This window comes from Hordeum vulgare, chromosome 6H (genome assembly GCF_904849725.1).
Source record: "Hordeum vulgare subsp. vulgare chromosome 6H, MorexV3_pseudomolecules_assembly, whole genome shotgun sequence".
NCBI classification, from domain to species: Eukaryota; Viridiplantae; Streptophyta; class Magnoliopsida; order Poales; family Poaceae; genus Hordeum; species Hordeum vulgare.
Genome location: NC_058523.1, coordinates 558927214 through 558999302, shown reverse-complemented (window position 1 = coordinate 558999302; position 72089 = coordinate 558927214). Strand labels below are relative to the sequence as shown.

General features: G+C 43.7%; 2 protein-coding genes, 1 long non-coding RNA gene and 2 pseudogenes across 4 annotated transcripts; 2 read left to right on the top strand and 3 right to left on the bottom strand.

Moving 5' to 3' along the window:
* Positions 1-29869: 29869 nt before the first annotated feature.
* Positions 29870-37545, bottom strand: LOC123403871 (annotated as a pseudogene).
* A 10936-nt stretch (positions 37546-48481) lies between these two features.
* LOC123403904 (protein LAZY 1) lies at positions 48482-53402 on the bottom strand. The gene is made up of 5 exons (XM_045097815.1): positions 53234-53402; positions 52756-52825; positions 50574-51379; positions 49142-49409; positions 48482-48741 (listed from the first exon to the last, which is right to left on the bottom strand). Exons 1-5 carry the CDS (start codon positions 53237-53239, stop codon positions 48722-48724), a joined length of 1170 nt encoding a protein of 389 aa, XP_044953750.1. The 5' UTR covers positions 53240-53402; the 3' UTR covers positions 48482-48721.
* Positions 53403-57666: 4264 nt separating this feature from the next.
* Positions 57667-62033, bottom strand: LOC123403902. Its single transcript, XM_045097813.1, has 10 exons — positions 60102-62033; positions 59800-59874; positions 59636-59694; positions 59435-59570; positions 59235-59331; positions 59050-59116; positions 58753-58851; positions 58421-58510; positions 58174-58328; positions 57667-58060 (listed from the first exon to the last, which is right to left on the bottom strand). The coding sequence occupies exons 1-10, from the start codon at positions 60355-60357 to the stop codon at positions 57856-57858; spliced, it is 1239 nt and encodes a 412-aa protein (XP_044953748.1). The 5' UTR covers positions 60358-62033; the 3' UTR covers positions 57667-57855.
* Positions 57940-59226, top strand: LOC123403903. The gene is made up of 4 exons (XR_006611587.1): positions 57940-58029; positions 58169-58268; positions 58388-58485; positions 59072-59226. It is a non-coding gene; the product is annotated as an uncharacterized LOC123403903 (long non-coding RNA).
* Positions 62034-64502: 2469 nt separating the features above from the next.
* On the top strand, positions 64503-66991 carry LOC123404179 (annotated as a pseudogene). Its single transcript, XR_006611678.1, has 2 exons — positions 64503-65194; positions 66000-66991. The product of XR_006611678.1 is annotated as an uncharacterized LOC123404179 (transcript).
* The last annotated feature ends 5098 nt before the right edge of the window (positions 66992-72089 follow it).

The following is a 72089-nucleotide window of genomic DNA, read 5'->3' as shown; positions in this document are numbered from 1 at the left end:
ACTTATACATATTTGCAATGGATCTATAAAATTTCGTTCAAAAATATTATTGTTTGCAAGCTGCACAAAAAGATGAAAATCCAGGCCCAAGAACAACAAAAAGGGCCCATTTTCATTTATATATTTGTTTTTTGTATATGCCATGTACGATAGTATATTGTTACATTTTTTTTCTCAACGTGTTATATATGTATTTGTGTATGTATAATTGTTTCTTATTATTTTTGTAATATGGAAATATTTTTTTATTCCGTGGCGGCTGGAACCCTAGCCGCCGCTAGGAGAGGACAATTTTCCAGCGCCGTCCTCCGACGGCTTTTCTCCATCGGCGACATCGGTCGTCGACGGTGAGGGGGGGGGGGGGTCGCCGGATCCACGTGTGTGGATTGTTTTACTCCTCAGAGTCTAGGTTTTTAGGCTGTTCACTGTCTTGGCTTTGGCAGCGATAATGGTGGTGCTGAATAAATATTATTCAGATCTTTCTTTGACGGGCCTATCGGTCCTATGGTTGGGGATGGAATTGGAAACTAGTCTATTCAAGCAAGGATGGCGTGGCAGCGCCGGCATCCTCGCGGTGAACTTGTGTCCCGGGCTCCGACGTTGCGAGACGTTTGCTCCAGCGTCAGAGCGGAGCTTGAGAGATAGTCCAGAAGCGGATGCAGATTGTGGTCTGCATCTGAAAGACGGAACATGTGTTAGGTTCGTCGTTCGTGGATGACAGGTATGGTTTCCTCCTTCGACGTCTAGTCATGGTGGGGTGCTAGATCTGGAGTTTGATGACGTGTCTGGGGTGTTGCCCCGGTGTGATTCGTTCAACGACAAGGGTTTCACTTTTGGTGAGGCACAAAGCTGCATATCAGCGATGGAGCCACTCGAGCTCGGATGAGGAGGTGATTCGACATTCTTTTATTTGGTGGTTGTTGTGGTGGCGCCGGACGTTGGTGTCAAACTCAGAGATGTTCTTCTATCTTTTCATTTTTGTCGTATCGGTATTTATGTGACTTGTACTTCGATCTTTATGATATGAATAAGACACATATTACCAATGTCATTTTTTTTATTAAAGTCCTTCCTCGAGCCCGTGCTCCATTTGCACTTTTCGTTTTTTGTAACACTTAAAATGGTGGTGCAATAAGTGAAATTATTCCAAACAGGTTAATGCAACAAATTCTATAACAAAATGCTAAGTATATTGTGTTTGAGAACGACAATGGAGGGTGCTGGATCAAAGAGTTCATTTATGAACTTGGTATGGTTTTGAAATTGCTCATGCCAATGGGATATTAGAGATAATCGTACCATAGCTTGGTCTATGTAATCAAAGGTACCATAACTTGGTCTATGGTTCTCATCCGAAGAACCTAGTCCTGCCAAAAGTTTACTTGCAACATGATCGACAAATCAAACTTCAATGGAGGTACTACCATTTATTTCAAATATGACTTCTGCATCACCCATTGCTTCTTCAAACAAAAGTTCAATTTGATATGAGTGCACTTTGGCACAGTTGAACACATAATTCTTGTGGGTAATAGCACCTATCCGTCACAAGGCAACAATAGGAGCCTTTTCGATTGACGCACAACCCGTGTGGGAAATTTATGTTAGCATTATACATGGCGCTGGTGATTTGACCTATGAAAAAATATGTACAAACAAGTGATTGACATTAGTATGATTTCGCGTTGATTAACAAAGAAGCATAAGATGGCACAAGAACGAAAAACCAACCTGGAAATATAGTTGTGTAAACTCTTACATTGTGTAGTAGTAGCAAGGCACACGAGAAGTAGTAGAGAAAATAAGAATGGAGCAGTCATGTACTTGTCCATCTAGATAAGATTGAGATTGGCAGGAGAATATGTGTTGTAAGCAAAACTGCAAGATGATTTTTCCGTCCATAGATGCATAATCCTGTATATATAAAAGTTGTCCGGGTGATTTGCATAAACGTTTTCATAGTTTGGAAATATTTAAAGAATAAGGTGGTGAAAAATGATTCCTATTAGGATTGAGTGAATATTCTCCTAAAATGGCCTTATATCATTGATTTTCTGCTAATTTATCTCCATGTTTTGGACAGATTTCCGAAAATAGGGTCCCGTAAAATGACTTCATGTTGTCAAGTTATTATTTGCTAGATTTTAACACCTTCTACTTTTAGACGTTTTTCCATATTTAAGTCTATTTTTTCTAAATGGTGTCAAATTACGATCTGAAGGATTATGTATTTGTACCTGGCTGCATGCATCCACAGACTGCAAGAAATTAACACATGATCGGACATGAACTACATATCGTAGCGGGCAGGTGATAGCCTATGGATTTATCATCTACTCTCTTTGTTCCTAAACATAAGTTTTTTAAAGATTTTAATAGAAAACTACACGCGAATGTATATAGAAATACTTTCAATATAGAATTATTTATTAACTTCGTATGTAGTCATCTAATAAAATTTACAAAAAATATATATTTAGAAACGGAACGAGCAATCAATATCCTATCCGATGCTGCCATTACCTTCCAAGTATTATTATGATGCATCATTTTAGGAATTCCTTATTTCCCGCTCGCTCGCAGCAAGGAACTGGCTGTCCAATTGAGTCGATCACAAGCCTGGAATCCCTTATTTCCCGCTCGCTGCGTCCAACTGCCGGTCCTTCGCCTAGGGAAGCAACGCAGCGGACAGCCCGTTTAAGCCTTCAAACGCCCCAGATTTTAGAGAAGTTTTCAGTGGTTTTTTCTGATTTTGGAAAATTTCTAAAATGTTCCCGGAATCGACTTTTTTCCTTTTTTATTTATTCTTTTCTGTTTCTGTTTCAAAAAATGTTCTCGATTTTAATAGAATGTTTTATATTTTCAAAAAATGTTCTGGATTTTCCAAAAAAATGTTCTCTATTTTCAAAAGTGTTATTCAAATTCGAAAAATGATATTTATTTTTTAAAAGTATTTTGGACTTCAAAAACAGTTCTGGTTTCCCAAGAAGTGTTCTGGATTCTAGAAAAATGATTGGGATTTCCAAAATTGTTTGTCAAATTTGAAACATGTTTTTTGCATTTTAGAAGAATGTTCTGGATTCTTCAAAAGATGTTCTACATTATCATAAAAGGTTCTGGATTTTCAAAAAATGTTCTGGATTTAAAAAAAAGGTTCTTCCAATTAACAAATGATTTGAAAATTGTTATCAATTTAAAAATATGTTCATGATTTAGATATGTTTCAAATATTTTTTTTCATGCTGCAAAATTTGTTCACGATTTTTCAAAATTGTTCTTGGTTTCAAAATTTGTCCTCAAGATTCAAAAAACGTTTATGCTTTACAAACTTATTCGCGTTATCAAATTTGTTCTTCGTTTTCAAAAAGGTTCAAAATTGTTTATGCTTCCATATTAGTTTGGGTCTTTTTTTCAAATTGTTCTCATTTTCAAAATTTGGTTCTCAAGATTAAAAAAATGTTTGTGCTTTAAAAAATTGTTCGCGCATTCAAATTTGTTCAGGATTTTTCCAAATTGTTCTCTGTTTCAAAGTTTGTTGTCAATATTCAAAAATTGTCAGTGCTTTAAAATTGTTCGTTTTTTTTCAATTTTTTTCTCTGTTTAATAATTTTAATCTCAAGATTTAAAAAATGTCCGTCTTTAAAAAATTGTTCGTGCTTTCAAATTTGCTCGGTATTTTTCAAAACTATTATCGGTTTCAAAATTTGTTCTCAAGATTCAAAAAATGTTCCATTTTTAATAATCTGTTCATGCATTCAATTTTGTTTGGGGTTTTAAAAATTGTTCTCTATTTAACTATTTTGTTCTCCAGATTTTAAAAATGTTCGTGCTTTAAAAAATTGTTTGCAGTTCCAAACTTGTTCATGATTATTCAAAATTGTTCTCAGTTTGAAATTTGTTGTCAAGATTCAAAAAATGTTTGTGCTTTGAAAATTTGCTAGCGCTTGCGAATTTGTTCTCCAGTTTTAAAAATGTTTATGTTTTCAAAAAAATATTGGAAAATTCAACATTTGTTGGTTCCATAAAAAATGAAAAAGGCAAAAGAATGTAAATGATTTAAAATAAAATATTCAACATTTTCAAAAAAAGTTCATGATTTCAAGTTTTTGTTCGGTATTTCATGAAATGTTCCATTTTTCACGATTTCATGTTTTTGTTAAAGAATTTCAAAAAAAATGTGTGCATCACCAAGTTATTGTTCGAAAGTTTCAAAAAAGTTATGCATTTTAGAAAAAATGTTCGTGTTATCAATCATTGTTCACGTTTTTGAATTTTGTTTGGGTGTTTTAGAAACTGTCCACATTTACAAAAAATCGTCTTGTTTTGGAATTTGTTCGGGAGTTTAAAAATGTTCCACGTTTTAGCATATGTTCAAAAATGAAATAAATTTACAGGAATTTGAAAAAATGTTCCAAGTTTTTTACTTTACTTTTCTTTCCACTTATTTCAATTTTTATTTTGTTTCTTCCCTTTCGTTTTTCATTTTTTTTATAAATCGTATTTTTCTGCTGTCCTGGATTTTCATTTTTTTTACTTTTCTAAAAATGTGCAGAATTTTGAAAATGTTCAAGTTGAAAATGTAAAAAGTAAAAAAAAAGGATAAAAGAAAGAAGAAGAAGACAGAAAGAAAAGGAACAGAAAAATAAAAAAAGTAAAAATTAAAATATGAAAAGAAAGAAAGAAAAAGAAAAACCGGTAAAAGAAAATAAACTGGTTTAGGAAACCTTCTAGAAAGTTCCCAAAACCGGATGAAGTGATAGCTGAACTGCCTACGCACAAATTGGGCTGGTCCATGGCATCCCTAGGTGCCTTTGCGGGCAGTTTTACTTGTCAAACAGAATGAAAAAAACAAAAAAAGAAACTGGAGCAAGGAAATAGGCCCACCAGGCCCGACAGTGCGACAGGCAAATAGGAGTTCCCCACAAGCCCCGGATGTCTTGATCTATCTTTGGGCCGTAGCTATTTCGACCACTAGCTGTCGCTGTGCGGGCCGGGACTGTTTACTAGGCCGGTCGATGGATTGAACCAATTGAAGTGTAAAACGTGAACATACACTGGAAAGTGGCCCAGACAGACCAGTATGTCTCCCATAGCTGCGTTGTGTTTCTACGCGCGCCTATGTCTCGCTTATAGCAAGGCTTACGAGATTGTGTAAACTCTTACATTGTGTAGTAGTAGCAACGCTTACAAGAAGTAAAGAAACAAGACTGGAGCGGTCAGGCTGGGTGTTCGGGTTACCCGAAAGAATCAAGTCGGGTAATTCGGATTATGAAAAATGAAACCCCAAATATAACCAAATATATAAGAACCTCATAATTTGGGTGCCCAAAATTCAGGTTCGGGTTCGGGTGTTCCTAAATTACCCGAATAAGAGTAGCATTTCACATCAAAGGAGGCCGCTAGGCGGATGGTTTGGTGCGGCGCTGCACTTGTGCACACCCTCAAAGCTCAAAGGAGGTTGTCCGACGTGGCAGGACGCTACACCATAGCAGGAAGGTGGAGGATTGGAGCTGAGCGGCACCCATGCATCTTGGTGGCCGACATACAGCCCAGTGGCGCACGAGCATTAGGAGAAGGCGAGAAGGAAACATGCACGACACCACGACCGAGTGACCTGGCGGCTGGTGACAAGACCTAGGTTTTGCGGGGAAGCGAGTTGTGATGACAATTTTTGGGTTTGGTCTTCTCTATGTGTGCAGCATTTTTACTGGCCTGTCAAACAATTCGGTCTATTCCGGTAATTAGAGTACCGTGTCCTATTACTAGAATTACTCAAGACAAATTCGGGTTTTTCGGGTTAAGGCTTTGGGTTTCCGGTTTTGTGCCCACCGTGATGAAGTAGTCATGTACTTGTCCGTCTAGACAAGATCGAGATTGGTAGGAGAATATGTGTTGTGAGCGAAACTGCAAGATGGTTTGTCCGTCAACAAATGCATAATCATGGATATATAGAAAATATCCGGATGATTTGCATAAACATTTCCATAGTTTGGAAAGATTTAAAAAGCAAGGTGGTGAAAAATGATTGCTATTAGGATTGAGTGAATATTCTCCTAAAATGGCTTTCAATCATAAATTTTGTGTTAAGTTATCTCCATTTTTGTGACAGATTTCAAAAAATAGGGCCGCATAAAATGACATCATGTTGTCAAGTTATTATTAGCTATATTATTTCACCTTCTGATGTTATATGTTTTTCCAAATTGGGTTTGTATTTATCTAAACGGTGTCAAACTGTAAACTGAAGGATTATGTATTTGTACTTGGAGGTCAAGGTTCAAGCTGTATGCATCCATAGACTGCAAGAAATGCACATACGATCGGACATGAACTTAACTAGCAAAAGGGCCCGTGGGTTGCAACGGGGAAAAAGAATACCACACACTTTTATTTTACAAAAAAAGTGGTTTATAATTTGAGTATTTGTAGCTACGATCTAAACAAAGATGATCTTAGCCTACAAATATGCCGTTAAAGATTCCATAGGTCTTCTATTTAAATAGGGCTTGCATGTAGATTTTATACGTCCAAAGGAACGGTAAGTGATCTTCAATTTCGTTTCTAATCCTGATTTTGCTGAGATATTCATCCAAAATCCAAATCAGTACATGTATGAAAGAAAGACAGGTAATGCATTATTGATTAAGATTGCATCCTAGATAATAATTTTAAAACTGTTAACAGGTAAAATAACATCATATTTAGATTTTACATATTTTTCTAATCAAAATTCATATATGACATGTTAAATTTGAAGTTACGGTTTAGAAGATATGAATATTTTTAAAAACATTTAATATGTATTGCGGGTTTAATATAATAAACATCAGAGGGGTTTTCACAAAATAAAAAAAATGTCTGTGCGCTGCAACGGGAGATATAATTGATGAGAAACACCTTGAGTGCACTTAATAAATTATCACATCTTTATGATTTTGCTCAACACACAGAAATGTTTCTTTCGTTGCAACGCACCGGCACGTTTGCTAGTTCTTTTTTTTGTTATGTAAATAATTCAGAACAATATGAAAATCAAAAGTTAAGCCATTATATATTTTTATATTTACATGTTTAATATTTTCAAATTTCATGGTCAAAATTTTTCAAAACATATTTAGTTTTGATGTTTAATTTTTTAAACACATTCTGCATTTTTGGTATACATCAGGAATATTTCTTATATATGTTTGACATTTTTCAAGTACATGATTAGCATTTTTTTACATTAATTTGTAATTTCTAATTTGTACCATATACATTGTATTTTTTGTGTACATTTTTCTTATACATTGGAATCATTTTTATATGCATATTTAATATTTTTTAAATGCATGATTGAAAAATTTAAAAAAGAATTAAAAATTATATAGCTATTTTTCCTTACGCATTGTACATTATTTGTACAAAAATGCTACACCTACGTAATCTATTACTTAAGCTTACGTTTCTTTCCTTCTCAACTAATCATCTTCCCCCCTGATTTTCATAGGATGGGCCTGGGCCTTTTTCCTCTTCCAACCAGATTAAGCCAAATCAGCCCTTACGTAACTTCCTTAAGTAGTTTTACGTAGGTGTAGCAAAGCTCTTATTTGTATATAATGAATTTTTTTATTCAAGTTTGGCATTCCTTGAATGCGTGGTTAACATTTTTTCAAAGTTTGCATATATGTGATTTTCATAATTAAAATATTTAGAGTATGTCCAAACAAATAAAAGAAGAAACAATTAAGAAAAATAAGTGCTCAAGGCCACACTGGGCCGGCCCAGTCGGGCATCTTAAGACAAATAAAAAGAAGGAGAAAAGAGTGATGGTGACGGATCGAACCTGGGTCTCCGGGATCAAACGGGCGGCTTCAACCACTTCGGATGTCATTGTAGTTGTGGAAACTTTGTGGATCTTTTTCTCTTGAAGGACAACAGACTTATTAGAGGCAGTGAAACGAATCGTTTTTCTTTACTTATCGGTGGCATGGTGGGTAATTTATGCCAACTTGAGGGGTACCCGTGCGTTGCATCGGAAGAATTTTTTTACTTCACGTACACGCTCTTGAGATATAAGTAAGTCTCTTGAAATCTTGCACAATGCCACTTGAGAAACAACATGATAACCGGTGTTGCGTAAAAATATAAAAATGTGATAATTTTTGAAGTGCACTCAAGATTTTTCTAGTTTATTTGATAATAAAAATATCTACGAAGTCACATGTATCTTTTTACACATTTGCAGTCGGTCCTCCTCGCTGATGCGCATATTTGCATTAGGATGAAAGTAACAAACTACGTTTTATTTTACTAATGATAGCATATGCATAAGCGTATTATTTTTGTCTTGCTGATATATTTCTTTGCACTTGTAGTTCTAGTAAAGTTTTAATTTGTTTGCAAACAAATTAGACAGCTTCATAGGAAACAATAAATTTGAAAGAACATGCATACCAAATGTTCTATGTTGCAATGCACGGGCATTTTTGCTAATTTAAAAAAAATCATTAAGAAACAATTTAAAACAATATGAAAATCAAAGTTAAGCCATTGGTCTACGAAAAGCTTGCATCAGCAACATTGTACTTTTTTTATACATTAGAAAAGTTTTATATATACACGTTTAATATTTTCCAATTTCATGGTTAACATTTTTTGAAACATATTTAGTTTTGATATCTACTTTTTTTACACATTTTACATTTTTTGTATATATCAGAAACATTTTTTATATACACATTTGACATTCTCCAAATACATAATTAACATTTTAGAAAATTTATATTTGTTATGTCTACTTTGTTCCATACACATTGTATATTTTGGTATACATTTTTTATTATAGATCAAAAACATTTTCTATGCACGTTAAAATAAAAAAATTGCATGATCCACATTTTTCAAAAATAAAATAAAAGTTAGATTATTTTTCATACATACTGTACTTTCTTATGTAATATATTATTTTCTATTCAAGTTTGGGATTTCTTTAATGCTTGATTATTAATTTTTCACAGTTTGCAAATAGAGGATTTTTGTAATTAAAATATTCAAAGTATTTTCTAAAATATTCAGACTATATCTATATAAAGTCAAAAGATTAAAACAAAGCAGAGATAGTCCCTCAAAGAAAGCAGAGATAGAAAAGTAGATAAAAACAATGCTGGGGACCATGCCATCAGGCAGCCACCCGCCGACATAAAAATACAGAAAAGTGGATGGAAAAAAGGCAGAGTGAGGATCGAACCTTGGTCTCAAGGCGCAAACACAAGCTCCCAACCAGTTGGACCAACGCGCACGTGTGATCAATTGAAGGACCGGCGCTTATTGAATCAAACATAACAACCGAGTTCAAAAGATAAAAAAAATGAATCATTTTTTCTACTTACCGGTGGCATAGGTGGGTAATTCCAGCGAACTTTAGGGGCAAATTTAATGACGGACGACCAGAAACCCAATTTGCTTTATTATTAGGGAGAGACTATACAGTACAGGAGCGGACGGGTAATCATCCCGTCAATAGCCAATAGGATCCCTCAAGTAGGAAGAACTCGCCTGAGGACGAGCGCGAGATGGCACGGCCCAGGCGCACGGGAGGCCAGATGCCACATACTTGTTTTTCTATTTTTTCATGTTTCTTGTTTTTATTTCTTCCTTTATTTATGTGTCAACTTCTAAATTTTGTAAATATGTAGAGATTTTTTTATCATGCATACAAAAAGTGTATACAACAATATACAAAGCGAAGACAAATATGCAATGTGTATTAAGACCTATTGATCTAGTATTTGAAAAATGTTAATCAAGAATTTGAATATAAACAATATATACATGTTGATGATATAGGAAATGGTTTCTCATATAAAAAATATATACAAAATAAATATAATGGTTATTAAAAAATGTTGATGATGTATTTAAAATGGTTAAACATGTACAAAATAATATTCCTTGTGTATAAAGAAAGGTACAATGTACATGAAAGTAAAATTGGACATAAAACATATATTATAAAAGGTTAATTCTGTATTTTAAAAATGTTACACATGTATGTAAAAATACGCCTAACATGTACGAAAAAGGTACATGATGTGAAAAATGTATAATGTCATTAAAATTCAATGCAATGAAATATTTCCATGAAAAGAAATTGACTCTTCGTCACTCAGGGTGTGCGCCCAACAGATGCGGCTCGCACATGATGAAGGTAGTATGCAAGGTAATTTACAGCATGCATGAATGAGGTAGGATTACGACAGAAGGACCATGAGGGGAAAGTTAAAAGCATAAGCTTTGAATTACGTGACAATGTGGACCGCGAGCCGCGACGCGACGGCGCGGGCCGACGCACACTAGTGGAAAATGGTTCTTTAGCCCCGGTTCCAGAGGCCCATTAATCGGGACTAAAGGGCCGGGACTAAAGCCCAAAACCTTTAGTCCCGGTTGGCTTACGAACCGGGATCAAAAGGGCTCCACGTGGTGCTGTCTCGGACGAGTGGAGGGACTAAAGGCTCCACCTGTTTATTTTGTTTGACCCGAAAAGGTAGATTTTTATTTTTTTTTTTAAATTTATTTTTGAATATTTTTTGATTTGTTTTTATGTTTTATTTCAAATTTCAAATCTTTGAATTATTTGACAATTTAATCTCTAATCATCCATCCTCACTACTTCACCGTGGAGCACTCATTCTAAATCGTCTAACTTCCCAACCGATCACTAGTACAAAATGGCTCTTTAGCCCCGGTTCCAGCGGCCCATTAACCGGGACTAAATCCCAAAACCTTTAGTCTAGGTTGGCTTACGAACCGGGACCAAAAGGGCTCCATGTGGCGCTGTCTCGGACCAGTGGAGGGACAAAAGGCTCCACTTGTTTATTTTGTTTGACTCGAAAAGGTAGATTTTTTTCTAATTTTTTCAAATTTTAATTTTGAATATTTTTTGATTTGTTTTTATGTTTTATTCCAATTTTCAAATCTTTGAATTATTTGAAAATTTAATCTCTAATCATCCATCTAAATCGTCTAACTTCCCGACCGGTCATCCATCATCTCACTGCTTCAGCCTGAGCACGCTTAACTTTCTGATTCTATCGCCCCTAATTGCCAAGTCTGCATTTGTTGTTTTTCTGACAATAGTAAACTATCAATTCTAAGCTACTTTAGGTCTTGATGTCATGTCACATGATTTAATTTTTTTCTTTTTTTTTTGCCATTTATTCCTTTAATATGGCATAATTAATATCTTTAAATATATAAATAGAAATTCGATAAATAATATACCCATTATTATCAGAAAAATATGAGGAATCCAAATATGACATCATTTATTTATTTTTAAATAAATTTTTTGTTTTTGATTTTTCTGGAAAAAAACTTCTTTTTGAAATAACTTTTTTTACATTTGGAATTTTGAGCATCTCAGGAAACTTCATCGTGCAAGCCGAGGTGAAATCTAGTGTCAATTTTTACCTAGTTTTTTAATATATTTTTTACGTCGTATGCAAAAATTATGGCCGTTTTACATATATTTCCTTTTTTGCAAAAACGATCAAAATTTATATCTGAAATTTTGTATACCAAGTAGACACTAAAACCTAACTAAATCTCAAAGGATTTTAATTCTTGATGATTTTACCATTTTTGTTTATTTTCTATAAAACTAGAAAAGGCGATCCGGGGGGGGGGGGGGGGTAGAGTTTAAAAATTTCAGAACCCCTTTAGCCAAGAGTCCAATCATACCGTAGACTACACCTGTTAGCACCGTCCCCGCCAGAGTCACAACTAAGGTTAACCAAGCCAGAGTTAACATCAAACATTCATTCTTTATCACTTTCCTACTCGAGGACGAGCAGGAGTTAAGCTTGGTGATTCTTGATACGTCTCAAACGTATCTATAATTTTTGATGGTTTCATGCTGTTATCTTGTCATCCTTGGATGTTTTATGTACCTTTTATATCTCTTTTGGGACTAACTTATTAATTCAGTGTGAAGTGCCAGTTTCTGTTTTTTCTGTGTTTTTGGATCTTTTCAGATCTGATTTTGGAACGGAGTCCGAACGGAATAAAATCCCCGAAATAAATTTTTCCCGAACGGAAGAAGATCAGGGGGCTTGAGGGCCAAGCAAGGAGGGCTACAGGGGGCCCACAAGCCCCCCATCCGCCACCGGGGGGGGGGGATGGCAGGCTTGTGGCCTCCCTGGCGCCCCCCTGACCTAGATCCTTCGCCTATATATTCCCTAAAATACAGAAAAAATCAAGGGATCCACGAAAATACTTTTCCGCCGCCGCAAGCTTCCGTTTCCGCGAGATCTCATCTGGAGACCCTTCCGGTGCCCTGCCGGAGGGACTTTGGAGTTGGAGGGCTTCTACATCAACATCATCGCCCCTCCAATGACTCGTGAGTAGTTCACTTCAGACCTATGGGTCCGTAGTTAGTAGCTAGATGACTTCTTCTCTCTCTTGGGTCTTTAATACAAAGTTCTCCATGATCTTCATGGAGATCTACGCAATGTAATCCTCTTCGGCGGTGTGATTGTTGAGATCCGATGAATTGTGGATTTGTGATCAGATTATCTATGATATATATTTGAGTCTTTGCTGATTTTTTATATGCATGATTTGATATCCTTGTAAGTCTCTTCGAGCCTTGGGTTTTGTTTGGCCAACTAGATCTATGATTCTTGCAATGGGAGAAGTGCTTGGTTTTGGGTTCTTACCGTGTGGTGACCTTTCCCAGTGACAGTAGGGGCAGCAAGGAACACATCGTGTAGTTGCCATCAAGGGTAACAAGGTGGGCTTTGTCGTAGATATGAGATTGTTCATCTACATCATGTCATCTTGCTTAAGGCGTTACTATGTTCTTCTGGACTTAATACACTAGATGCATATTGGATAGCGGTCGACGTGTGGAGTAATAGTAGTAGATGCAGAAAGTATCGGTCTACTTGTTTTGGACGTGATGCCTATAGATATAATCATTGCCATAGATGACGTCACGACTTTGCGCGGTTCTATCAATTGCTCGACAGTAATTTGTTCACCCACCGTCTACTTGCTTTCATGAGAGAAGCCACTAATAAACACTACGGCCCCCGGGTCTATTCACACCTATCGTTTCCACTTTCGCTTTTACTTTGCTTTGTTACTTTGTTGCTTTCAGTTCTCACTTGGCGAACAATCTATAAGTGATTGACAACCTCTTCATAGCGTTGGGAGCAAGCTTTTTGTGTTTGTGCACGCACTTGAGATACTCCTTCACTGGATCGATACCTTGGTTCTCAAACTGAGGGAAATACTTACCACCGCTGCGCTACATCACCCTTTCCGCTTCGAGGGAACACCAACGCAAGACTCCAAGGCCACGGGGGAAATCCTTTGCATATTTGCCTAGGAAGTCCCTTAAGGCATAGCCGTAGCAGAAGGATTCCTGGTGTCGTTGCTGGGGAGTATCAAGACAAGAACAGTCTCCCGTCAACACGTCTATTTCTGGCGTCGTTGGAAGGTCTTTTTTTGTAGTAGCACCCGTCTAGGCGACATCCACGTCCTTTCAGATGTCACACTTCCCCTCTTAGGCCCCGGCCCCCCTCGCCCCGAGCCGTCGGCCCCAGTCACTTCCCCTCTTAGGCCCCGGCCCCCTCACCTCGAGTAGCCGCACGCTGCCGGCCATGGTGCTGTCGGCCTGGGTCCTCCCCCATCGCCCCGAGCAGCCGCTCGCCTGCGGCCAGGGTGCCGTCGGACCTCCATCGGCCACGACCCATTCCCCCTCTTCGCCCCTCCCCTCATCGCCCCGAGAAGCCGCCGGCGTCCTCACCACGACGCTCGGCTTCGCACGCCGCCCGCCTCCCACCACCAGCAGGCGCCTGCCTTGGCCTCTGCTGCTCTCCTGCGTCGCCACCTTCCCGTGTCGCGGGCCTCCGCCTCCTCTTCTCTTCTTTGCCGGCGGCGGGGCTTGGTGTCAACGGAGCTGGCATGGTCCAATGGATCGAGCGCTCCGGCGAGGCAGCGGATGGCTCTTGAGCTCCCCAGGCGTCGTTGGCGCGTAGGTGTGCTTCAGATCGAACTATGTAGACTAAAGTGTAATCCTTTCTTGTGTACTTTGCTCATCTTTTTAAACGGAGTAGTTTTGTTTTGGATCAACAAGTGGTGATGAATATTTCTGTATAGTGAAATTATTTCCTTTGTTGTTGATTCTTGGAGTAGTTTTGTTTTGGATCAGCAAGTGGTGATGAATATTTCTGTATAGTGAAATTATTTCTTTTGTTGTTGATTCTTGGAACGACAGTGCGTACGGATATTGTGGTTTACTTCGTTAGTTCGTTTCCCTCTGGACAACTTTGATATTTTTCTATAAAAAATGGGGGTGTTTTGCCGTCTGGAGTTTCCGTTGATGACGGAAAAAATATGGGGTTTTTGCCATCTGGGACTACCGTGGGGCTGACGGGAAAAAGGACTAACGCCGTTTTTCCGGCTAAACATTCCGTCTGGTACCATTTTTTTGCCGTCTACCGTCCCGCTGACGGCAAAATAATTTCACTAACGACATTTTTTTTGCCGTCAGCTCTCCCGTACGCTGACGGCAAAAATACCCTTTACGGGCATGATGAAAGCCGACATTATTTGCCGTCATGAACTGACGGTAAAATTGTTGCCATCTGTAATTCTTTCTTTGCTGTTTGTAGCGTCCTGACGGCAAAATGCGTAATTCATATAGTGATAGGTCAAAAAGCTTCAAGTCAACTCGGAAGGTGCCTTCATTATAAGGCTTGGTTCGGTTTCACCCAAAATGGAAGCCACTAGGAATCAGACTACTGATTCTTTGAATTGTACTCCCTCCTTTCCGGTCTATAGGGATCATCTCAAAAATTTCAGATTTCCATTATATTACGCTCATTTTGAGTCTAAGTGAGTTAAAGTGCTTTGAGTCTGTGACAGCCCGAGACCGACGTTCCAGAAGATTCCCCTTCTATTCCGTTTTCGACGTGTGTTTATTTTTATTTGACGCATCATCATCGCATCATGCGCATCATCTGCATTGCATCGGCACCCCGTTGCCGCCAGTTTTCAAAACTTACATCCGTTGTTAGTTGCCGGTTCTCGTCGTTGTTAGTTGCCGGTTCTCGTCGTTGTCCGTTCTGAGCCCGACCACACATGCACGCGCCCGCGGCATCGTCTAAATCTTGTTTTCAAAAGTGTGTTTTAAACTTTCTCTGATTGGGTTGGAACTTGGCGTGCGGTCGTAATTAGTTGTAGCTAGGACGCCTGTCAAGTTTCGTCACAATCGGAGTCTGTCTGGTACCCGAACGGTTGACCGTAGCGGCACCGTATTCGGTCTATCGTCAAACGTTTACCGGTATTTTAAATCTCGTTGCCGGGCTGCCCGTTTTCCCTCTCATCTCCGCCTAGCCCCTCTGCACAGTGCACCGACCCTACACGCAACCTAGTCCGAAAACCTCCCGGGACCCGAACCGGGCGGACGTGACCGTTGGATCCGGATCAACCCCGTTTTAACCGCAAATCGTCATCCGTTTGTCCTTTGAACTCTCCTAACCTATTTCTCGGCCGTCCGATCAAAATTAGAGGGTCCGAACCAAACCCGTTTTTCCTATTTAAAGTCCACCCCTAACCAAATTTAATCCAACCCTAATTCCTAGGCATCTTGTCCCATCGTTGCCGCCGCCAGCCACCTCACTTTCCCCACAGGACCAACCAGAGCCGAGCTCCCTCCGATCCAGCCGCCGCCGCGCACTACCTGATCTCTCCTTGCTTTCAACGTCGATCAATCCTCATGGAGGAAACCATCCATCCATCTAGCCTCGCAGCTCGCAAACATCCAACTAGCAACACCATCATCTGTGGATGCATCCATCAGTCCTCGTGAGATCGAGCCCGACCGGCGCCGCCCCTCGCCCACGACCCCACACCAGCGTGGCGTACTGCTCGAGCACACCGCCACACACGCAAGGCCCCGACCAGCTCTGTTGGAACCTGGAGCTCCCCTGCGCCGTACCAGGTGCACGCGGCCACTGCGGTGCGCCTGCTACGCCTGGGCGTGTCTAGTACCTGCAGAGTCAGCCGCTCGAACAGCTTCTGCTCCTCTAGCTGGAGTTGGAGCTTTCCCCTTGTCTCCAGCGCTCCGTGCCCTGCTGCCGCATCCCCAGCTCGCCGGTCAACATCAGCAGGTCCCTGCTCCTTCCTCCTGCTATTCTCTTTCTCCTTCCCTCTTACATCTCTTCTCCCTGCTGTGTGTGAGCCATGGACAGGAAGAAGCAGCGCCATGGCCTGCTCCAACCCCGACGAGCCCCACTGCCATCGGGAATGGAGAAGGTGCTCCCGGATCTGCCCATCCTGTCGGCGCCCTGCTGAAGCGAGCAATCAACCCGAGACCACCCAGACCTGCATCCCCGATCTGGCACACACATCATCTCTGTTTGTGTTCTCAGTTTGGTCAGATTCGCGCCATGGTATGGTTCATCTCTCTTTAATCCCATGCTTTGTCATAAGTTGTTTGCTAGTTGGGCTGGCAGTTCCCGTGTGCAGTCCTTAAGAGGTGCAGAGTTTGAATCCCACTTGCCCTTGTTTTATGTTTTCTATTTTGTTATGTGTAGGTTGTTGTTGGCTCTTCGTTTAGTTTCATCTAGTGCAACGCTTTTAGTTTGGACACAAGCACTTCGCTAGCACACTGGCATGTGCATTGCAGTGAGACACAGGGCTCTTGGGATCGAATCCCAGCTTTGCCCCATATTTGTTTCTCCTCTCATTTCTTGTTTTTTTTTGCTGCACTAGGATTTTGTGAATTTTAAAAAAAGGCATTGATTTTCAAACACCCGTAGCTTTGTTTCTCCTCTCATTTCTTGTTTTTTTTGCTGCAGTAGGATTTTGTGAATTTTAAAAAAAGGCATCGATTTTCAAACACCCGTAGCTTTTAGACCGTGCACCGGATCGAGACAAGTTTTATATGAAACTTGACTAGAATTTCGCGTAGATTAATAATTTCCAACTCTCATGCATGTTTAAGGCTGTTAACGTGCTGTTTGTGTCGGTTTGCGTGTCGACGCAATAGAAACGGTTTAGGTCGTAACTATTCATCTGCAGCTCCGTTGGAGATGAGCCATATATGTAAATGGAGAAGAACGACGAGTAGAATCACGATGAACCACTTTGTTTTGCCGTTTAACAAACCTAAAATGTGATTAGGACAAATCTGGACAGAATTAAGATTTAACACGTAGGGTCATTTCGGAGATGCTATATGTCGTTTCCGGTCTCATTTAAAATGTCTAGCCAGATAGATTAATTTGTGCTTCACCCCCTTGCCATGTTAACAACATTTTAATATTGTCGCGTTATTAAACGGGAGTGAACTAATAATTAAACATGGAGTTTCGTCGAAATGCAACTCGTTGCATATCGAGCTTCACTTAATGTGTAGAGTTTGTGTGAGGTGAATTGCCATGCCATCCCTTGCATCATTAAACTGATCATGCATCGTATTAGGTTGTGCATCATGTTGTGCATCGTGTGGTGAATATCTGTGTTGATGTTTGTTTCTGGTTTGCTCCGTTCCGATAGAGTTCCGCAAGCGTGTCGGAATGTGAGGACCCGTTAGACTACGTTGGTTCGTCGACTTCTCGGAGTCATTCTTCTTCCAAGCGGGATCTCAAGCAAGATGACCATTTCCCCAGATACCATTACTATCATTGCCATGCTATTTTTATCGCTTCTATCGATTATGTCTCTTGCCTCACATGTTAAATATCAGCCTCTCAACAATGCCATGACAACCTTCGACCTGTTCGACCTAACAAACCACTGATTGGCTATGTTACCGCTTGCTTAACCCTGTGTTAGCGTTGCTAGTTGCAGGTGCATTGCTTCCATGTGAAAGCATGGGTACCTTGTCATATCACCATATTAATGCTATTTAATTTAATGCACCTATATACTTGGTAAAAGGTGGAAGGCTCGGCCTTTCTAGCCTGGTGTTTTGTTCCCCCTTTGCCCCCTTAGTTTTCGGCTATCGGTGTTATGTTCCATAATTGAGCGCTCCTAACACGATCGGGGTTGTTATGGGGACCCCCTTGATAATTCGTTTTAGATTAAAGCTGGTCCGGCAAGGCCCAACATTGGTACTACATTTGCTCAACATAATAACTTGTTAATACTGAAAGCATAGGGCGTCATGAACCCGAGGAGTAATTTCACATAATACAGGGAGGGCCAGTGCTGATGGTGCTGGTCCAAAACAGAGCAGCTTACTAACGCTACCGGGGCAACTCGGCGTTTGGCGTGGTAACCATCGCTCATCCGTCGTGTCCTGAGAACGAGATACGTGGCTCCTATCGGGATCGTCGACACGCCGGGCGGCCTTGCTGGATTAGTTTTACCTTTGACGAGATATCTTGTGCATTGGGATTCCGGTGATGCTTTGGGTAATCTCAGAGTTGAGGTTTTTCACTAGGGAATTCGACGAGATCGCGAGCTTCGTGATTGAGGATTTCTATGCGGCTTGTGGTAATTTGTGATGGACTAGTTGGAGCACCCCTGCATGGTTAAATCTTTTCGGAAAGCCGTGCCCGCGGTTATGTGGCAACGTGGAAACTTTGTTTAACACTGGTTCTAGATAACTTAAAGTTAACTTAATTAAAATATGCCAACTGTGTGCGTAACCGTGACTGTCTCTTTCGTGAGTTCTTTCTCCGATCGAGGACACGGCGGGGTTATGTCTGACGTAGGTAGGTGTTCAGGATCATTCATTTGATCATCAATAGTTTACGTCTGTTATGCGTAGATCATCCCCCTCTTATTTCTTGTACTCGTAAGTTTAGCCACCTCATATACGCTTAGCCGCTGCTGCAACCTCACCACTTAACCATACCTCACCCATTAAGCTTTGCTAGTCTTGATACCTTTGGAAATGAGATTGTTGAGTCCCCTATGGCTCACAGATTACTACAAACCAAGTTGCAGGTACAAATAAAGATTACTTGACGCGAGCGCGTTGATTGTTCATTTGGAGTTGCTTCTTCTTCTTCTTCATCGATCTAGGATGGGTTCCAGGCCGGCAGCCTGGGATAGCAAGGATGGACGTCGTTCTTATTTTTCTCGTTTGTTTTCGTCCGTAGTCGGACCCTGCTCTTACTCTTGATGATTATCTAATGTACTGATGTGACTCTGATGTAGCTTGTGGCGAGTGTAAGCCAACTCTCTCTATATATCTCTTCTTTTCAGTACATGTACTTGTAACGATATCCATTCTTGCGACACGACGAGATGCGCTTCTATCCCTGACGAGGCCTTCATGCCAGATTGAGGATATGGTCGCATCTTGGGCGTGACAGAGTCCCACGCCATATTTAATACATAGAGTTTAGAGAAAGAAAATGAGTGTCTATGCATGCATCGTTTTCTACAACCACTATGCAAGTCCAATGAGAAGGAGGATGCTATATTTATTGCCTCGGAAATTGAATATGTGAGAAATACTTCATTGGCTAGTTAAAAGTAGTGTCATCCACTCACAATTCACCTTGGTTGATGAGATTTCAGATTTGAGACCTATAAAACGGAAAGGAGGGAGTATCAGACTAGTCATTGACCGTTGGATAAGAAGTATGATGACCATTTGATTCGGCAGTGCAGCCCGGCGCATGGTGCCATGGTGTTGGATTACTTCCTTAAAAAGTGCACCCATTATTTAGTTTGCATGCGATAATTCCACATTAATTGCAATCAATTTGTTTCCTAACAACTACTACAAATCAGGGCATATCAAATTGATTAGGCGCCATGTTACGTGTTTCCATGCATGCGACTTGCTTTCATTCTTTATTTTGAGTATAACTATAACTACCTCAAAGAAATATTATTTTCCTTCTTTGGCCAGCCTCGGAAATTGTTTCCATGACGAACATAGATTTCTTTCATTATGTTATAAACTTATAATTGATTTGTTAATGTCGATTCCTTTCATGTGGTAAAATTGTTTGATTCAGTCAGCAGAAATATTTGCTTCGACGGCAACTCATCTTTGCTTTGATCTTGTTCGACCATATTTGTGTCCAATGCACGCAGAGAAAAACATTTTCAAGTGACAAGAAAATTATTTTGATTGTAGAACAATGGAGCTCTCTTTTCTTTACGACTAGCATAATAGAGCTCTCGACAAAAGTAAAACTGTTTGCAAGAAATACTCTTTAAAAAGACAAAAATGTGTTGCCAAAGTAACTCGAGATTACTTCCATCTAGTAGAAATTTGGGATTCGATCGTTTGCACAAAGTGCTTCCATTGCAACCGACGATCACTTCATCTAGTTAGAATTACTTTATTTCAGTCGCCCGTGAACATTGCTTCCATAGTAACAAGAGATTTAACATGCCATATAAATTTCTTCTATGGCCACAACAACCAGAATGATGACACGTTATGTGTATCTTGGGTTGTAGGCACAATGCACACAACAGTGATGGCTACGCAGGGGACAAGTTGGCAACGCCATGAAAATTGGTATTTGCGTCCATCAAATTAAATTGGGACTTTGCTTCCAAATAATTTGGTGTTTGCATCCAATGAAATGGGAATTTGCTTCCAAAGAACTTGGTACTTGCATCTAAAAAGACGGTTTTGCTTCCTTACAACAAAAATGACGTATATGATCAGGTTTTGCATCCCTTACACAATGCAGACACCATACTTCTAAAGATATACATTTTTCTTCTTAATCACTATGATATTATTTTCATATATCATAGAATTGTTTTAATATGAACATAGATTTTTTTCATCAAAAGGTAAATTACATGGGGATATGTTTCCACAATGGTAAAACATTTGACTCAACTAAACAGAGATTTTGCTTCCACGGTGATCACGAAGCATTGCACCATCTATGGCAATGACACGAACTGCAAGCAAAAGTGCGACGACCGTGATGAAATTTGTGATCCATATTACTACTTGCTTCTGTGCTTCATGCAACCTGAAACATAATCACGCGAGGGAGTTAATACATTTCGATGAAAAAATCCAAGTGCTATGGCGAATAACTCTACAGTGCATGAAGCAAACTGGACTTAGTGATGAAGCTTTAGCAAGATAAATATGCAGCAGACTGTACGGACTGACGATTCAAAAGTAATATGTCTATGAAGCATCGAACGGATGCAATGTCCACATACTTCATGGAGGCTGATTCGTCCAACCTGCTGCCTGTGCTATCGTCATCCGCGAACATAGAAAGCGATGAGGTGAAAATCCTTGAATTGATCCATGACTCTATTAGCTCTCCTCGTAGGAAGAATAAAAATGTACTTTGTCAATTAGACTTGTCTTAACAGGAAGCATAAACGCATCTAAACTAAAAAAAGTGGGACAAACACTAATATTGCTGCCAACCGAGGAGGCATATTTCCATGATGCACCTATCCAGTTCACATAAAAATCGTGGACGGTTTAGTGATCCAATACATACTGGATTGCACAAATTCACACTCACAAACTTGGCATAAACCAAGGTATTGGCATCTAGATATCAAACAAGAATCAGAAAAATAGTTATGTTAGGAATCAACTAGCACTGCATGATTAAAAAGTACCAAGAGGAGAGGATTCAAATAATGTGGTGGGCGCACCTGTGATACGCCATTCGTGCTTTGCTTTGTTTGAACCGATATGCTACTCCGACGAGGTGGAGCGGACTCCAAACGGCAAATGGAGCGAGGCGTGGTCCCGATGGAGAAAAGCGCAATGGTGAGTTAGGTCAGGGAGCTCGTCGGTGAGCAGGGGTCACCGAGCTGCTGTACAAAGAGGAGAGAAGGAGGCAGTTACGTGGGCGATGTGTGCGAGGTTACAGGAAGCGCCCGGAGTCATGCGTGAGATTAGGAATTATTGCAACCGCGGAGGATCAGGGAGAGATGTTTATGGGTGGTTAGTCCCATCAGATATTTTTATTATTTTTTCTTTACATAAGAAGCATTATCTTGAGCGTTAGATTTCAACAGAATCAACGACATTAAAGTGGTCTGATGCTGGTGTCTTTTCAGCTGATAGAGAGAAAGCGTTTCCCAAAATAAAAGGGATTGGCATGCATTAACCATGATTAAATCTCATTTAGTACGAATTTCACCCCATTTCCTTCCAATCCACCTCAATTCACTTGGACACTGAATTAACCGAACAAGGCCTAAGCGAGACATAGCTCTCATGTTTGTTTCAATCGCTACAACCCACACATGGCTCTTGCGTTTGTTTCAATCGCTACAACCGTCCAGTCATAATCAGTTTATCCTTTTTAGGGTCTCTTAAAAGCGACGCCTCCAAGAAGAAAACAGTGCACAAGCACCGTCATCATCCGATCCTAGATCTTAGGTTTTCACCCTGGAGAAGATCCGCGTTTTCAAAACAATGCCTTCAACAAGGTTACTCCCACACACAACCAATTAAAAGGCCAGGCCTTCGGTTTTCACCATAAAAGCTAAGACTCTATACTCTGCCTGTGTTGCCGCCCCCACTTGCCGATGTCGCTGCTACAAGCCAAGAATCACCAAGCAAAGTCCTCATCGCCACAAAGACTCGATCCGCCATTACAAGGCCTCAGACCTCAGCCACCATGACGTTCTCCGCCATTGTCTTCACCATGAAAATCGAAATACCGACGTATCCCATAATGTTAACAGATACCGAAGCTTCGTATCACACCCTCCTGAAGCCATCCGGGCTGAAATAAGGGCACACACGACTAAAGCTCATCCGATCCAGCAATCTACAGGCGTCAAGCACCCAAGAAGGATCTTCGACGGAGCAATCCGGAACTAGTCAGCGGCCAGATCCATGTGGACCGACAACCAGCAGAAAACCATCTTAGAGCAAAAAGAACCTAAGGACCGTGCGTTGCAGCTTCGACGTCCATCTCTGCCGGGCGAATGGTTGGCCGATGAATAAACGCTCATCAACAATGGCGTGTCTCTATCAGCGTCGACCGCCAAATAGCGTCTCTCCCGAAGGTCACGGAACGAAACCGAACTATATCCGGCATCGACAGCCACATCGCGCACCACCGGAGCACCTCCATCGGGGCATTTCCTGCACAATGTTAGATTGATCTCGTTCCTGTGTGGGCCCAATGGCCCACCGGACCCTTGACTCGCGCTCTGATCGGGGGCGCCAAACCAAACTATGGTTGGTGGGCCCTTGTCGCCGCGCTATATAAAGAGGTGGGGTGCCGGACGCACACGGTACGAGGTTCACCGTGCACCGCAACCCCCACCAACAATCCCTACCGATCTAGGGTTAGCGCAGGCCGACGGGAAGCACCACCACCGCCACTGCTCCCGCACACACACACGCTCACCGCCGTCACCCCAACCATGGCGTCAGGCTCGGCATTCTCGAGTCAAGGAGAAGGTATACTCAATCTCCTCCTCTTACTACCGCGAATACCCTACCCATGCAATCCAGAGGATCTATCAATGGTATTAGCCAGTTTTGGTGTAGGATTTTCGGTAGAAAACAGAAAGAAAAGTCCCTCCCCTTCCCCGGAGAACCCTAGAACAGAACAAAAGAAAGAAACAGATGCTCACTGGAGAAGGTCCTTGTGTCCGCCGACAAAGAGCACCGCCGCAAGGCCGCACCAGTTCCTCTCGATGCCCACATGCATCGGCAAGCCGATGTGCAGGGACGAAGAACCACCCCCCACGGGGAAAAGGGCACCACCACCGAGCCATTTGACGGTGGCGTGTTCACCCTAGAGGTGCTCGCGCACGCCGGCAAAGGGGACGTATAGGGCGCCGCCGTATGGCTCGCCGGCCGCTGTAGCGAAGGGGAGCACAGATAGCTCCACTTGTGTCTCTGCTAGAAAACGGTGGGGGACTCACCAGAGAGGTGGGGGGAGGGAGAAAATGAGGACAGAGACAAGGTGTCTAGGCGCGGTCGGCAAGCTCGTGACGAAGACAACAAGATGATGATGTGATGTCCCAAGGATGAGCAGGTCTTCCTCGTGTCGCTGCTGAGCCAGGCGGTCGGCAAGCGGTTTGTGGGAGCCCATGACGGCGCTGGGTCGCCGTGCTTAGGGACAACATGGAGCTCACAGTCGTGAACCTCTTCTCTGGCGTCGAGGTGTTGCTCCCCAAAAAGGACGTGTCAATGACGATATGCCCAGGCAGCCAGAACAACATAATTCCGAAGGTTGTCTTCTCGGAGTCCCCTGCTTCAAGTGGTTGCTTCCTCGCTGCCATCACCTCCCATGGTGTCGCGCTCTATAGGATTGGTTTTCCAAATGGCGAGCGGACAGAAAAACAAGTTAGACACGAGATTGCCGACATCTTATTCTGCAATGGGCAACTATATTGTCTCACCATCTTCGAGGATTTGGCCAAGCTCGAAATAGGTGTGAGTGTGAACAAACATCATGAGCCGGTGGTCATGGTCAAACCCTATCGGTTGTCAATTCCGCCGCGTAGCCAGCCTATCCTCTTACAGTGGAACAACATTGTTGAGCTAGATGGCAAGCTAGTGATGGTGGTGCGGACCTTGCCGCCGTCAGCATTTGAATATTTTCCTGAGCGTGAGCCCTTCTACAGGGTCTTTGAGCTTGCTGATGAATCGACGGGAGAGTACACCTACAACTACAAGTGGGAGGAGGTAACGAGTTTAGGCGACTATGCAATTTTCTTACACCCTATTTCTATGTAGGAAAAACTGGCTTGGAATTGGAAATCTGAAATTTATAGCCCATTTCCACTGTTTGGGATGGTTACAGAATTGACCCATGGAAACAGAGTCCAATTCCATGCCCCCCGCGCGTCCACCTCGTACGATAAGTTTCCGAGCCTGGCGCCTCCGAATCGCACGAAAACGCTCCCCAACCCCGTGTACCCTTTCGCTCCCGTGCGAGACCGAAGCCCCACCGTAGCCGCCGTTGCCATCCGGCCACCTCCACCCCCGCATCCGTCCACCTCCGCCCGCCGCACCCGGCGACCTCCGCTGCCGCCGCATCCAGCCACCTCGCCCTTGCATCCGGCTGCTCCGCCCCGAGCCGCCATAACTGCTCCGTCCCGAGCCCCGAGCGAGATCCGAAGCCCCCCCGCCGCCGCCGCCGCCGCATCCGGCGACCTCTGTCCCCGCACCCGGCTGCTCCGTCAGCGGTTCCATGGTTTGCACATCCAAACATGATTTGGAATTAGGTGCTAGCCTTTGATTCCAACAACAAATACCAAACACATCCAAACAACAGAATTTGAATTAGGGGCCATTTCCTTTCCATCTTGGATTTGGTAGTCCAGTCCAATTAAATTCCAAGCCATTTTTCCTACATCCAAACAGGGGTTAGGGAAACTGTGGTCCAAGGCTCTGTACTTGTCGGCTGCTGAGCACAACAAGTTGTCGAGAAGCTGCATCTATACTACTGATAATTTGGTTTACTCAGCAAAGTTGCATGATCATGGTTATTGTCTATATCCTACGAGTGTCTATGTCAAGCGAGGGATCAAAACATATGTAGTTGCTCATGCTCCAGGTGGCATGTGGGTTCTACCTCCAGATTTCTAGCTGTCACCTTTGGCGATACATTTTCAAGATTACATACGCTAGGTTCCTCCAAGTTTTGGCAACCCCCAACTATGTTAGTTCAAATCCAACACTCTCTTTGTTAACACAAAACATTTTTAGCTTCTGTAAAAACTTTGTCTTTTCAACCTTAAAATATATATTTTTTGAAACAAGGCAAAAGATTTATCATTTTCATTGATTAAAAAGAAGAAAATTGCCCGGTTAATTGGCGTAAAACCGGGCTAAAACCGATACAATACACAACCCATATGACACGGGCACCACCGATCAACCTGGCCACCTACATGGGACCCGAAGCTGCAAAGAAGAAAGACACCCGTCGTGAAGTCGCAAACATCATCATCATCACTGGTTGCCTTGAACGAGCCCGACTTCACCATCGAGCTCCAACATCAAAGCCATCCCGCAAACAGCTACAAAGAAACCACGATGGCACATGCCATCGGATGACCACACGCGCGAGCAGCTGACAGTTCCGACCTTGACGACGAGTATCACAAAGGGAAATATGCACGACTTGCGCCGACCGTGCCCTTCACAAACGACCATCAAGCGCCCGTCATCATCACCGTCTGGACTCGCTCCAGAGTAGCTCCGACTTCAAAGCAACCAAGCAACTCATGGAAGACCATCTTGGACATGCCGGAAAGAACCGACTACCAAAGTACATATGCCACGAACCGAGCCTCTGTCAACGCCATCATCGTTGCCAAACAGAAACTAGTGCCCCACCTCAGCAAACTATGCGGCGAAGACACTGCCACCCACGGCGAAGATGCCACACTCCACAAGTCTCCTAGTCGTGGGCGGCTCCGAGACGATGCCCCCAAGGAGGAGAAAGACGCGAGGACGCCTTCATCACCCGACCCAAAAGATCTGAGGTTTCCCTCCGAACCCAAGACGTGGGCAGGAGGAGTACACCTCCACGACGACTCTTACAAGAAAGATCGTGACACCCGCGGGCGCCGTCATCGCCGGCTTCGATGGAGACCGAAGCTAAGATTTCTTTTGGAGTTGCACCGAGCACCTTCCGCCACCGACCGCCGCCCACCAACCACCAATTGCTGAGGCCGACCTCAAACTGGCCACGGGATCCCACGATCCACCGTGACCAGACACACACCACCCCCTGGCCGTAGCTGCCGTCCACCACCGTAGCACCACCACGACCACCACCACTGCAGCCACCAAAGCCGCAACGTGAAGCACATCACCAAGATCGAAGAGCTGGCGCATACCAGATCCAGATCGGAGCAGCACAGCAGACGGGCAGCTCCTTCACCCTGCAGCGTGCATCGCTCTCCAAGCTGCACAACCGCCGCGTCCTGCAGGTCGCCGCGCACGCCACATCTAGCCGGTCGCCGCGCCCGGCTGTCGATCACACTCCACACATGCATTTGGAATTGAGCGCCAATGCGCGTACGCACGCCGTCCATGCATAGGCCACGTCGGAGCCTCGCCCGGCGGAGCCCTCTAGCGGCGGAGAGGGGAGGGGAGTGAGGAGGGTGGAAGGGGGCCTCAGCCGCCGTCCGTGTCGTCCCGGGGAATTTCAAGACCATCAATAGTAGACAAGCGTGACACCTTTTTCGAATATTGTAGTTATCTCAGTAATCGGTATCTCCATCTTCCAAGACATGTCAGCTCGGTCTCTCAGAGATGCTTGACGTGAGCATCTGCGTCTTTGTACTGTGTTTCGCAAAACAAAACAAAAAACCCGATCTTCTTGTTCTTGTATAGGTATAAGACAATCATTTCGTTCATATTCTCCTGTATAAGGCACAATCAGGTTGTTCACAATCTCCATCCTCTAAAAAAGAAGCAACCGTATGCTTTTTCATCTTCAGTTTTTGCAATTATTCAAGTATACATATTTGTGTTCGTGTGCTTCATCTTAGTTATTAAGTCTTACAGTAACACATTGCTCTTACCTGCCTTCATTCACTCTCAAGAGTTGAAGTCATTTGTTTACAATTCAATCAGTTTATGCCGTGGTCTGCACTTGCTGTTCATGGAATTAAGGGCTCACAGCATGTTTAGGACTCCATCATCAACAACAGTATAAAATAGCAGACCTGCTTGTACAAATTTTGACAAGTCACCGTAATCTGCCTGGAATTACTAGGTCCGATGAAAAACGATATATTTATATATTCATCGTCTGAGGGCTCAAAATGAGTGTCGGTACAAGACAGTTTACAAGATAACTCATTGATGTTTTCATCCTTGTCTTGTGGAGAATTTGATGGAGAGTGCTAAAAGATAATACCCATCCAGACCAACTACCTTCTCTTGTGGCAGGTTTGTCATCGTGGATGGGCCAGGGGTCGATTTATGTCCTGGGCGGCGTACGTGGGGTGCTGTAGGGGCGTCAAGGAGGCTGCCAAGGAAGTTACCGTGCAGGTCAGGCCAGAGCAATTGGTGTCGTCGACCAGGCGCTGCCTCGGAAATCAAGGCAGGAGTTGGTGTCGTCGACCAGTCGATCCGGCCATTCGAAGATGGCCTGATCAATTTAGTCTGCCATTGTCATCCCAATGAATGTCATCGCTATTTGCATGGACAGAGCAACCAACCCTGCCAAGGGTAGAAATTCAAACCAAAAGTATCGTTCAGTTTAGATTCAGGTACAGACACTAGTTTTGCACAGGTTCAGATTACTTTTAACTTTACTCAGTTGCATGCTAAGTTCAGAATAGATACTATATATCTTTACTATGATTTGTCAGTTGTCACGTGTCATGACTAGTAGCTAGTGAATCAACAATTTTGTGAACTGCGAGTATTTTGACATCACAGGTTGCAGCAGAAATAAACAAACAAAATAGAAGCCGTTTGTGCTTCCAAGTTAGCATATCCTGCATAAAATTTTTCTGGGCAAGATTCTAGATGCTAATCTAATTTTTCGCTCGTTGAACTCTGTATACATGTCGGTATTCCTCAACACTAACACAATATTGCTTCATTAAGCCTTTGTTCTTTATGATTTAAGTACAATCAGTCAAGTGCCGTCACAATTGAGTACACACCTGATGTGCTTGACAGAGATGCCCGCGGCTGAGAGGAGGCGCTGGATGAAGCAACGCCAGGCTTCCATATCGTCGAACACTTCACAGTGCAAAACCTGGACAGATGCTTGGAGCAAGCCAGGACAGCCTCCAGGATAGCAGGTCGTCGGAGATGAGATGCTGGCACAGGACAATGCACAAGAGGTGAATGAGCTGTTGGCTCGCGACGACACACAATGGGTGGACACGCCCTGTGGCAGGGCCTGATATGGCTAGGTTGACATAGGCAGAAGATAACATATGTCTCAACCGCGCCGGTGACCTGGACACGCCCTGTGAGAGGGCCAAAGATCACGAAGGTGTCGCTAGCGTTGGTGAAACAAGCGGTTGCCAACTTGTAGGTTCCCATTAGTTCCACTGTAATCTGTAGACAGAGACCTGGTTAGCACTTGGCAATAAAAGAGACATGTTGAACCAGAGTACACGTGATCAAATAAACTAGAGAATGTTTTTGTGATTCTGCAGTACTCCCTCCGTTCCTAAATATGTCTTTTAAGCGATTTCACTAGAGGACTACATACAAAGCAAAATGAGTGAATCTACACTCTAAAGTATGTCTATATACATCCGTATGTAGTCCTCTAGTGGAATCTCTAAAAAGACTTATATTATGGAACGGAGGGAGTACATGCTAAGAACAAAACTGCAGCTACTTATTCCTTGTGTTGCGGTAGTTAGAGATTATTTTGAGGTGCAAGAAGTCATACCCATTGATGTCTCAGAATATGCACCCGCCAAGATGCTCGAGCTGTGAAATATCATGTCATCGTCGCTGAGCTGCCGCCTGCTGGTGCGGGACGCACGGAGGACGTGGGCGAGTCTCTCTGCGTAGGTTGCAGGCATGCATAAACACTCCTCGGCATCGGGAGCGTAGCACACACGGTGGCGAGGGACGGGAGAGCCGGTTAGTTGCCACTCTGCTCTGAAGTTGGGAGGTCAAGCCTTGTTAGCTAGCAATAGGATAATGTTGAACTACAGAATTTGGTAAGCAAACTCTTTCTAACGCAGTAAAAATCACAGAGAATAAAAACTTAATGCATACCAGCATCGATCCTGGAGTCCTGGCTTCAGAATAGAACACCATTTTAAGCATCAGAATTTATATTTGGACAGTTTGTTTTTATGCAGGCACAAGAAAACTGAAAAAAAATAGAATTTGAATCAATGCGATGGTGATTCTATAGAAAGAAGAGAAAAAAAATCAATTGTTTCGGCTCAGTAAAGCACCTAATTTGCTTCATGGTGAACTAGGAAAATTCACGAGCTTTGAAGAATCCTCAAGGGGATAAACCCCACGCAATGAAGACATTGATGAAAATGGTACCGACTACCTATCATCCAGAGCAGTCATGAGCTCATGATACACCTTGAATGATGACTTCTTCCATGTTTAGGTCGACATATTGACAGGGACGACCTGAATGATTAAACAAAGTTCACAAGTCACAAGAAATTGTAATGGAAGTCCCGAAATCCAGCATATGGTACATTGGACTTGCTCATTTGGAGGAAAGAATGGCCGACTCGCTAACCATTTGGAATTTGTGGTCAAATGCAGGAGGAGGCAGCTTCGTCAAAATATCAAGACAGACATTTCTGTTGCTGTTGTTATCTGGATGGAGGAGCGCTGCCCTCATCCCAAAGCTGCCAACTACCACCGTTCATTTCTTGACAATCATACCAGATGATGAAATGGTAATTTACTGGTATTTATCATTTCGGACAACTCACCTCATGTCGCTACGAGGAAACATCAGGTCACGTCGGGCATCTTGTGGAGGGAGTGTGGCGGCTTGGGTGGGTGAGTGTCGCGGGCAACAGGTGACTATCAACTTGTTACCAGAGGCTGCCATTCCACTGTATTATGTAGGTAGAGGACAGGTTAGCCCTTGGCGAGTTGGCAATAGAGAGAGATGCTGAACCAAAGTAAACGTGCAAACACCGATTTGACAAATAAACTTTTGCTTCTGAAGTGCATCTTTGACAAATAAACTATTGCTACATACTACTTGTGTTTCCGATAGTAAGAACAACTGCATAACCATGTTAAACAATTTCACTTTGTGAGTTAACTTCAGAATTGAGTATATTTAAATATATCAAAATCCCTCGGAGCATATGAAATTAATATGTCAAAACTGATACCATGTTTCAAAGTTCATTGTACATGTTTGGATACTTGTTCTTCTGTACAAACTGAAGAAAGAAAAAAGAATCAAGGCAATGTTTTCATTGGAAGAACAGAATGTATTGTTGCCTATAGTAGAGCACCTTTGTTTGCTTAGCTTCATGGTGAACTCACCGACTTCTCCCAGCACAGTTACTCCACCAATCAGCTTGGCGGACAGAGTGAACACACACAGATTGTGCGCCTATCGTCCAGAGCAAAAATTGAGACCAAGGCCTGAATGATAACCAAGTTCACTTGTCAGTCTGAAGCCAGTACCGCAGCATATGGCACATCAGATTGCCCGTCTTGATAGAGAATGACCAACTAACCTTTGGAATTTGTGGTCAAATGAAGGAGACAGCAGGTCTTTGAAAATATCAAGACGGATGATTCCGTTCCTGTTATTATCTGGATGGATTCCGTTCCTGTTTTTATCTGGATGGAGGAGCTCTATCCTGAATGCAAAGCTGCCAAGTGGTAGAATTCACTCTTAGATAGGTACACATAACAGAGGATTAAATGGTGCTTTGCTGGTATTTACCATTTATTTAGTCAATAATACTCTCCAAAAACTGTTGATCTGATAAAATGGTAGCCAGCCAATGAGTGAGTAAAATGAGTTTGGCCAATGGCCCATGGAAGTGAAGTACAAAATCTGCAATGTTCAATAATTTGGAGGTTAGAATATTTTTCCACACCTGAATAAACCATTACGGTTGCCTAATACTCCCTCCGTCCGGAATTACTTGTCGTAAAAATGGATAGAAATAGATGTATCTAGAACTAAAATACATCTAGATACATCCATTCCTCGAACAAGTATTTTCGGACGGAGGGAGTAGTACAGTCCACGACGAAGATAGTATCTCGTAACTTCTTTTCGAACCAAAAAAGGCTTTCAGACCTCTTTATATATAAAGCAACGATCAACAACAATCCAACTAAAGACCGACGAAAAACAAAAGCCATATAGCATGTGTCACGATTTTGGTTGGACGACCATGCACACATCTACATGTTCAGGATGTTCCTGAGAGAAGAAAGATCATAACAAAACATTATTTTGTGGACAAAGCCTATGACATTGGAATGGTCAGGAAAAGGCTACTAACACAATGGTTGTTCCATCGAAGAAGAAGACAGAGGCACAATCTGCAGAATGGCGAGTTGGTTGCCACATAATCTGCAATGTTCCATAATGTGGAGCTTAGGATCATGCCTCTTTTTTAATTGATACTGTTGCAATGTTGGAATGGTCAGAAACCTGCCATCAGAAGTGTTGTTCCTTTCCAAGTGATGCACAGTTTGCAAAATCAAATCATGTTAACAACAGAACGATTAAACCTGTTGTCACATGCTCCATTATTCACGTCTGCCTATAGTTCTGAAAAAGGAAAGATTGCAGAGTTTATTACCTAGCTAGCAAATTCCTACTGGATGGCATGTCACAAAAAAGGGAAATCTTGCAGCTGCTACATGCAATTTGCAATATGCCATTGCGGAAACAAACCTTTCAGCCTCTTGTATCTAGTCAGGCACATGTACTGGTTCCCTTCCTTGCATTCGTACTCATAGAAAGGGCGGCAGACCGGGAAGGCACACTCGTTGCAGGAGACAAAGATGCCGCCGTTGGCTGTATGCCTACAGGCTACAGCGTCTCCAAATATTTCGTAGACCTGCTGCCCGTTCACACCTTTTGCATGCTGTTTACCTGCACCACATCATCAGTGAGATAAAAACAAGGTCAACATACTCGAACAGCAAGAATTGACCATCTGCTTGGCTGCTTAAAGTTGAAAGTAGGAATTAATGTCATGACCTACACGATGTTCAGGTAATGTAGGGCTCATCAACAATTAATGTTAACCAGTGTATACTTTTTTTGTAAATTGGGTCATGTATGTGCAGAATGTGCTAAGTTATTACTTTTTTTAAAGAGGTACTTGCAATAGATATATTTCTTGTCATGACGGTTTTAGTGGCCTGACAATTGCCTTTATAAGATTCAGAATATAATTCAAGTGTCGTGTAGGATGAAATCTGCATCCTGTCTCTGTAGACAACATACGAACTAAGCAGGCCAAACTCGTCAGTTTTTTATTGTTTGGCATTTCCAATCGGTAATCATTTCTGCACGCAACAACCAGGAAGGGACCAATTTAGGAGCCCATCCCAGGACAATTTAGGAGACCAACCAGGAAGGGACCAATTTCGAATGCCGAGCTGCTCCACATCCTAACACGACGCGACGAACTAGATCCACTGACGCGCGCGCACGAATAGCTTGCAACGAATGGCGCCAACAAGAAGCTAAGGCGCAGAGAGAGAGAGAGAGAGAGAGGGAGAGAAGTGTACCAGGGTCGGGGGCGGATCACGACAAGATCACTGCGATTGTGCGACCCCGGATGGCCGCCATAGTTCTGCTCCACCGCCGCCCTCGTGCCCCACAGGAGGCGAATCGAGAGGGAGCACCCTCTCTCTCTCTCTGCTCCTTGCTAGTTTAGTTCCGTCGCCCTGCAATTGAAACGTGTTAGCCCGTCAGGTCTTAGAAGCAAAGGCAGGCATATATTGCATGGGGAGGCATCACCTCAAATCATTAAATTAAGACTGAGGGGTTGGTTACGTACCCACTATATTTACGGAAAACCACGGGTCACTTGCTTTCAGTTTCTCGGCTTGCTCAGTTAGCTCAAGACTACAACCACATATATATAGCGTTTGCAGTGAAGCGGGGAGGCCCTCCTTGTGCGGCAGGCGTTGGATTTTCGTACAAAAGGAGATATATAGTCCCTTGAGAGAAGAAAGGCCACGTAACCCTTGAGGGAGGGACTGCAGATTTCCGCACCAGTGAAAGTTTAGATGTTTGAGGGAGGTGAGGAGCTGCAGCGCTTGTTCTTGCTCTTCCGTGAAGGTTGTTGCACGCTGATCCCAATTGAACCACAATGCGTGGAGGCTTGCGGCAAGGTGGCTGCAGATGGGAGCAGTAAGCACTGCCGAGATGCTGTCCACTTGAAATTCGTCCAGCTCGAACGAACCTGCATGCATTAGTTTGCTCCTTGCAATCTCTGACAGCAGATCCCCTGCTATGGACCTGTTCTCTTCTCCAAAATGCATAGCATTTATGGTAAATTTCTTGAGGTTGACTGTGATAAGAGGATTGAACCCATCCATTTGTAATTTATTCCAACCATTCAGGCATAGACTGGTGAGGGACGTGAGGTTTGAGAGCAGTCCCATTGACTGCAGGCTTGGCTCAAAGGAAATCCCAAGTTCCGTGAGGGAAGTAGGGAAAGGAGCTCCTCCAGCTACTTTGCCCATGGGCCACCGAGAGAACAACTTCCCACAATTGTATCCTGTAAATGATTGGAGCATCTTGAGGTCCAAGAGTCCTCCATCCTCCACAAGGGGAAGTTCAAGGCCCTTACACCCTCTGATGGTAAACTGGGAAACAGCTGGGAAACACTTCAAAACCTCTGAGGACAGTTCTCCAGTAATACGTAATTCCTCTATCTCAAGAGTCTGAACTGAGTGGAGGATGACACTGTCAGCCATTTCTGCAGAAAACATGTCATCGCATTTCTTGAAACATATACTTCTCAATGAATTTAGATTTTGGAGGTCTGAAAATGAAATGTGTGACACATCTGTAATTTTCATAACCTCCACTTTATCCATATTGTGGAAGGCCAAAGCACCGGCATACCCTTCAATGCTCAATTCCTTACCATCATAAAATAGCTCTGACCCACCACTTTTCACGCGAATATCTTTTAGTGTGGAGGTGTGAGGCATGGGTGGGAACTGAGACAACTTGGGGCAGTTATCAATATGAAGACTACACAGGTTGGTAAATTGGTCAGAGCTCTCCAAGAAGGGAAACAAGCAGAGAAGAGAACAACCCACAAACTTGATGCTTTCAAGCCTTGAAAATAGACGACTATTAGGTTCCCCGACCCACTTCTCAAGCTCTGGCATATCCTCACATTCAAGTTTCTTCAGGTGCATGAAGCTTCTTTCTGTAACACCACTAAAGCCAGGCCCGAACACACTCATCCCAGCAATATTTTTTAAAGTGAGACTACTGAGGTGTGGTAGCTGCTCAAAAGCTGGAAGAGGACACCAAGAAAGACCCTCCAGATGAAGAGACTCCAACCTTTTTGTGACTATGTCACCACACAACCATCCAGGACAAGCAACAACACCGGGATTTATAATGCCAAGCACCCTAAGATTGGGGTGTGGTTGAAGACCATCAAGAACATCATCTTCTATGATTTGGTGCTCCGTACCCCAAACTAATTTCAACCCTTTCAGATTCTTTTTATTCTTCAGTTGGGCAGCACTAGCTTCCCCCTTGGACACCACATTTTCAAGATTGCATATGCGGAGTTCTCCTTTTAACTCTCCCAATTCCCCCAGCTCTGCGAATTCAAACCCAACACCCTCTTTCTTAACATGGAACTCTTTTAGCTCCTGTAAGCACTTCATCTTTCCAACCTCAAGAATATTGGAGTGGAGTTCTTTGCAAGAATGGAAAAGGCGTAAATTCACAAGGCGGCTAATGTCTCTAGGCAACTTTGTACTACCATTCCAATCTTGTAGATCCAGGAATTTTAAGTGGTAAAATCTAGACAATGTGGTAGGTAAAGTCATTTCATTTAACCCATAACGGGATGAACTAATCTTAAGGAATTGCAGGTGGATAAGTTTTGAAAAGCTATTTGGCATAGTTCCTGGGGTGTTCATTACTATAAATAATACTCGGAGACCCTTTATTTCTTCAAAAACGCCTTTAAAAATATTATCTATTCTTGCCTTATGTAACCCAAAAATCATCAAAGTTCGCAAATTTCTAATGTCAATCCTGCCCTTCAGTTTGCCCATTTCTTGTTCAAAACTTTCATTGTATATATCTTCTATTGTGATTGATAAGTGTTGAACAGTCGGTGGGATGTTATTGGCACTAAAATTTAAATTACTTATATTGACACATTCTTGTGATGAAACATTACGGGATAGTTCATGCAACAAATCATGCATCACATAGTATTGACCTTTAGAATTGTCAACTCCCTTCGTGAGAAAACCATTGTCCACTAGTTCTTCTAAATAATTCTTACCGTCTTGGCAACCAGAGTCTAAGATACCTATCGCAATCCAAAAGCTAGTAATCTCTAAATTATAAAACCTATAATCTTCAGGAAAAAGGGCACAATACGAAAAACATTTTCTTAGAAGGAAAGGAAGGTAATCATAGCTAATTTTCAAAGAAGGCATAATATCGTCATCACTTTTTGTATTTTGCCACTCATTCTTTTCAAGAACTCCAATCCAATATTCACGAGAAAAGTATTTTCTCAATAATCGACCAACTGTATTGGCTGCTAGTGGTGAACCCTTTAGTTTCTTAGCAATATCTCTTGCAACATCAATTAAGTCATCTTCATAATGCCTAGGTTTGCTATGACCAAATATGCATGCTTCAAAGAATTCAAAGAATTCATTAGGCTCCAGACCATGCAGTTCGACAAGATGTGTTGTTTTCACCAAATGTGCTATAGATGGAAACCGAGTTGTGACAAGAACCATGCTGCCCTTGGTTTCCCCCTTTCTGAATGGAGCCAACAGGTTGTTCCAATCACTTTCACTATTGCATTTCCAAATGTCATCCAAGACAAGTAAAACCCTTTTGGACTTCAGCCTCTCTGCGATGGATTTTTGAAGTTGGTCTAAACCGGTTGTTTCAACTGTACAACTGTATTTTCATTTTCAATTGCAGGTATGCATTTAAGGATCAGTCTGGTGAGGTTGAGCACACCAAAATCAGTTGAGACACATACCCAGACCCTGATAGTGAAGTGCTCCTCAACCCTTTTATCATTATACAGGTGTTGGGTGAAAGTAGTCTTCCCCATACCCCCGGGGCCAACAAAAGGAAGAACTGAAAGGGTTTCACCAAGATATGTGCTACCGGTGAGCACACTTACAGTTTGCTCAAAGATGACTCTCCTCCCGTACAATTTATCTTGTGCAACTACTGAACCTGTGGGGGCTCTTTTCATGGCAATAGCTATATTGATATTGGGGATTTTATTAAGCAAGTCAGAGACAGGATCACATAGGCTGTGTATGCTCTCTATCACAGACTTGATTTTGGTGGACATGGCTACTCTATCAAATTTGAGCTTTCCAACATGTCCACCATCATTACCACTATTAGACCTGGTTGTATCCTCTCGGTTATTTGTGGCAACCACAGTAGCATCAACATAATCATCATCTTGTGTACGCGAGCAAGAAAAGCATGTAAGCCAGTTACCGACAATGGAGCGAGCAGCATGGCGAACATGGAGAGCATGACCATGGAGGCCATCACCGAGCTCTGAGGCGGCCTCCTCGGTGCCATCCAACTGGTCTTGGATCATGAAGTAATGGAGCTCATCCAGAGCATCCTCTGCCTCATCTGCCTTCTTGCTCAGGTCCTCCAGCAAGCTCTGCAGGCCAGGGTTGGTGCTCACATCCCTGTCCTGGGCCGCGTGCAGCAGCCCTTGCATATATTTCAGCTTGGTTTTGATCTGTTCGGAGTTGAGGCGGAGCTCAGAGCTGGCCACATACGCGGCCACCAAGTCATTGGACAGCTTGTCCAACACCTTGCCGACAAGCCAGCCCGCCGCCCCGATAGCCGTCTCCATCTCCTCCGCCGGCCAGCTAGGCTAGCTAGTTTGGTGAGTGCGGTGGGAGTTCTGTATGAGTTTTGGGAAGAAAGGTAGCAATGTGAGTGCATCTCAGAAGAGCCCTTGTTGGGTCATTTTATAGCTGTTCCATGCCAAGGGGCAGGCAGGTTTCACTCGACAGTACTAGTACTCTAGTTATGCAGTGCAATAAAAGATTCAGCTTGTTCTAGGGTGCAACAAAAGATTCAGATTCCTTAGCCACTTGAACTATTTCAAACGCCATCCGTGACCTCGGCCTCGCACGATGCACCGGAGGAGGCATCCAAGAAGATGGTCTCTATATCAAGAGCATCATAGTTACGCAGATCACGTGAGAGTTTTAGGAAGACAAGGACCTAGCACAGGTGCGGCGAGCAGCGTTGTTACCGTTGTGCACTCAGTGGGGACGCATCCAAGGTTTATTTATTTAATCTAAGTGTTAGATCTGAAATTGGTGGACGAGCCAGCTTGTTTATCTTAATCAAACTGTATAAGATGGTCTCTAAATTAAGAGCAGAGTTCGTGGGGAAGGAGTTGGAGTGTGTTAAAAACACAAGGACCTAGTAACGTCATTGCGACCGTTGTACAGTCAATGGGGACGCATCCAAGGATTCTTTCTTCAATCGAAGTCTAAAACAATTTATAAGTACCCAGACCCTGCTAAGCTTTGGTATAAGGAGCCGGCCATGCCTTGTGACCCTGGCGCGCGTGCATCAACAACTAGTAAAAAGGATGCAATTGCTCTTTTTATTTTAATTTCTGAACGCAAGGTGCATGATTAAGTAAATTAAATCAAGAAAAAAAGAAGGAAGAACAAGCAAGGATCCATTGGATTACCGACGGATGCCGAAGAGACGACGACAAACTTCCCCTCCCTACCCATTTGCTCATTTTCGCAAACAACCCGGTCTGAATCTGAAGACAGGAGCATTGCTACCGTTGTGCACTAATTATAAAGAAGCGTTGGGGAAGCATCCAAGGTTACATCTCCGGCTTGGGCATGAGTGATGCCTTGTATCTCCGGCTCGGCGCCCATATCCACTAGTAGAAAACAGGACTTCGGTCCAACCGATGAAAGGGCTTTCATCCCGGTTCTGTCGGGACCAATGGAAGCATCAGTCTCGGTTCGTGAGGCTAGGGCGCTGGCCAGGCCAGGGTCCCGGTTCGTCTGACCCCTTTGGTCCCGGTGCCAGACACGAACCGGGACCAGTGGTCCTTGCTCCTGGGGTAGAACCTTTAATCCCGGTTGGTGGCTGGAACAGGGACGAGAGGTCAGTCTTCTGTCCCGGTTCTGACCATCAACCGAGACCAAACAGATGCCTATATATACCCTCGCCCCTCCACCCTCTCCTCTATTTTTTGGTCCTGTGAGAGGTGTGCATGCCCTGCTCTTGCCACCGTTCTATCCATGCACATGAGGTGTTTGATGAAATGCCCGAGCCACACTTAAGTTTTTTCCTCTCCAAGCTCGACTTCCAAGCTCCATTTTCCTCAAGAGGTTAGTTACTTCATCCTTTCATCTCTCACTGCTAGTTTAGCTTATTTCAAATGCTCTAAAAGTAGAGTGGTTTATGGGTTTTAGTGTAGGAGTGTATGTGGGAGTTTTTTTGATTTAGATGCACAACTTAAGCTCAAATTAACTTCTTAGAGTCTCCACATGTGTAGGGTGCCGTCCCATCCCCGTCCTCATCGTCGTCGATCGCCCGCGCCTATCTCGTCGCCGGCACCATCGTGGTGAGCCTCTTGTTCTTATTTTCTTTAAAAAAAAACTCTTACTTGTATGATTTAGATAGACACTTGTACAAATTTCTTACTTTTATTGTTGTTGGATTGATCAAAAATCCTATGAATTGATAAAAAAAACCTCAATTAACTATATATCCAATGGAACATATATAGAAACTGCATATTGCTATCCAATGGAACCTAGGGAGATCAATATATGCAATTTTCATAACCTTAGATCAAAGAAAGCCTATGTTGTAATATATCTAATGGAACCTAGGGAGATCAATATATGCTATTCAATGGAACCTAGCTAGGGAGATCAATATATCCAATGTTGTAACACATATTGCTATCCTATGCAATTTTCATATCCTATGAATTAATTAAGAAACCCTCAATTAACTATCCAATGGAACGTATATAGAAACTCCATATTGCTATCAAATGGAACCTAGAGAAGATCAATGCATGCAATTTTCATAACCTTGGATCAAAGAAAGACTCAAAACTTACCTCGCCCATTAGAAGATCAAGACATGTTGTTTGAAACACAGGTGGATGACGACAACACCTTGAAGTTGGCCATGTACTCCAGATCAAGCCCCAAAAACACCTCATGCTCCGGCGCAGCGACAACCCACTCCTGGAACCGTGACAGAAAATTTGGCACCGCCCTGCTCTCGTTCGTGTACCCGACCCTGAGTTTGGTCATGCCATGTGTGCGCACCACTCTGGTTTCATATGTCATGGTGGAAGAAGAATGGAAGAAGAGAGGAAGAAGAAGAGCAGAGGAGAGCGCTAGAGGAGAAGAACAGAGAATGGCGATAGACTCTGCTTCGGTTGCAGTTTTCATCGCTGGAAGCGACGCGGGAGGGCGAATCGTTTGTACCTTTAGTCCCGGGTTGGACGACAAACCGGCACTAAAGGGGTGATTCGAAGGGCCACCACCCCGGTTTGATCCACCAACCGGGACTAAAGGAGGATACGAACGGTTATACGAACGCCCGCCACCACACCTTAGTCCCGGTTTGATCCACCAACCAGGACTAAAGGGGATACGAACGGTTGCCGGCCTATTAGTCCCTGTTCTTGACTGGAACCGAGACAAAGGGGGTGAGACGAACCGGGACCAATGGACCACGATGCCCGGCCAACGCCCTAGCCTCACGAACAAGGACCAATGTCACCATAGGTCCCGGTTCATATGTGAACGGGACTAATAGGATTTCAGGACCTGGACCAAAACCCTCTTTTCTACTGGTGTGGATATTCACATTTTAAAGAACTTGATGTACGATAAATAATATTCATATTTTTATTTTATTACCATCAATTGTGTTGAGTTTTGACCCCCTTCTTTAAATTAGATCAAGCGGAAGTGGAAAGAACTCCTACCAACTGATCGCATACGAGCAATTCAAGATAAATTAGCGGGATTCTTTGTTGAGCATGTCATACCATCAGACGGGGAATATCATCAGGATTTCCTTACCGATTTTGGTGGATGATAAATATTAGCTAGTTAGGGATCGCAAGAGATGTTATCTATTGTATATATGCATGATCGTGTATTATATGTAGTAGCGTCGAGTTGTTCGACCAAGCACGGAGAAAGAGAGGTCACTTCTCTCTATATATGTTCATGACGATGTTGTGTAATTAATGGTTCCTTCATTTACTTACTAGCTAGCGTCGAGTTCTCTCTATATTTAGTAGCTATCATCGACCAAGCACGAAGAAAGAGAGGTCACTTCTCTCTATATGTAGTAGCTAGCTAACACAATATGAAACCCCTATTAAAATCCTCCAAAACCCCTAACCCACCCACCCCCCCCCCCCCAATTTCAAAAAGACCAGCGCCTGCGAGCTGCTGACGCGTGGCTGTCATTTGGTCCCGGTTGGTGTTACCAACCGGGACTAACGGTCCTCCTGCCTTGGCGCCCCGCAGCTGCCACGTAGAGATCGTTTGGATCCGTTTCGTAAGCCAACCGGGCCTTTAGTCCCGATTGTTTTGTCCCGGTTGAAGAACCGGGACTAAAGCCCCTGTGGAACCGGGACTAAATCCCTGTTTTTTCCTAGTGAAGGGCAGACAGGTCATTATGCAATGTAAAACATGGATTACAGTTTATATAATCTTGCCTCCAAACATGTCCACCTAGATTATTTTTATAAACCAGATTATATAATCTATCTTTATAATCCAGATTATCATAATTTATTGTGGTTCTAAACTGGGCCTAAGAAGGCGAAACAACAGCTCCTCTGCCTCGATCACATCTATATCTCTGGTGATGGCGGCACGACGGTGAGACTGCAACCATCGGATGCAAAGAAGAACAGAAGGATCATGTCTCAGCCGGAGCCAGAGATTCAGGGAGGCAAGTTTCAATCGGTCTTTCCATCGGTTTATCTTCTATTATCTCAGTTACTATCTCTTCTACTCGCATCTGCATCTCTGCATCGGTTCATCTCCAAATAGATTGTTCCAACTAGAGGGAACGTAGTTAATCTTCCAATAGAAGAGAAACATAATCTTCATGTTTCTCTTTGTTTCAACTATTTAATCGATGCTAAATTTCTACAATTTGCCATGTATCTTGCATTTATTTTCTGAATTCTTGCATGTAGACTGCAAAACCGCTATTTGGCATAGAGGCAGCTATTGCTGGCATTCTCATAGCTGCCGCTAGAGGCAGCAGCTTTTTTTAATAGCATGCACTTTTAAACATTGATTGCTAGTGATCCCTCTCTGTCGACCGCTAACCGCGGCTGCAAGAGCTGCATCAAATTAAGCTAGGGGCCAGCTAGCTCCGATTAATGTTGGATGCAATCTTGGTCGATGAGCCGGACTATGATGAAAGGTATGGGAAGAGGAGCTGTACTACCTTCGTCCAAGTGTATAGGACATTCACGTAATTCTAAGTTTTCAATTTAACTAACTAAATATATATTATATGCGATAAAAATTACATATTCGGAAACTACATTCCCACACGAATCTTATGATATAATATTTATTATATATAATATATATTTAAATAATTAAATTTATGATCTAGAACCACCCGCATGCCCTATACATCTAGATGGAGGGAGTAATTAGCGAGCTGGCAGCCTGTGATCCTGACTGGATTCGATTAGAAAAAGAAAGGATGCTGCACTGCGGTGTATGTCTTACTTTGAATTTGTTGGATCAGTGAGGACCTAGCAAGGTCAATGGTACCGTTGCTTGGCTGCGTGTGCACTTAAGGACGACAGGAAGCATCCAAGAGAGCGGCCGGCTCACCATGCATGCATGTTTCTTTGATCCAAGTTGTTCCCTTCCTAATCGTGAACACAACTATCAGTACCATCCGACTGATTAAATTAAAATTGAGAAGAAAAAAAATGAAGAACAGGGGTATGATCCGCCGGATTACCGGACGCCCAAGACAAGTACAGTAGACAACAAGGCGAGATGCATGCATCGATGTGCGTCCTAAAAAACGCACACCATCCCATCTTCCCCTCCCGGCCTCCACCTGCTCATACTCCTCGTCGCCGGGCACACGCACGCCACCCCATCCTCTGCTCGCCGGCCTCTCGCGGTGGCCGAGTGGCTTCCCTGCCTGGCCGCCGCCGACCAGCCCCCGGCACCGCTGCAGTGCCTCAGGGAGGCAGGGGCTGAGGTGTGAATGAACTGGCCCTTAATTTTGGGACACGAGATGGCTGGTCGCGTGTGGGACACTATGGGCCTCGATGCTATGACTTGTAGAGATGGCCTGGCCTGGGACGTTATGGGCCTTAAATGCAACCTTCTAGTTAAGAGATAACTGTACATGTCCCTCCATATACGTAAGTGTATTATCTGGCATTTGGCATCAACTAGTTGCGGGGTACTCCATGGAAACCTCCTAACGATCACATCCACGCGTCGACATTTGACATGTTCTCAATCGTCATCATATGTCACGTTTTCAGCGTATTTTTATTTATTTTTAAATTTTTTTACAGGCGTTTTTACCTTTTTAGATTATTTTTCTTTGTTTTTTTTTCTGTTCCTGTTTCTCATGGGTCTTTCTTAGAAATGTGTTTTACGTTTTTTTTCAAAAGGTGTGATTTTGCTTCCGTAAGAGGCATGGTTTTACTTTCACGAGAGGCACGATTTTCTTTACGAGCGGCACGGTTTTGTTTTTAGAAAGGAACATAAAGGAAAGAACGCGTTTTTTTCCTGCGAGAGGTACGATTTTGCCTTCGCAAAAATGAACAAACATATTATTTGTTTGTTTTTCGCGAGAGGCATAATTGTTTCGTCCGTTTTTTCATGAAGAAAAAGTTCATCAAAACCAATAAACATGGGTACCTAGTTTTGAAGATCTCGACGTGAGGAACCCAACGGTGAAAATGTTCGAGATTTGGACTCACGGTTTAGGAGATAAAACGTTTTAAAAATACGGATCCGCGAAAAGAGAAAAAAACTCCCAGGTTGCGACAAGTGTCATACATGCAGGACACCATTTGTGGCAACCTAAAAAAGTGATAATCATCTTTGAAATGAGTACTCCTCAATTAATGATTTTGCTGGCATTCCCTATTTCGCATTGCACGCACCAGTTAACGTGCATTATTTGTTAACTGCACCTACAACGTTCGTTAATGAGCGGGCCCATCTAGGCGTCGCTTGACAAACTTTTTTGGAAATTTCTATGGACTCTTTTCAATAATGATGAATTTAAAATAAATAACCAATATTTTTAAAAAAATTGATGAACTTTTCTCTAAAAATCGATGAACCTTTTCTAAAATATTAAAATTCTATGAACTTTTTTGAAAAATGATGAGCATATTTTTGAAAATGGATTAATAAAATTCAAAAATTATGAACTTTTTTCATTTCAATGTTTATTTTTCAAATACATGAACTTTTTTTGAATTTCTATGAAACTTTTTACAAATTTAATGAATTTTTTTCAAATTGGATGAACTTATTTCCAATTTCAATAAAAAAAATCTAACTTAAATGAACTTTTTTTCAAATTGTTGAAATCTTTTCAAAATTGATGAACCTTTTTTAAAGACATGAACTTTTTACTCAAATGGATGAATTTTTTTTATTTAAATTTGTGAACCTTTTTGATTTCATGTTTTTATTCTTGTAACAAATAAAAAATCTGAGTGGCTATTTCCTACTGGACCAACTGAACAAAAAACATAACAAAAGAAAAGCTGGACAGCTCGCGAGCGTGCTAGTGGGCCGACCCATGCCAGCGACACTGCTGGCGTTGGATCGTTAATAGGCGCCTGCACTAGGAGCTTCCGTATTATCTCTCCAACTGAAAAAAAGTGTATTATATCTACTGAAATCTGCACGCCTTGGAAAACAATTTTTAAGGGACCACTTCCTCATATGATCCCACCTCTCTCGTTACTTCGGTCCTCCCATCCACATTCGAAAAAAGCAATAATGGGGCGGGGGGATCCCACAACCCACGAACGCGCGTCCCACTCCCACGCCCCTATCTCCCTAACCTCGTTGCTCACGATCACGTCTCTCTCACTGCACCTGAGAAAATTCGCCGTCGTTGCTCCCCTCCTCATTATCGTGGGCATGGACACCCCGCCCTCACCCCACTCTCCGTTGCGCAATGAATCTCGCATCCCTTAAAATATTGCCACCGTCTCTCCCCTTGTTCGCCTCGTAATGTCATGGTCGTGATCCTGACTCTGGATGTTGCCGACTACCGGTCGTGCGCATGCGAACACGTCAACCATCTCGCCGGTGACCTCCCTGTGCATAGTGGAAATATTTCAAAACAATTATGGAATATATTGAACAAGCGATGTAAAGTGTACTCCGGCCGGTCCGTTTTAGTTTGCGTATAAGTTTTGTCAGAAGTCAAAGTATATCTACTCTGACCAAATTCATAAAAAAAATTATCAACATTCAGAATGTCAAAACAATACAGTTAGATTCATTATGAAATATAGTTTCATAGTATATATATATATATATATATATATATATATATATATATATATATATATATATATATTTGGTATTTTAGATGTTGATATTTTCTAATATAAATTTGGTCAAACTTTGCAAAAGTTTGAATTGAAAAAATGTAATACACAGAGTAAAAAAGGACGGTACAATCTAACAAACTTATTGATATGAATTTTGAGAGTTATGTCTATCTTACATGTAAGTATATATGAAACTGAGTATATTAGGTGTTTATACATGATTTATCAAATTGTCATGTTTTTATTTTATTTTAGGTCTTGTATACTCTAGTATGTCCTATGTCAGGATATTTATATTGTTAGACTAGTGCCCTAGAATATTGTATTGATACATTAAAATATTTGGAAGCCATAAAACATTAAGTGGCAGAACTTAGTTCATCACTAAATCTGATCCTTTTTTGTAATTACTAAATCTGTTCTTTTCAATTCCCCAAGATATAGGAAAAATGTTCTGTTCAGTAACTCATGCCAGAATTGTCATGGAAAGTATGTCTTTTAGTAAAAAACAATGTACTTCAGTTTTCATCCTTTTGTGCATGTAATAATGGCCATACACAACTATTTCTGATTCTATTGAGAAATAAGAAGCAACACATAAAAGAAAAAATTATACTAATAGATGTACCATAAGCAAGACATTTAATTTCTCACAGGATAAAGCTTCTTATAAGATTAAAAGAGTTCAATATAAATAACTAAACCTAATTATTAAGGGAAACACACGTGCGAGCCTCACCTTAATGCGTACGGCCAGAAATGCGTACGGCATCCACGTCTGCCACGCACGGCCATGTAACAGAGTTTAATTATTATTATTTTTTCTTACTAGTTTATAAAAACCTACTTATGAAACTCGTGTTATTCAAAAAAGATCATAATTAATACGAATAAGAAATGAATATTGTTAGAAAATGTGGTTGTATTGAACGTGGCCAACATACTAACAGTTGTAATAAATATACTTGTTAGGGAAATAAGCAAATAATGTTAGCTTAAAACTATAAAAGAACTAGCTCTCCCCGGATCGAATGAAGTAAATTTGAGATTATTTTTTCTACTAGGATGGACAAACACTAGAGGTGTGCATTCAAGCGGGACACATGCACCGGAGAACATTCACGCACACACATATATTAGAGATGTTCCTCACATAGTACATTAATAGTGTTTAAATCTAGTTGAATGCTTACTGGTAGGTATTGGCTTGATTACATTGTTGTAAAGAAGCACAATTCTTTTTATAGGTTACAAACTAGTCACAATCAGGCATGCGTACTACATTTGTTACTTCTATGTACAACTAACAAAAGTTCAGGTCAAGTTACTTGCACAATTAAGAAAACTTTCACGCAAATACGTGCAGAGTGGGGTGAAGCCCACGATCTCCCTCCTCAATCCTGTCAAATAGGTTGGACGTTAACGGTTTCGACCTTGTTGCGAACTCCTGGAACCAGACGCAACCAAGAGCCTTTATTAGGATGTGTGCTTTTTACTCACTAGTCTTGACGAACTCCACTACCATCGTGCCCTTCTCGATGCAGTCACGTATGAAGTAATGTCGATATCAATGTGGTTGTTTTGATAATGAAGCACTCGTTCTTGTAGAGACAAATCATCGATTTGTTGTCTAAAAAGATGAGCATAGGGGCTATGTGTTGGCAAGCTAGCCAGATCCCGATTACCATCTGATGGGACGGTACCCGAGAAAGAACAACACGCGAGAGGTGATGTTCCTAGAGTCCACATCACGAGCGTGGTCGGTGTCACTGTAGCTGACCAAGTTCTCGCCTTCGCCATTGCGATACACACAACCGTGTGTGATTGTGCCTGTGATGTATCAAAGCATGTGCTTGATCGTCGGGAGATGATCGCTAGCAGGAGCCTTAATGAACCTGGAACCCGACAGCGAATGAGATGTCCGGCCGAGTGTGCACAAGATAACTGAGGCTGTCGATGATGCTCCGATGGAAAGTAGCATCCACCGGCATCTCCTTGCTCTCCTTGCTGAGCTTGCACCATGCCTCCATCGGGTAGTGCACGTGTGAGGCCATCCATCGTGCCTACTTGCTCAAGCATCTTGGTGGTGTTGGCCGCCTGAGTGATCGTAGTGCAATTAAGCTACTCGTTTACCTCCAACCCGAGGTTGTACCGAAGCATTCTGAGGTCACTCATGCTAAAGAGACGCTTTATCTTCTTGAAGTAGAGCACCTCTATATGCTCAGTACCTCGTTGCTGGCTCTGGAGACCTTGTTTCGTGACACGGGGGAGCTACCGAGCAAAAGCTTCGCGCTTTGTCGCCTATGACAGCGATCCTCGCGGGCGTTGTTATCTTCTTGAAGACGTCGTCATGGTGCTCCTCTTCGTGCCCGGATTCCGGGTGAAAACCTATGTTTGTTTGGGACTCGGCAACGACGACGCTTAGTGTCGTTCTCCCTCCTGGGGGCGTTGTTGTGGAACTTAGGTGTTATAGGGCTCAATGTGGTGTTGGTTCCAGTTCTTCATGCATGTACTCTATTTTGGTTGCGCAGTCGTGTGTGTGCGTGATACGGTTAGCCTGGGATTGGCATTGTTTGAGGGCCACCTCATCCCCTTGTATCGTTCGACAATGTACTCTATTTGGTTGATGCTTTATGAAGCGGGGCCAAATCATGTTTCGACAGATCCAATCCCCCCCCCCCCCCGGCGTAATGCTGAGATACAAAGGGTTACGGGGGATTTATAGGTTGGTTAGTTTTGATTGGAGATTAAAGGGAAGGAAGGGCCCATCCCATGGAAATCAAGGGGGGAGTGGTTGGTTAGCATCAAAGGATCCTAGTCAGCCTGTAATCGCCTTTAGTACGTTTACCCCCCCCCCCCCCCCTCTCTCTAATATTTGATCAAAAGTAGGCCTTCAGATGTCCATGCTAATGAGGTCTGTCCCAGAATCCGATACATATGTACCTTTGCCATCAGCAACATGCTCAGATCGGCAGCACACGTCTCACGGGATCAATCATAAAACACGGCCAAGTGTGCTCCTATAGTTTTGATTTGAGCGCGTACTTGTCGTTGCCGGCAACGAGATGATTAGCCCACGCACCAACCAGACTGAAAGCAATCTCCCTCTAATCATGCAACAGTATGCATGTAAGCAATCCACTAACAAGAGTTCATTCAAGAGGAAGCAAAGACCAGGCCCTACTACTGTTCCACCCACACAAGGCCATCAGCTAAGTTGCCAAAACACCAATCGCATCAACAGGAGGCAAATCAAATCTTAGTACACGTCGTGGTGATCTCTGTCACAAGCCCACAGGGACATGTACACATCACCACACACTTGATTGATATAAATTCACAGTCGTTTTCCCTCTTTATGCTCTTGACACATACAACACATTCAGGGGAGGATAAGGATTGAAAACACATATGATACACACTCACTATATATGCCCCATTCGTTCATCATCGCATTCAGGCCAACAGTTGTTGATCCTTCCAGCTTCCTTGCATCCGTCTATAATTCCAGTACCAGGTCTGCATCATCAAAGTCACAAAGACGTGAACATGTGAGTGTAACTGTAAGTACAGGACTGCACTGTGCAACATCCTACATATGCACAGTAGTGTCTGGTTGAAGATTCTCCATATGATAGCAAGGAACATATCTCTCGCTGTCAAGTGTCCATTTTGTGATGGGATTACTGTACACATACTAGATTGATATAGCTGGATAATTCTTGAACATTCTCCAAAAATAGTAGGGAATATCGCACTGTCAAGTGTCCATTTTGGTGATGGGAAAGGTTGTTACTGTACGTGCATGATAGGTGGTTTCGAGAATGAATGATGGGCATGCACAAGAACTATTAGGAACACTGACTGACCCACTAGCTAGAAAGAAAAGGGAAAGGCCATATTGATTAATTGCACTCACAGTCTGCGTCGGTCTTGATCCAGTGGCCGCTCTTGTCGCCGTTGAGCTCCTCGCCGCCGTCGACAACAGGGGAGGCGCTGAAGGAGCGCTTCGTGCAGCAGCAGCCGAAGCTCAGCCTGCGCGGCCCGGTCTTCTTCGCTGTTGGTGAGATCACCGGCTCGTCGGTGGCGGTGCCACCGCCGCTGTTGTCCGGGGGACCGCGCTTGCGATTCTTCTTGTTCAGCATAGTGCTTTCTGGGTAGACTTTCCTGTGGAAGATTTTCAGGATCTGCAATACACACGATCAAATTAACGCTTGTTCCTTTGAACAAACTCTTCCTTGAAAAATAAAAGATATAGTCCAATTTAAAGCATCATGTCAAAGGCTAAGGCCAGGCATCTTTGTTGAGAGGCTAAGGATAAAGTGACAAATGAAATGGTCCATCAAGAAAGTTGGGATGCATAAAGATAGCATTAGACAGGAGTTTCCAAACAAATTGTGATGTCAACTCAATGCGCCCACTTTTACCAACAAGTTGACAATACCTAGTTGGCAATTGGCCAGAGGTAAGCATTGATTAGAAGCTAGATTGGAATGGACGTTTCCCATAGGAACATAACTAATAATTATGATAATGATACTCTAGTTGAAACGAGATGATATTACTGACGCGCTGGGATATAGAGGACCAGTAAATCATCCAATTGCAAGGTCTCTTTTATCAATCTAATTGGAAGGTCTCATGTGATCAGCAATTGGATCTTTTGCCTTGGTAATTCCTTAACTATAAATGCACTGTTAAGTACTATTGGACCAATTTCCAGCTCACCTATGCTGAACCCTAAAGCAAACTGCCAGCAAAAAACAAACAATGATTTATTTTTCTTTTGAAATTGTAACGTGCTCAAAGGTGATTGATTGGACAAAAGACCATAATTAGTTCTAACAATTCTACTGAAGGATCCATCGAATAATTAGGTCTAAGGTTTTTTTTCTTCCTTTACGTCCCTGCTTTCCATGGATTGACCATTTTTTTAGATTCATAAACTACATAAATATTTCCAAATAAACTCAGTTTATTTTCAATTTTGATAACAAGGTGACTACTTAAAACTTTCAATTAAGCTATAATTCAACTACTTGTGTTTTTAATTTGAAAACTTAGTGCAACGTATAGTGGGATAGTAAGTGGGGATGATACTATTGTGATGTGATCATTGTGTTACTCAACTCAAACTAAAATATTGCACGTCTATGTCTTAGGATTGGTTTAAAAAGCTAGTTGAGACATGGAGAGATATTTCAATGGACAAAGCCCAAAGAGAGAAATTCAAACAATCATGTCGATGTCAAGGAATTAACAAAAAATATATTAATTTACAGTCAAGGATCAATTTATTTGTCAAATTTATAGATGATGTGCTAAAGGAAAACAAGGAACGAGAAGCATACCTTTTGAAACTTGCTCTTGGCCGTTGTAGAGGCTGGCACTCCATCGCCGCCGACGCCTTTGTCATCCTTCACCCTCCATTTCTTCGTCCTTTTGTGATTGCCGTCTCCTCCTTTCCCTGCTTTCCCTTCCTCCCTCTCCCCACCATCCTCGCTCTCCTGGACGGAGACTAGGGCCCCCTTCTCTTCCGTGAAGCGTGTCCGCATGAACAACTCACCGAGCGAGGCACGACGTCCACCACCATTTGGCTTCTCTGGCCACGATTCAGTGTCGCTGCACACTGGGGAACCGAGTAGGAAGCCTTGTAATGGGCAATCGATTCCCATGGCAAAGCTTACCCTCGCTGATGGCACGTTGCTGCCCCCGAGGACCTTCTCCAACTCAGCACTCACCAGCATGAGATCGTCCTCGGTGGTGGTGCCATCATCTTTCTCCGCGATCGCCTCAACGCTAACCATCACCTTCTCGACGCATGATGGCTCAAGCTGGGGGAACGTGAAGGTAGGTGTGACAGCGCCATCATCAACATTGCCATTGTCAACTTCATCGGTGGTGCCATCCATGCTGTCAAGGTCAATATCGACGCAGTCTTCATCATTGATGTCATAGTCTCCGTCGCCGTCATGTCCTCCAGGTACGTTAACGTCGGTGAAGCCTAGTGTGCCAATGGTGAGGAGGCCACTGCCGCCAAAGGTGAAGAGGTCGTCGGCATTGACCGGCGGTGAAGGATGGTTGGCGATGAAAACATCATCACCGTAGTACTCATCGTCCGGTGAGGCTAGTCCAGCGATACAGTTGCAGGCCCCACCTACAGTGAACATATTAAGATCCAAGCATTTGCTAAATCATTTCAATAATTTTTTTCTTTTTGGCGAGATAGACCATTTCAATTGTTAATCATGTGACATTCATAAATCCGTTTCGAAACGTATGGAGGCTTGACGAGTTTGATTGTTAGACGGGGAAATGGTCCTAAGAGAACCCTGTACTAGTTTTAATTTTGTTAGACAAAATTTATGCTTTATTTAATAAAACTAGAAGAAAAAATGAGTAGCCAAGCTATGAGACACAGCAACACTGGTTGCTAACAGTGATGCCAAACAGGCTCCAGAATGGTCGAGCGTAGGCTCTATCATCTCCCTAAGAATATGCCCTCGTGATCCAGGAATACATTCTGGTATTTGGAAAGAGAGGAAAAAACCACATTGTACAACTTTAGTTGGACTATCTGCATAAACAAATACACCGTACTTATCTATCTATAGAATGATAGGGGTGCCACGGTTGGCCTATGCTCAAGCTGGAAAGGAGTGGCATGTACGTGTGTAAGGTGTGCCATGTCCAATGCGACCAAGAGCAAGATGGCAAATCTACGTGCGTGGATTCTCCGGGGTGGTCCATAATATGTACTGTTCAAATCCCGGCATGCAACTGTACACTAACGGAAATGATACATCCTTCACGTACGTGCCGTTATCCTAGCAAATTATATATGTATCGAGATCCAACGGGGAAGGAACCCCATGGAAAATATATTATGGCTTGTTCGGTTAATCCTATCCGCAAGAGGATTGGAGAAGATTGGCTAGAATTGGGACGTATTTTCAACTTACAAGCGATTTAAATCACCCTCAAACCCCTTCGATCACCTCGGATCCACACTCAACCGGACAAGCCTTAAGATAAAATGTTCTTGGGTAAGACATCGAAGATTCGCTTCCGACAGAAGACGAATCCCTATCAGAAAGGATGCGTCACTGGACTATTGCCCAGTTTTCTAAACCACGGCCAAAAAATGTCACTGACGCTTTGGCATCTAGTCGTATATTCTTGGCTCGTAATAATTTCTTACGTGCACCCTTGGATGCAGTGCAGAGGCCAAGATTGTTTTTTCAGGTTGTATGCATTCTGGATGCCTTTGCGACATTTCATTGATGCAGGAACTTAATGTAATTGGTATCTTTGCAATATTAGTATATTTCTTTATTAAAAAAAGGTACAAAGGCCAAAAATGTTGCCCTTCCTCTACCTAAGTAAAACTTGGGTGTAACTTAAAAACCACGTGGATCAAACGGTTGAACTACTAGCACCAGAAACACGACCAAAGGATTAATATGTAAAGAAGCATGCTCTTTCTACGAGTAGAAATGAATGCATTGATCGATCGATAGTAAGCGAGCGTACCTCCGGGGGTGTTGAAGTCTTTGAAGACGTCGTTATTGCTTCGCAGCTTCCGGTGCATCCAACCGAGGAGCTGTGACACCAAGAACACAAGATGGTGATGAACCAATGGATAGAACTGTCACTTGCGTTAACTAGTTAAACTGAAGAGAACCGACACGTCACAATTAAGTAGGTTGCAAATCACGGAGCAACAAACCTTACCGCCACATTATCGGCAAACAAAAGGAAACAGAAGATCTCGAGGTGAGAAGAGGGGAAACCGAAACATGAAAACAAACGGCCCAGCTCGCAGCCAGCATGAAACCAAACGATCGAAAGGCCGGGAGGCAGCGGAAGCACATCAAGCCAGCGCGAAAACGAAGAAACCCGAATGATTACACGAGAACTAATCGCCGCAAAAGATGTATAACAAGCAAAAGGAAAATATGTAGTAATGTAACCATATGGTCATGAAGCAAGGGAGGAGTTGACGGCGTACCGTCATCTTGGAGAGGCTCGAAGGAGTAGCTGATCGGAGGGGGGCGAGGAGGGGTTTGTATTAATAATGGAGGAGGAAGAAGAGAGAGAGAGAAGGCAGGCAGTGCATGCAGATGCGAAGCAGGCAGGAGAGGGTGATCCGGTGATGGGTTGCAGTCGGTAGATGGAAACATGGGGAAGGCTACAAATGGAATGGCCGAGCAGGGGTCCCGTCCGTCCCATGTATGCCTGCTATGGGTAGCTAGCTACTGTGGCCATGCACGCCCACATCACATGTACTTTGTCCAGCATAGCATCTCGCCGCAACGTGCGCTGCGCGCGTGTCAGGGTCATCAGTCAGTGATCTCGCTCTCACTCTCACTCGGGCTGATGGTACGTGCACGATTGCGTGGTGCTTTTGCTTTTGTTGTGGAGATATATATATGCACCCCGGGGTCAAATTCACTGTTTTAACCTTTTTTCGTAAAGTTAAACCAGAATTGACCCGTTTGAAAACTTTTTTCAGATCTGGTCCTTTTGCTATCACCGGATCACCTGTTCCCTGGCGGAAGGGTTACACGCCTACCGTAAAGATATTCTAAATTATCGATACAGTGCACGTACATGCCTATCGCCGGACCCCTTGACAGTAGGGGTTATACATGCTACCGCCAAACCCTTTGACGGTAGGCCATTTGCCTATCACCAGGGACCTTGGCGGTAGGCTGTCATACCCTATCGTCAAAGGGTCTGACGGTAGCAAAAGTGTCAAATCTGAAAAAGTTTACAAGCGGGGTCAAATCCAGCTTAACTTTAACAAAAAGGTCAAAACAGTGAATTTTGCCGCATCCGTGTAAAGTAAGTCGCGACGTGGGTGGGAATTTGGATAGGAGCAGCTATTTTTTATTTCCTTATTTTCTGATGAACCTCAGCATGAGGCCAGTGATTCTTGCATTTTTAGTTAAAAAGAAAAAAGAAGGTGCAATTTATAAGAGAAATCGTAGCCAAAAACTTAACATTTCCTAGTTTATTATGGAAAATCAAGTGAAAAGCCAAAAAACAGAAAGAAAAAACTAGAGCTTGTCGCTTGGGATTGGAAAAAATATAGGTGTGAAATCAAGGAACATCGTCTAAGCCAGACACCAGAACGCCAAGGTTTAAAACGTGTTCACGTGGCACTAGTGCAACCGAACCGACCACACATGCTCAATATAACATCGTCACCGCTTCTTCATGAAACGATCACTGGCTAGCATTATCTTGAGAAAAACTTCATGCAATGTTGGATTCTTGGTCTGTTTTGCGGAAAAGGGGTGTTAAACATGCTGAGGGAGGTGACTAAGCGATTGGCTAAAGTGGCGCGTGAAGTGTACAACAGGTGTCATGGCTAGGGGGCGGCTGTGAGAAGGATTGAATGATGCATACATTTTTGTTTTTAGTCTTTTTGAACTGTTTTAGTCATTTTGGCCGTTGGAAAGTGTTGCTGGGTAGATGTGCGAGTTCTCCTGAACAAGTTTTCCCTTCCCGTGGGCTTTTATTTGGTTATGAGGGGCAGCATCCTCTAGGTGTGGTAAGATGCTAGAGGATGTATGTTGTTTGTAACATAACACAATATGATGTATGATTATTTTTCTAATGAAAATTGGGCTATGTGGCCCTTTCATCGGAAAAACAATCATGCAATGTTAAATTTTCCAACAATGTGGACGCAGCTGCTTAATTACATCCCTTTCATGTTAGGCAGCCCCGGGCAACGAGGAGCTCGCCCTCTAACCATCGTGGATGGACATGGGTAGGAGCTCGAGCTTCGTGGCCCAAAAAGGGTAGCTACAGCTCTGCACCGCATGTCACGGTCCGCGCCCTCCTCGATCAGGCAGTCGGGCGACTAGTGGCGCCCGACACCTCCAGCCCCTGCTTCTTTTGGGCCGCATTGGGTACTCGTTTCCAGATCGCCAAGCCCGCTGCCATGGCTACCTGAGTTGAAGCCATGGGCCGCTCGCTGCGCAAGGTAGATGGCGATGCAGGCTGCCTCCATCCGGTCTGGCTGTAGATCGTGCAGTTCCATGCCGGAGCTACTTCTGCCCGCCACCAACGAGAACGCCCTCCCCGACGATGTCATGTTCTTCACCTCGGCACATAAGGATGCCCATTGTCGCTAATGCAAAAATGTGCACGCACCCCCGGTCGACATCAAGGAGCTCGAGTGTCTCGCAAAGTGGAAGGCGGCCGCCACGGAGAAAGCCACCAGTCTCTTGAAGGAGCATGTCGCATCTTGCCGGGATTGCTCCTCATCCTTCTCTCCAACAGCAAAACAACCACCGACAACGACGACCACAACTCCCCTACGGCCATCGACGCCTACGTCAAATACTACAACCGTCACTCTGGAAACTCCAAACGAAATGACCAATGAGGAACTGGTGAAGCATGACGCCCTTCTCTTTCACAAGAAATCTATCTATCCAGTTTATCTATCGTTTAGGCTTATCACATCTGAAGAAGGTTTTGTGTTGTGTTGCATGCCACTTGCTATCCTCAATATATATGTTTGCTAGTGTTAAGTTTAAGTTGCATCTACGAAAAATATTGATTAGTTGCACATGCAACATATTAGATTTGAGGGATCGAATTTGAGGCAGACGGTTGTGAACACGAAGAAACGAGCAGTAGCTGGGTAATCACACTTGCAAGTTAAGGTTGTAGCGCTGATGGACACACCCGCCGTCGTGGCGGCGTTTCAGCTCCACACTCCTCGCCTCGTGCATCTCAGGTGGTCGCCCGTGCCAACGTTAGAGCATCTCCAACGACAGCGCAAAAAATCCGTGTCCAATAAATTTTTTAGCGCGTCACTGTAGTAGTTTTGAAGCGCGGGGACCGGAGCATCTCCAACAGACGCGCGCTAGTGCAGCGTCCAATCCAGTCCGATCCAGCGGTCCCATCTGCAGCCGCTCAGAGTTTGTTGCGCGCGCAAGCCGGCGCACCAAATATGCTGGGCGCGATAACGTTTTTAAACGCGCGCCCAGAAGTTTTGAGCGTGCGCAGCGTTTTGCAGCTTTTGCTGGAGCAATCCGGCACCAAAAAACGAATTTTTTAACGCGTGAAGCAGTTTTTAGACGCCTGTTGAAGATGCTTTTATGCCGGTGACCTCGAATCAGGCCCAAGAATAGGAGGGGGGCGGTGGAGGACTCTACTCAGGCGGCCCGGCGACGCGTGTGGGATCTAATGACGGAGACCGAAACAAAACGATGAACTGAGTTTTTTTTTTTTTTTTTTGAAGTGGTGAACCGGGGTTGGGTGGGATGGTCTCGGTCGGGAGAGTGCACGTGTCTGTGTGCATACCCATACAGTTGTGGAGTTGGCCCGAGACAAGCCCGGCCCATGTCGGCCCAGCTCCTACTTTGCCGGCGAAACACCCACGACGGCCTCGCCGGCGCCGGAGGAAGGCGCGGCCATGGCACGGCAGGCCGAGCTTCCTTGGCCCGTGGCACGCCAGGGCACCCACCAGCCGTGCCGTGTCCCGTGGCTGCTAGCTCTCCTGTCTGCAAGTCAGCGCGACGGGTGGACGACGCCGGCGGTGTGGTTGCCAGCGCTCTGCAACTCTTGCTAAAGCTGGAGCCACACCCCTGCTTCCGCGGGTCTCTGCTGTGGCCATCCCGGCATTCCCGGATGCTCTCTGATCGTCGTCGACCTTCCCCCGCCGACGCACCCATCACGTGCTCGACGATATGCCGCCATGCTGATGCCGCCGGTGTGGCTGCCCCGGTTCGCCTGGGAAGCCACGCCGAGCGAATCCTCGGCCACTGTCGTGCTCGATGGGATGCCGGGCGTGCTGGCCGACAATGTGGACATCTCCGAGGTGCTCACCGTCGTTGAAGGTTTCTCCCTGCTTGTTTCTAGAGCTATGTGTGGATGCTACTAGCCTGTTACAATACTGATATCGGAGTTCCGGCGTTTTCTTATGGCACAATGGTAATCCAATCAGCGAAGGCGCATTGTGCAAATAGTAGCAAGAGAATACGCTGTTAGGCTGACAACTTCGATGTGCTGCTGAACCGTACAAGCTGCCAATGAATTCAGTTGTTTGGCAGGGCAGCAGCAAGTCAGTAGTTGAGCAAAGCATGATTACAGCCAACACTAATGCAAAGAATGTTGGGGTTTGCGGCATTTCCTGGACAGAAGATGCAGCTGCGACACAGTAGGATCTGAAACTTATTTGTCACGGTGCACCGGACATCTGATTACTGTTTTTTCTATGCTAGTTCAGTGGGGAATACATGTCATAGGTCTGACGTTTGCAGCGACATTTTCCTACTCCACGTTTAACGGTCTTGTGCCCTGCATCTTCGGCAATGACGTTGGGCCTTATAGTCCTTAGTGATCTGGTGTTTTTGGTACTAGTTTGAGATGTGGTGGTGGACAGGTACATCACTGAAGAAGAAACCATGGCAACTATTATATTTCAACTGCTGAAACTAGCTCTAGTATTATTCCTTTCAGTGACTGGCATTTCCAGATTGTTTGGTTCAGTTCATCATTTGATTCCGCCACAAATTAATCATCCATCCATCGATGGGAAGGTACACATATGATTACTCAGGATCTAGTGAATCAAGGATCTGCATACACACATGCTTCAGCTAGCAGCTAGTCATTTCCAGAAGCAGCGTCTGTGCGAGGAAGACGGTACTCCTCCGGCTGGAGGGCCACTGCGAAATCCGGCAGCGCCGGCACTGTCTCGTGTGTCCTGTCGACGTTGCTGTAGAGGTCCTTGTTGATGCGGACTTTGCAGTTGGAGTCCTTGTGGATCTTGTCGTGGAGGTACTTCATTGACCCCCATAGGGTTGGGCTCCTGCAGAAAAATTCAGCAACAACATTTAAAACACATACAGATAGCTAGCATGGATCTCACCTTTCTAGGTAAAGTAATGGAGATTTTGGTTTTTGATAATCTGTGTAGATTGCCTTGAAAAGGGGGATGCACTGTGGAAGGCCTCGCAGACGGCTCTGCTCTCCCTCAGGGACTCCTCCGCAGACTGCAGCGCCGCCACGGCCGCTCGGTGAGACTTCTCGGTGTTGCCTTCGTCGAGGATCAGCCCGTGGTAGTAGTACGCCGCAGCCTGAATGATATTATTACTTTTTGCTTAGTTACCAAAATTCAGTCATTTTATCATTTCAGAGTTCAGAGATTGAGCAAAGCCTGCATATGTACTTTTGCTTCCATGTGCTTCCACTTGACAAAGAGCCTGTGTTTTTCGCCCCAGCCATCAAGGAGAGGTATGTCTGCGATGCTTTCATGTGCCTGCAGATGAAATCATCAGGACTATATATATTTTAGAAATGGGAGAGATTATAATTTTTCCTATGTTTTGTTTGTTTATAAAACTCTATTATAAAACTCTATTATGGTTGATTGACAATACATATAGCTGACATTTGCAAACATAAGTGGAACTCTGACATATATATAGATTTCATTATCCGAATAGAAGATGGTACAAAATAACAAGAAATCGGTAGAAATGAATCAATGATGATGCCTACCTGCTGCCAGCACTTGACCATCTCACATGCCAGCCTCCTTTTGACAGCCAGGGTAGCCTTTGGACTGTCAATTGCCAACCCAAGTTGAACATCAATTGCCTGGCAAACAAACAAAACACACACACGTAGATAGCATGATCGATGAACTAACCGAGAAGCCGACATCTCAACTGCATGCTATCTTACTTGCACCATGCATGATGAATCATGTGATCTCTCTCTCTCTCTCTCTGTAACTCTCTCTCTAGTTACTATCAGATATTAACAAGAAAAACAAAAGCATTGTTCTTATGTTACCTGACCGAGTGCTTGCATGCAGGTAGCTTTCAGGACCCCTTCAGACAGGTCCACTGGGAGACCTTTCCTACACGAAATGGCAGTCAGTACTCTCAGTCCTTCCTGAGCAATAACTGAAGAAAAATGGAAGCTTGGAGCATTGCTCATCATGACGGGCTGGCTAGGGCAAGTGGCAAGATGACCACCTGTTTTCAGCAGAGATCCTGGGAAGAACATGCTTCATGGCGCATTCCAGGTGCCCGGCTGCCTTGAGGAACACCTCGACTGAAGTGCGTTTGTTCTCTGAAGAAAAAGTATACAATGTTCAGGCGGATGTACAAAGAAACATTCAGAGCTGTAGCGTACACTGATTCTGAAACAGAGATGAACGGTATTGATGACGGACCTTCGGATACTTTGGCGTGATATCCCTCGAGAGATGTCTTCGGCAGGAGCAGGGAGTTTGCCAGCGATAAATGGAGCATGGCCATCATGTGCAGCACCGACAGCACCTCGTACCAGGCGCTGGGCAACGCTGTTTCCTGCCAACACGGAGACAGGTTAATCTTCAGGTTTTATCCATGCAACAAACAAAGACTGACTATACCTCTGCATCATCTTCTTGGTTCATCCATGCAAAGTGTATCTTGTCCTCCAGCTCGCTGCCTGCCAAGAGTGGAGTAACAATGATGAGAACACAAAATAAGTCTAAAAAATCTTCAGAAAGAGATGGATCAAGCTCAAGGTGTACAGGTTAAAATGATGAGTTACCATCTTTTGCCAACCCTAGAATAACTGGCAGGTACTCTTCCAAGGCCTGCACGAGATCGGCCGACGTCGACGCCCCTGCAAGCACAATGTTCAGGCCGTCAAATGCAAGATTTATTAAGACTGTCAAGTGCAAGGTTCTGACTGCCAGTTCCCATTTTCAGAATGTTGCAAACTAAATCCAGACTGTCAGTTCCCAAGTTCAGAATGTTACATTCTAGATTCAGACTGTCAGTTACCAAATTCAGACAAACACTAGCACTATCAACAACTGTGTAACGCATGAACCATGGACGGAGACGAACCATGCTGTGTGGCAGCGCGCCTGCGGGGCTTGGTGACGGCTAGTGCCTCGCGGGCGGCCATGTTGGCGATGCGGTCCCTGGACGCGGCCAGCCGCTCTGTGAGCCTCCTAGGGAGGCTGTCGGCGAGTGGCGGGGGCAGCTCCAGGGGCTCGGGGACGCGCAGCCCTGGCACGAAGACGGCCACCTCACCGATGCTCGCGGGCCGCCTCCTGATCAGCGTGCTGGCGTCGTCTGGCTTGGAGCTGAAGCACCCCATCGAACGAACCTATCTCCTGATGGTGAGAAGCACTATGCACAAGAAGCAATTCAGAGGTGAGATTTTTCGGTGGAGAAAGAAGAGAAGGCTCAGGGCCCCATGGGCATGAAGTATGAAACTCGAGGTGCGCTAGGATCAAATCAATGGTGGTGCGCAAGTTGCATGAGGGGGAGGTGAAAAGGGGAAGAGGAGAAGCTGAGGCCTGGGCGCTACATAATTTTTGGTCAAATTGGAGGCCAAGTTGCCAACAAAGAGAGTGAGGGAGGGAGCCCCCAATTTATGTTGATCACGAGCCTCACATCCACGTCCAACAGCTAGCCAAAGTGGATCACGAGCAGGGATGACACAAGTAAATTTCTCGCCTTTTTTTCATCTTCCCAGCCAGCATTCATTCATGAAAACCTGTCGGCTCTCACCTTCCCAGCAGAGGAAAGCTAGCAAGCAAGTTGCGCGGCGACTTTTAACTTGGTCTCAGAGGATATGGCATAAACATACACATTCATACATGGTAATGACGTACAATTCAACTGCATACGAGATCCAGAAAATGGAAAAGAAATCGTGCATCTTTCGAAAGTAAGTGGTAAGAACATTTCAGTTGGAAGTCGCCGGTAGTATGGAGGCCTGAACTGAACCACAAGAAAAAGAGGGTCCATTACTTGGCTAACCTGCTGCAATCGATCACTGCCAATCGACACCGCCTTCCCTCGACGACGAGGAGGAATGGAGACGGTGGAGGAGCAGGCGTACAGGGAGAGAAGCTCTTGGAAAAGAAAAATGGCGCCCGACGGTTGGGAGATGCTTGCTTTGGCCTTTTTATAAAAGCAGGGAAAAACCGACGAACGATCGGCCGATGTGTCTGACCGGTGGGCCCTTCCCGTAATCCCTGCAGTTTTCTTCTTCGGTCATCACTCCGTGACTGATGGTTGATGAGGAATGGAGGATAAGGCCGTGGAGTATATGCGAGTGACGTGAACGTCGAGGATGGAATGGACACACTTGAAGCTTTGCCATGCCATGCAGACCAATGCAAGTTTTCTCCATTCTCCTTCATTCATTCATTAGTTTATTTATTTATGCAAGAAAAAGGGTTTTGAGCGCATGCCATGCTAGCAGTATAAAATATGGCATAGACAGTACGCTTGGCGTACGGTCTGAGCTTTCTTCGTTGTAAAACAATGGTACGTACACGCCAGAAGGAGTAGGCTCCAGAATGGCACTTGGTCCGACACGTGTCGCCATATGTGTGTTGATCGAACCAAAATTAAGACCGGCGGCTGTCAAAGGAAAGAAAAAAAAACACTTAGACTACTTGATCCATTCACGTCATATATATACCTCTTGCGTTTATAAATAAATAAAGAAAAATAAACATATTGATATCTTAACGACAAGTCGGTCCCGTGATTACGGAGGCTGACATTATGGTCATTCTGAGTTCGCATTATTTTTATTGTTTTATATGGATGTAGAGTGTGTTTTATATGGATACAAAGACTGCTAGTTTGATGAGTCTGCTAGAGTTGATCTAAGCACATACATGTTCATGGTTGATGTGTACTCTCATTATTTTTATTTACTACTCCCCCGCTTCTAAATATAATTACTTATAAAGATTTTGCAAGGGACTACATACGGTGGTTGATGTTTACTTTCATTGTTTTTATTTACTACTCCCTCTGCTCCTAATTTTTTTTAGATTTTACTAGGACTACATACGGATGTATATGGATATACTTTAGAATGTAGATTCACTCATTTTGCTTCGTATGTATGGAATCTCTAAAAAGACTTATATTTAGGAACGAAAGGAGTATAGGGGCATATTAGATTTGTCTTAAGAGAAACTTAAAAGAATTTGATTAAGTTTATACAAACAATTATTTGATATACACAACACCAAAATAATGCTATTAAAATCATTATTTAGTATATTTATTATTGTAAAATTTTATTTTGTTTTATATGTTCGTGTTGGGCTGGGTTTTGTTCGCACAAAACTTGATGCCCGAGCCTATACTGAATTTTCGACTCGACTGCATAATCAAGCCCGAGCCTGTCCTTGGGATTTTGGGAGTGATCGAGGTATATATATATATATATATGACTCGACTCCGTGATTCTGATGATCAAAATTTTATATTATGCTATTTTTAATTCTCTCTATTAAAAATAAAAAACTATTTTTTAAGTCGGAATGGTGTTACAGTTGTTGCTATTAGTGCTCAATACTTACCAATTTGGTGGTCATCTATGGTGGTCGTGTAGTCATTAACAGAATCGGTATCAACCGGGGCCTGCTCGTTAATCCGTCTGGCCGCGATGGTGGAGGTGTCGGGTGGCGCCCCAGTCCTACCTCCTGCCAGCATGTACATTAAATTCATTTTCTTGATGAGACGGTTACTCATGGTATTAATATCATAACTTTTAACATATAATAAACACACGTTCACTAATAATTGGATTTAGCTATTTATACTGAACACTTTTAATTTATAACCAACTTTATTCTTTAATAAATTATATTTTATTTGCTTATGGTATATCTATTAGTATATTTTCTCTTTTATTTTTTGTTATTTCTCAAAGAAATCAGAAATAGCTATGTATAGGTCATTATTATAAGTACAACATGATAAAAATGACATATATTTTTTGCTAAAAGACATACTTCCATGAAAATTTTAGCATGGGTTATTAAGCATGACAATGTTTTCTTAAATCTTGGCAAATTGAAAAGATCATATTTAGTGATAAACTAAGTTCTTCTACTTAATGTTTTATGGCTTCCAAATATTCAAATATATCAGTACAATATTCTAGAGCACTTGTCTAAAATATAAATATCCTGAAATAGGACACACTAGAGTGCAAGACCCAAAAAAAAATAAGCAAGATGACAATCAGTTTCATATTTACTCAGAACTAAGATAGACATAACTCTAGAAACTCAAGTCAATAACTTTGTTAGATTGTACACTTTACATCCTTGGTCAATATATTTAGGAATTATTCGGAATATTTACACCATAACCTATTTCTTTCGCCTTGGGATAGGAGTGAGAAGAAAAAATCAAGGACGAGTGGAACCTAAGACTTAAAAATCAAGGAGGTGACTAGATTAGGGTTATGAGGGACAAAGGGGACCGATAGAATTACATCAAAAATGAAAAAGTATTGAAGTTTGAGGAAGTATAATTGCCTTAAATTTAAGAGAATCAGCTAAAAAATAAAAGGTCAACTAGCTCCGTCGACTGATATTTAACTAAACTAGATGACCCTTTCCGGCCCTGTTGCATAGTCCAATTGCAGCAAATAAGCCAAGTAATTTATCATGGAAAACTTTTTCTGTTAGCCGCACAGCCACAACCTCCGCATCGAAAATGTCGAACATGATAACCCTGAAATTATCCTTAGCCCATAACTTGAAGGTGAGTAAGTACCCCATCTTCACATGGAGAACGGCCGTAAAGGCCGGGCACACTTGGTCAATGGTGAGTCTCCCATTAAACTCAAAGACATACAACGATGAAATTCTCCTTAAACCAGTTTGTAAATATTATTTTTGAACAGATAATTCCCACCAAGAAAAAAAGTTGTATATCATCAAACTTTTATAATGAAGTGATTCCTAATTCCTGCTTTAAGACCGAGAGGGGGCACACTTTAGTCGTGCAAAAATAAATTCAAAACTAAAAGACATTTTTTTCCTAGTATGGATTATCAGATTTTTTAACACAATGCAAACGCAAGCGTTCATATATACGTGCATACACTCATCCTTATAAATGCACACACATCCTATTCATATGAATTCCTTCAAAAGGTTGAGCTGACATGTCATACTAAGATTTACGAAGTCATCATAGACGTCTCGTCATCGACGAAAACGTCTCCTTTCATTAAACACGCATTGTCAAAAATTCTGATATAAATTTAAAAATAATGCAAAGACCAAGACTTAAACTTTGATGGGTTAATAATATCATTGTTCATATAATCATCCAACCACCGCGGAATTACCGAATTGAAATGCATACCCAAAAACAAAAACTAGTTGGAACAATACAAACATTTTACCTCACTTTGGTCCAACACGTTTCTCTATTGTTGGCATTTGGCAACCTCTCCTCTATGGCAAAGGATGTCAATCCACATCCACTCGAGAGTCGAGAGTGGCAAGTCGCAAGTGGCAACTGGTGGCCCAGCATAAACAAAACAGACAACTTTGGCATCCTCCGCCTGCCCCGCCCCCGATCTCTCCCCACCGCCGGCGACGACCGACGGGATCCATGGCGACGCGCACCACCTACGCCGACGCGCTGGCGGCGGCGCGCCCGTACCTGCGGGGCGAGGAGGACCAGTGCGGCGACCCGGCCCTGCCCGCCCTCACCGCCGTGCTGCGCGCTGCGGGCGCCGGCGAGTGCTGGCACAAGCACGGCACCTTCCTCGCCCACCTGCTCGAGGTCTACCGGATCCTGCGCCTCTGGGCTTCCCCCGACGCCGTCGCGCGCTGCGGCCTCTACCACTCCGCATACTCCAACTCGTACGTCAACCTCGCCATCTTCGAGCCCGACGTCGGCCGCGCCCGCGTCGCCGCCGTCGTCGGGGACGAGGCCGAGCGGCTCGTCCACCTCTTCTGCGTCGTCCCGCGCCAGCAGCTCGTCCACGATGACCTGCTCTTCCACTACGACGACGCCGACCTCGCCGCCGACCTCGCCCGGTCGGAGGAGTCCGTCCTGGACGCGCGCCGCGGGGTGTTCGACGACGACGAGCCCTGGCGACGCAAGATCCAGCGCCTCCTCCCCGCCGACGGAATCACAGTCAAGCACATCAGGTCTGCGTGTGTCTATGATTTTGGACGACACCATCGGTTCTGTTGCTTGCCTGAAGGAAATCAGTGCTCATGTTCATATAACTGAATTAGATATACTGTTGTCTAGTGTTTCTTGGAAAATACTTATATACTACTACTGACAGATGTATCAAGATGAAGATGATAGCTTAAGAACTGAGGATTAAGTATTCATGAATATAAGGAGTATTAAACACTGCTGTGCAGTGTTTGGAAATACTGACAGATTACAGAGTTCACCAAGCTTATCAGTAGGGTTAAAAATCAAGGACCAAAATTCTGAATAGGTGTTCACACAGTATCTGACAAGAATTCAGGAACTACCCTCTAACCTACAAATAGGCCAAATCTGTCAAATGATTGTGGGAAAATTTTGCATCATGCAACTTTGTTTCAGGCACAATGTACAGTTAAAAACCTCACTCATGTTGCCGTGAGAGAAAAACTTGGAACAGTCTTACAATCTTGCAAAGGTAATTTAGATCATATTTTGTGGGATCTTGCCAAGATATGTTAACCTGCAAGTATGTGTTGTTATTTCTGCTGAAAACATATGCTGTCGAAAAAATTTCAGTCTGCAATGGATTCATGGTTCACTACTAGTCACCACAATGCACACACAAAAACGAATTCTGAGCTTGCCAGACTAGGCAGCTGAGGGAAGCAAAAGGGAAATTGCTAAGCAAACTAGTAGCTGCACCTTATCCGAACTGAATGAGAATTTGGAATTCAGAAAAGATGCTCTGCATTTGCTGTGCACCTGATGTGTATCCTTATTACCCTGCAGGACTGGTGAAGATGTGGCTCTCTCTAGGCGGATAGCGGCGACATTCCTTATGATGACAATGGCAGACTTCAGTGACCAGCTCTTTGACTGGCAGGACCGCCTCTTCGACAACACCAACGGCCGCCTCGAGTTCTGAGGCAACACCTGGACGTCACTGTGGCCTGGCACAGGCAAGCCCGGCCTTTGGACCACGTCCATCTCCCGCATGGGTGTGCTCTACAACCTCATTGTTCGCGAGGAGGAGATATACTTAGCTCAACGAGCTCACACCACCGGCAAGGAAGGCAATGACTCTTCTACACGCGACGAGGACATCGCCCTGGTGATCCCTCCAGTGTTCGATGGCTGCACCAAGGTGCTGGATGCTGATGACCAGAAGGCTGCGCGAGACCTCTACTGGGAGGCGGTGTGCAGCGACGATGAGGCAACGGACCGGTCCAAAGTGGAGGAGCTGCTCCGGCAGAGCGTCACCAAGAACCCGTTTGTGGGGGAGCCACGGCTGGTGCTCGCGCAGATGTGCCTGAACGCGGAGATGTACGAGGAGGCGCAGGAGCAGGCGGAGGAAGGTCTGAAGCTGCTGCTGGAGTGGGGGAGCAGCTGGGACAAGAGGATGCCATGGGAGGGCTGGGTGTCCTGGGGCAGAGCCATGCTGACTAAGGCCAAGGAGAAGGACTGGCCTCATACCTCCTTCGGCATCCTCAGCCTAGGCCTTGTCAAGTAGTCGCTGTCCGTCCATGTTACAGTCTCAGCAAGATACGATTAGTACAAAAGGTATGAAATGATCTCCCTGCAATAATGAAATAAGTGAATTCACATAAACTAGTACACGACGATGGATTATTGTTTTTCTTGTGAAAAGAAAATACACACTTGTGATTACCCTATAGGTATTGTGTTAGATGTCTGTACAGTAGTCTCAGAGATATGCTTTGGATGTTATGAATATAAATGATTTCACAGGCATTAAGATCGATTTGCCATTTTCCTTGTAATATGTAATTGTGATGATCGTATACAAAGTGTATTTATTTAGTTTTTACATTATCAATACCCTACAGCTTAGAAGGCCAAAACATGGTGGAGTCTCTTTATTTTAACTCTACTGTATGAACACCAAACCTAGGAGGACAGACTGATCTCCAACAGCTTGATCTTTAGGATTTCCGACACATGAATGAATGCCATTCATGTACCAAAACATATGGAATACTAAACTATATATATGGACAGCTTGAATACTTGCTGCATATTAACTGCGGAATTCTCTTCACTGATGGATAACATTTTGCATGCTTTGTAGTGCTACCGTGTACTAGCAATATAGCAGCAATGCATCAGAACACCCAACATCTTTGGATGGCAGTTCTTACAGAGACACTCATCATGAACCACTGCAATTTAAGCATGCATCAACACAAAGGTCTAACTATTTTTTCCATGGCAAATTGTTGAGCTAACGATCAAGTGCCTGTATTTTCTGTCAGATGACGCTGTAAACCCTCAGTCAATACAAATAAAAGTCCTTACATCCATTGCCCGAGAACGGCAAATAGAAGTCCTTACATCCATTGCCCGAGAACGGCAAGCGTCAGGCATGACCGAACCCTCATAAGCTTGAAGCAGCAGCACAACCCCTGAAGGCATTTCTTCACTAGTTTGCTCGCCACCGCCTTTCACTTACATGATCTGATCGACAGTCAGCTCCATCCCCGTGCGAGGTGAGCTGTAAGCATCTGTGTGTGCTTAATCTAGACAGCATTTTTCTTCGACGCATCATTTGAAGCACGTAAAATTTCACATTAAGTCCTTTCTTTCGTCCTCCCTTACTCCACCCCTGTTTCTGGTTTGCTGATTTTCCCCAGCGTTTTCTTTCAAAACCACCTCAACAGCTCAATGTGTGATTGATTGACCTAATAAAATTATATTTTCTTTTCTAAGCCAATAGATGTTTGTATATGCTGTACGTGCTTGTTTGAGTTATACAAGGATCCAATATGAATCTCTATATGTGGTAGGGAACGTGTCATTGCAGGATACAAGTTATTACCATGAGTCCAAAACTGATCTTAGCATAGAAAGTCAAAATGTATTGTCGAGATACATAGCCAAAATCATTATGCGAGAAAAGTAAGGAAAGAATGAATGATCCATAATTTTTGTATATATGTGTCACAACACAATATTTCAACCATCCTATCGATTGATAATGCCTATTTTAACAAGGCACGTATGCCTCTACATAAACTACGATTTTGTATATACTACAACTCATCTCTATAACACGTATGGTTCAATTTATGGTAAAGGTTGACTTCAATATATACTAAGCCAAAGTAGCCACGCTAGACTACGTACACTCGGTTGGCTAGAAATCCGGAGGGAGAACCCACATGCCACCCGGAGCACGAGCAACCACAAACGATCTGATCTTCCATATAGCACCACGCTAGACTACGTACACTTGGTTGTCGAAGATCGTTATCACTCCGTTCTTGATATTCATCTTGCATCCATTCTCGTCAAGCTTCCCAATAGAGATGATGTTGTTGCGATGCCGTGGGATGTAGTACACTCCGGTGAGTATGCGATGTTCGCCTGTGAAACCCTCGAAGAGGACAGATCCTTGCCCGCAAATCTCCACAACTGAACCATCACCGAACTTGACCGAGCCTTCAACATCGTATTCCAGCTCGAGGAATTTCTCCTTGCACCCCGTCATGTGGTTACTGGCACCTGTGTCGAGATACCACGACACGTTCTGATCCCCGGATAACTTCGGTGTCACTTTCTTCTCATGAAGTAGCATCTTCCGGCTTGGTTTCACAACCACCGTTTCAGCGAGATCACAAACTTCGACCATCAGAAGACCTGGACCTTTGCCTTCCTGCTTTGCCAAATTTGCCTTGATCTCCCGCTTGTTAGGCTTCGGACAATCCTTCGCAAAGTGACCCATCTTATTGCAGTTATAGCACTTGACCTCGGACAAGTCCAAGTTCTGGGGCTTCTGCTCTTTAGATTGGCCCGCCTTACCACGACCTTGTGGTTTGCCTTTTCCGGTTTGTCCATCGCCTTTTGTGTTGCTTGAGCCTTCACCCCCGTCACGCCTTCCTTTGCTACTTGGGGCCTCCCAATCTGCACGAGTACATGAGTTGGTCACTACCTCCTCCTTTGCCTTTCCGACAGCCACGAGCATTCTCTACCCATGTCCGCAAGCGTCCGGTCGCCTCCGTTATGGTCATGTCGTCGATGTCGTAAAGCTGCTCGAGCGTGCCGATGATGTACGTGAATTTATCAGTCACCGAACTGAAAAATTTCTCCACAATCTCGGTCTCATCGAGCTTTGCACCAAGCGGGCGGATCTCTCCCACCAAAGTAGTAAGACGCATGGCATAGTTGTTCACAGATTCAGTTTCCTCCATCTGCAACTTGTGAAATTGGCGCTTCAGCACTTGTGCCCGAGCCTTGGTGACACGATCTTCTCCGATCCTCATCTCCTTGAGTGTGTTCCACGTCTCTCTTGCCGTCTCGAACTCCGTCAATGTCATCAGCACGGAATCCGGCATGGACTGGGCTATGGCGGTCATGGCACCTACGTCGGACTCGTCATCGACGTCATCATCCGTGATTGCCTACCACACTCGAAGGGATCGGAGAATGATCTTCATCTTCACCGCCCACACACCGTAGTTGACGTCGGTGAGCATCGGGTACTGCATGGGGATGTTGCGATGCGCCTGGACGTTGGCGCCGCCCGTTCCCCCACCGCTGGTTGCTGACTTGCCGCCCTTCTTCACCTTGTCGCCATTCTTGTTCGCCTTAGGACCGCCTTTGCCGGACTTGACCGACTCAGCGTCGCTGTCCGTCATCGTAGATCATAGATCGTCGAGGCTCTAGATACCAATTGTTGACTTTTGAACCGTAGATCAAATATCCCTTACACGTACATGCAAGCTAGCTATATAGCAAGCAAGCACCCAAGCTGCTTGATAGATTTTCTCTTGCGTAAAACTAGTCTAGCTAGCTATACGTCTTTGCTCAATCTCGCCGGAACACTAACACGAGAACACGTCGAGTTATGGTAAACAGGGTCTGTCGGTCCTGTGCTTTGTATTGATTTTCGTTTTTCTGATGGTATAATCAACATCCCTAGGGTGCATTTTATACACGTCCACAAGGGACTATGGAAATAGACTAGAACTAGGTATCCTAATACTACTAGGACTAAGTTCGGCTTTCTTTTCTAATCTTACCGGAACAACATGATTAACTTCTACACCTATTCCTATTTGCGCCGACAATCGATTAATGGATGACCTTAATTAGGTTGAGTTCCGATCGATCTGGTCACGGCCTCACGGGAGCTCTAGCTAGGTTTAATTGATGACCTTAATTACCATCACGTACGTAACCAAACTACTATATATTTTATAGATAAAACTCGCCAGGCTTTATTAAACTGGATTAATCTTTACAGGAATGAAAACTAATTCTCCGGGCTGGCCTAACGAAACTATGACGACAAAACCTAAGAGACAAAGCAAGCTTAGCGAGTGTGTGAACCTCGACATTCGAGCGCTTAAGTTCATGAGTGAAATTACAAGCAGAAAAAAAAGTAGAACGCTCAATGATTTCTGCAATGATGGCTGCACTCTTTCCTCTCGTTCTATGCTTGATTTCATCCACCGCGGTCTTGCAGTCCGATGCCACTAAAATCTCTGCACATAGACGTCCTCTGCAAGAGCCAAAGCTTCTCTCGCCGTCGGTACTTCCAAGGTGGCCGTATCATACATGTGCTGTAAAGATATTGCCGAAGCCTCCAAGAAAGCCCCCTCATCATCTCTGCACACCACATCAATCGCACCGCAACCGTCAGCAGATGCAGCATCTCCATTCAGCTTGGCGAAGCCCGGAGGCGGTGGAATCCATCCATTGCTTCTGAGAACCCTCGACAAAGGGCTGTGAAGTGTATGTTTTGTAGATAATTCAATGTGTCGCATAAAAGTCTCGATGAAGCGGTGGATCTTTAGCGGACTATCAAATATTTCTTCATGAATTGCTCTCCGTCTTGATCTCTAAATAGCCTAGAGAGTAACCACCATTCGGTTGAACATTTGCGTCGATAGAAGATCCTACATAGTGAAGATCGAGCTCCTGGCGTCAAGATTCAGGTTGGCATGCATTGTTTCCACCATATCTTCAGATGATAAAGACCATACGCATCTAGCCGAAATGCAATCGACGAGAGCATGTCTTCGGCTGTCTTCCGCCGTACAGGAGTGACAAATGGAGCTGGTCCCCATATGTCGATGGCAGAGAACGTCCGCTAAAGGAACCGTGTCCGCTGAACTTGGGCAATCTCGGAATCTCTCATCGTGGTAGTGAACAGCCTCTGCATTACTGGTGATGCACGCACACAATTGCCATGAACACTGCCATGCCGTGCTAGCTTTGCAGGCGCACACACCCGGCGTCAATGGCATCACACACAGGAACAATATCTCCAGCAACAGGGCAGAGCTATATACTTGTAGCATCATTCCATCGACAACTTCTTATTATCGATTAGATCTACTTGTCTCATCTCATATTTACACTCACTTTTTTTGATAACTAAAATACTTAATAGCTCAATGTCCTGCACCCACCCTTGATACAATGCCTCAGATTAACTGTAATACTATATGTCCGTATGCAATGTGCTCCTATTTACCTAGTTTTGCTATCAGAGGAAGAAAAACAGATATCCTAGCCCAGCTCCATTGGATGCCTCCTCCACCCCCTACGTGCAAACCAAACAATTCAGGTGGTGTTTCTTTCTCAGGAACTAGACTTTTTTTAGTCCCAGGGACTAAAGAAAAAAGTCCCTTCAATAGAGTCTTTTTGTAGTCCCTTAAAAAAAAGTCCCTCCTGTTTCTTTACCTAGGGACTAAAATGAACTTTTTAGTCTAGTCCTTCGACAAAGAAACACCACCCCAGTTCAGCTATTCTAATGGCGTTGCACTACCCACTTCCTATTACAGCCTCCCTAGCAGACCCCGGGTTTTTGCCATTTTTGTGGCCCGGCCCGTAAACGCGAACGCTCGACCGCTA

Bases quoted from the DNA above. Each gene is read 5' to 3' on its own strand.
- LOC123403902 (XM_045097813.1), bottom strand. From the start codon at position 60,357: ATGGGGTGCTTCAGCTCCAAGCCAGACGACGCCAGCACGCTGATCAGG. The intron at 59,875-60,101 runs GTTCGTCTCCGT...TTGTGCTTGCAG, and splicing joins GCGCGCTGCCACACAGCATG to GGGCGTCGACGTCGGCCGAT. The intron at 58,329-58,420 runs GTACATATGCAG...AATATCATTCAG, and splicing joins GGAAGCACATGGAAGCAAAA to GCTGCGGCGTACTACTACCA.
- LOC123403904 (XM_045097815.1), bottom strand. The intron at 51,380-52,755 runs GTACGCTCGCTT...TGTTCACTGTAG, and splicing joins AGACTTCAACACCCCCGGAG to GTGGGGCCTGCAACTGTATC. The intron at 49,410-50,573 runs GTATGCTTCTCG...TGTGTATTGCAG, and splicing joins CCAAGAGCAAGTTTCAAAAG to ATCCTGAAAATCTTCCACAG.